This window comes from Arachis ipaensis, chromosome B2 (genome assembly GCF_059453495.1).
Source record: "Arachis ipaensis isolate K30076 ecotype BB chromosome B2, ASM5945349v1, whole genome shotgun sequence".
NCBI lineage: Eukaryota > Viridiplantae > Streptophyta > Magnoliopsida > Fabales > Fabaceae > Arachis > Arachis ipaensis.
Genome location: NC_142437.1, coordinates 74435447 through 74507535, shown reverse-complemented (window position 1 = coordinate 74507535; position 72089 = coordinate 74435447). Strand labels below are relative to the sequence as shown.

Here is a 72089-nt window from a genome sequence, read left to right as displayed (position 1 = left end):
AAGATTTTTGAACAATGTGTAAACAATGTGAATTAATAGGGTTAAAAGAGTAAATTTAATTAGTAGCATTAAATTAGGGTGTAGTGTATTTTTATTTGATTGGTGGTTGTTCATGTTGTTCAAAATTTTCATTATTCCCCTAGCACTCCCCTTTCCCAAATAACTCCAACAACTAAACGCTTTTGGGTTTCTTTAAAAGAAGCTTTCTTTCTTTATCTATCCCAAGGTTTCACTTTTTTTTTGTGGAATCGGTTGGATAGAGGGTCTATAGCCAGCTTATGATAAATTATGGTCAGATCAATGCCAGATATATCAGTAGGCATCCGTGTGAACAAGTCAGCATTCTAATAAAAAATATGAATTAAGTTCTCCTTTTCCCATGCCTAAACATTTCCAATAAAGGTAAATTGGTCAGGACCATTAGTTAAGGTAACCTTCTCCAACACTTCTATAGGAGTAGGATGATATTGTAGTGCTATTGCGGATCCAAATCAGATAGGTATGGCAAATCTTCCATGTTATAGACTGTGCAAACATGTTGTAACTCATACGATGAGGATTTATTTAGAGGAGCATGAAGATTAGCATTGTAGCATTGCTAAGCTTCTCAATGATTGGCATAAGTTGTCATCCTGCACATGAAACTTGATACAAAAGTGAACAGTAAAAATAATAGCACCAAAAGCATTTAAAGATGGACAGTCTAAAATAATAGTATAAGGACTGAAACATTAACAATGAGATATTGTATATTGATGCACGTCGGATGTCGGTTAGGAATTTCACTAATTGAGAGAATAGATTCGTTATAAGTATAGCTCTCAACTGACAAATAACACGGATCAAAGTTTAGAAAAAGGGTGTCACAATTTAAATCAATAAAAATCAGGAGTTTTAAATCTCGGGTCGTTTTTTCACAGACTAGCAATCAAGTGTGCATCATTGGTTGCATTGTGAACTCAGGGATTTTTACGTATAAGATAGAAATTAATGGCATTAGAAATTAAATGAACTAAAAACAATGAAATGACAAAGAGCTAAAATTAATAAACAAGCAAAACAATGAACTAAGCAAGCATGAATAGGAATAACTAGTAAGCTACCACTAGATTAAAGGACAATTAATAAAAACTACGGAAGATTGAAGCAATAAGCTAATGAGGATGTAATTCAAATGCATGAAAGAATCTTGACTAGAAGTTGAGAGTTAAGAAATTCTATCATTGTCATAACCATAACCATGGCAATTACAATGGGTTAATCCAACTTAGTTAACCCCTAAAGCAATGAAAAAAGTCAAGTAGACATAATTGACCTTAATCCACAAATCCTAGCTAATTTACTAATTAAACATGGTAAAAAAAACTAGCGTTAGTAGAAACAAGATTAACTAACAACCCAAAATTACCATTCAATGTCGGACATTAATGACTCTAGGATCCTAATTACTCAAACTCCAAGTCAAGGAATGAAAATCTACTCCATATTCAAAATGAGAATTTCAACAAACATTTGGTGGGCACAATAACAAAGTATAGAAAATTTTAAAATCTAATAGAAACTATAGCCAAACAATGCAAACAATCAATACTATCAATTCAATCAAGTATATATAAATCTCAAAACATCAAATTCATTAATAAAAAACTCAAAAATTCCCAAGTAAATATATTAACAAAATAACTTCAATTATAAGAAAGTATGAATAAGTGTAGTGTAAATGATAAGAAAATAAACAACTTACAATTGAGACAAACTAGATTCCAAAATTAAAATGTAAATTTCAAACTCTAACAAAACCTAATGAGAAGTGAGAGTTTTCTCCTATGAAACACTATGAAAAACCTAATTATTAAAACTTGGCCAATTGATTTCCCCATGTGTTGTTGTTATTCCCCCCTTTGAGAGAGCTTCGCATGGCTTCAGAGCTCCAAATTTGGGCCAAAGAAGCCCCCAAAAATGCGCACCACATGACTTTCTAAATAAGGCACGCGTTCGTACTCATGCATACACATAGCTTTGTGTGCGTACGCACGCACCTGAGTTTTCCACTTGTGCGTACACACGGTTATGTATGTGTACGCACGCACCAGAATGCTCCACTTGTGCGTATACACGGATAAGTGTGTGTACGCACGCACCAGAGTGCTCTTCTCCTTTGTTTCTTCATGAATCCTCCCACTTTGCATGCTTTTCTTCTACTTCTTCAAAATCATCCTTACTTATTGACCCTGAGATCGCTCAACAAAATATATTACGACATCGAATGGAATAAAAGTGGAATTAAATTAACGATTTAGAGCACAAAAAGCATGTTTTCAACAATTGAGTGCAATTTAAAGAGAATTCACAAAAGCATGCTTTTCAAGTGAATTCACAATAATCTTATTATCTTATAATTTCAATTAAAGTATTTTATTTTTAATTAATTATTCTTTGGTACAACAAATAATATTTTTAAGTAATTTTAAGAATTTAATTAGAGTTAAAATTAATATCCTATGCGTCAATTTTATTCAAACTATCCTACTCTAATTAAACCTAAAAAATTTCCAAATCAAATCCTATTTTTCATCTAAACCTAATCCTAATTTGATCTAACCCTAACCTTAGCTACCCCACCCCCTCTAACCCACGACTCACACACATGCACACCAGCAACACACACACACAGTAGCAGCTGAAGCAGAAAAGAAAGAACGAAAGGGAAAAAGAAAAGGGGAGCTGCGGGAATGGGAAGGAAGAAGACAGGAGGAGGAGGGAAGAAGAGCATCACTGCTGTGTCACCACGTCTCGCCGTCGGAGCTCCGCGTCACTGCCGCTGTCATGTCACCACCAGGAGGGAAGAAAGAGAGAGTGTTCGTGGAGAGAGCTGCGAAGAGAAGGACTCATGCCAACCAGTCACCGTCTGTGGGGAGTCATCGCTGGTCTGCATGCTGCTAACGTCCCGACATTGTCGCGAGAAGGAGAGAGAGCCACGTTGGAGGAGAAGAACCGTCGCGGAGCTGTCCCTGCCACTATGCCCAGCTGCTGTCACGAGCCTCGTCCTCGCGGATGGGGGTGCACTGCCAAGCTCCAGCGCCGGAGAACCCCGCTGCCGTCGTCGATGACCACTACTGATAAGGGTTTTGAGTTGGTTTTCCTTTCCGTTGAGTTTCCAGAAACTTCATTGTCACTGCATATTGTTCAGGTCACCGCTGCTGCTTGATGTGGCTACCGCCGAACCGGTTTAGAGACCGCTGCTGCTTCATTTTTTCATTATAGTGAGTATTTACATCTCGAAATCCTCCGTGTTAGTGTCCTGTTGCGTGCATTAAAGTATTTACGATATTAATGTGTTAGAAATTAGTAACCGAGTTTACATGTAGCGATTGAGGCTGCTTCTGCTATTGAGAAAGAAAGCGGAGCTGAGGTTTTGGTTGCAGTCGATTCGGGTCGAGACGAAAGGAATTCTGTGAGGTATTTGGGCTATAGTTTCGACTTATCGAGGTAGGGGTGTTTTCTTAAATTCATTTTACTTTTAAGAGTTGTTATAAGTCGATAATAGTATGAAAAAAATATTTTTATAATTACATGAGTTTTATGAATTGAATTGAACTGTTTGGATGGCTGTGATTATTTATTTGATTGGTTTATTGAATTATTGAGGAAGCTAGTTATTTAGCTTTGCTATTTTAGTTTGTTAAATTGGTCGTTATTGAATTGATTTTCCTTGAATTACTGGAAGATGTTTAATGTTAGAATTTGGTTTGATTTTGGAAAGGATTTGATATTTGAAACTAGTTGAGAATAGGTTGGAAAATGTGGTTTTGATGGGACCCGCAAGGATGGCATAGTCCAAATTTTAGAGGAGATGTTGCCCAAATTTTTATAAAAATTAGAGACTTTATTTAAAAATGGTTATTTAGAAAGATTTATATTTTCAAGGATTTATAATTTGATTTTTTGGAAATTATGAAGAAAAAGTTTATGTTTGGTACTTGATTTATTTAGAAAAGAATGAATTATATTTTAATCTGAATTATTGAAAAAAGTAATAAGTGGTTTGATGAGAATGAGTATGAGAGTGAAGATTGATTTTTGAGTATGAATTTTGAATAATTGAAAGTCAATGAGAATGAATGTGAAAATGAGATTTGTATTTGATTGAGATACCTGGGTAGTAGCAAGGATGGTGGTTCATCCCGCTTGCTCCAGGTCAATGCTTGAGAATTGATAATAATAATTGTTTTAGACTGAATGAATGTATGTTTGAGATATCTGGATAGTAGCAAGGATGGTGGTTCGTCCCACTTGCTCCAGGTCAGTGATTATGACGCCTGGGTAGTATCAGCAGTAGTGGATTATTCTGCTTGCTCCAGGTTGAGCTTTTAAACACCTGCTTGGGTAGTAGCCGCAGTAGTGGTTATTCCACCGACTCTGGGTTAAGCGGGTAGTAGTAAGGGGGTTGTAGCTCAAACCCACTTGCTTCGCAATGGTGTTTCAGTCCATGGTTAGCTACCAGGACATGTCGCGTTGGCTATATAACCGACAGATGATATCATCAGCCATAGGATAGGCATTCATCATATGCACTTGTATGCTTTGCTTGAATTTGAATTTGTTTGGGTTTGTCTAATTGCTTAACTGTTATTAACTGCTATCTGAGCTATTTGATGTAACTGCAATCTATACCTGTGTTTTTCTTGTATGTTTTGCCTGTGTTTGTTTCTGTTGTAGTACCTTTGAGTTTGGATATTGATGATGAAATGATGATTTGCTTGTGGAATTGTTTGAGTCGCTGAGTTGAAGGCTGTGATTGACTTCTGATTGAAGTATTAGTAAAGTATGAAAAATCAAGTAGGTTCAGCATAGACTTAATGAACTTATGTTTGGAACAGATTGATCATTCAGACTGTTAGGAAGCTTTTAATTTTCTTTTATAGGAAAAATTGAGTTTGGAATTTCTGGATACTTAATCACTGAGTTTGAAAAATAGTTTTCCTACTAAATATATTCTTATAATAAATTCTGAAAATCTGTGGTGAGACCATGTGGTTTGGTTCGCACCCCTTACAAAGTTCTCTTTTCAAGAAACGGACGAAGAAGCTTATGAAGAGTAGTTGAGTTTAGCTTATGCGATAGAAGATGTTTTAGTTTAGTTATTATTATTCTTTCCTCGCCATTAATATTATAATTTTTGCAAGAGGGATAGGAGTTTTGATATGTGAAGTTTATATATTGGTATGATGTATACTTAATCGCCTTTGGGCCCGGTTCAATCGGTTCGGACCCATTCGACCCAATTTTAGGCCAAATTCTTTAAAATTAGTGTTAAAATTCATATTTTAATTATTTCTACCTCATTAAACTATAAAATTTAATTTTTTAATTTTTTTAAATAATATTTAATTTATTATTTAATTATTTACTAATTACTCGAGGTTTAATCCTACCCCGTAACAAAAATTTTCGCTCTCGAAAATTCGCTCTCAAATCTTCATATACGCTCCCTCAGATTTAACCGACCTCTTACCATTCATTTTGCCATTTTCCAACATCAATTTAACACTCTATTCCTAATTCAAGCCTAAGTCGTACCCATTTGTTTCACTTTCAGCTTCGTCTAACTCTTTCTCAATGACTACAAACTTCCTTACCCTTCAAGAGTTCTTAAACGTCAATTCCTTCTCGACTATGTCAAACACCAACTAATTCCTCAATCTCTTAATCTAAGTCAATCCATTATAACCTAAACTATGCACTCACACTTTCCATTTCTCAATCCTACGTCAGTCCTCAAAACCATCCTATATCCCAAGTCTCCTTTTTCTTGTCACTACTACCCAAGAGCCAATCACTGTGCTTCCACACTGCCACTCTTATTATAAACCATTATGAACTCAAATCTTCACTCGCTTCCACGAAAACATCTCCTTGAATCTTTTTACCTTTCTAACTAAAAGCCATTGACCTTTACTCTAGCTGCACGAGTTCAAATTCCTTGGTTGTCTCCACCACCAAGTCTATTATCACCTCCTTCATCGTTCCTTGTTTGTTCACTCCATCCCTTTAGCAGTAGCTCGCACAGAAGCAACCATATTCTCCAAAGCAGCTTTAAAATCAACTGTATAACCTCACTCACGTCCATGAGACGCCCTTTGGGTCTTGTCCACACCGAACAATTGATATTAAGGTGATCAGTCTTAATATCTCAGGTCTAGTGCTTCAATTCTCCAAAAGTATGCTCATGAACATCTATGCTATATATGTCAAATAGATATCCTAAATAGCATATACACACAGCCAAAGTATGCTCAGAAGCATAGTCAGTCCGTCCTTCAGGCTCTATAGGAACGAACTACTCTGATACCATAATGTAATACCCTACCACACAGATCTTTACGCCTAGGACGTAAATCAAGGGTGGTGAGACTCTACAACCTCTAAAAATAAAATACGTACATAGATATAGTCGAAAGAAGTTATAACTAGGAGCCTGGAAAAAGAAGTTAAGAAAAATCAAAACAGAAATCGCGTCGCTCACGAAAGTTAAGCGTAGACGGATAAGCAAGATTGAAAGGAAGGATAAAAGACCATAAACATAGATTAGAATTCCAAAATACAAATATCAAGCTCCGAACTCGACCTGCGAAACAAAGGCTAGCCAGAGTATATATATAAACATACATATAACCCAAAATATCCTAAACTCGTAAAACTGACAACCTGTTTCTCCAAGTCAACCTCTAAGAGGAACAAGCATAAAATACAAGATGGAGAATCTTAATACATATATAAACATAAATAAAATACAACCCTAAGTCTCCAGGGTTCTTCGCTTCCACAAAGCCTCCAGAATGCTCACCTAACCTGCATCTGAAAAGCAACAATATGTATGGAATGAGAACTGGAGGTTCTCAACATGGTAAAGGTGCCCACATAGTTAATATAAAAAGTTTCGGAAAAGTCAGAGGCAATCTTAGAACTCCGACACTCATATTTAAATCTTAAAATTTATAAATGGAAAACCATAAATAGGGTAGGTTATCAAAGGTTCTTATTTCTAATTCCTTTCTAACTTAAGCCCTAATTTCCGCCATCTTCCAATCCTCCAAAATTCCGTTGCAGAGACAAGCAATACAGACAAAGCAAACACAAGTAGGATACATATACAACAAGTAGTAAATATAGCATGTAAGCATAATAATCACATAGGCAAGCCCAATTAATGCACAATCAAACAAAACACACATATGCATATGATGTATTCCTGCCCTATGGCTGATGAGTCTCATTTGTCGGTGATATAGCCAACTCGACATGTCCGGTAGCTAACCCGGACATTGTTCTCTTGAAAACTGGTGATCGGTACAGTACCACGATCCTCACCTGGTGAGCGGTAAACCACCTCAATCCCCATATATGTTTTTAATTGGAAAACAACACATACGCGAGCTGTAAATAACAACGATCCCCATAAAACAATTTCAAACCAAATTCATTCATATAATCTCAGCATTCAGCACTTCATAATCGAACTCAACTCTCATCATTCTTCTTTCTCATCTCCTTCCCGGAGCAAGTGGACAACGCCACAGCCTCTTATCCGGTCACACATATCTCATTGAGTCTCAAATTCATCATCACTACCATTATCATTCTCCATTATCACACATTCCATTCCATTCATCAATAATTTAAACTCGAAACATAATTCATTCTTTTCTAAATAAATCAAACTTAAAGCATATAATCCTTAAAACCAATTCTTTTTAAATAATCACTTCAAACAAAGCTTCTAATTTTTTATAAAAATTTCAACAGCATCTCCTCTAAAACAAAACTTTCTGCCACCCTTCAAGGGTCCCAACCATCAAACTAAACACCTCTCAGTCATTCAGATCCTTCCTAGTATCAAATCATTTCAAAATCAAACCAGTTCCAATATTAAATCTTTTATAAAATTAGACTACATGTTTCTCAATCAATCAGTTCAATTCAATTTCACAAACCTACCATCAACCCTCAACACATCAACAGTCATCATTAATTTATACTCATCAGAATCATAATCCAACTCATACAAATTCATTCATCCTTTATACACACATCATATACCATATATACAATCCATCAATAATTCATTCAGTTTATTCCTATCTTAAGGCCTTCTAACCTAAGTTTTCACGTGACATTAAACATTAACTACGAGAAACCAAAACTATACCTTGGCCAATTCCTCCCTAAACTCGAAACACCTCAATTATCCATCATTTCTCATGTTCCAAAGCTCCAACTCCTCACCAATTGAATTTTCAGCTCCCAGTATTGAATTCCAAGCTTTCAATATCCACCAATTTAACTCCAATTCAATAAGATATACGATCTAATTCATACAATATCACAATAATCAACATTGAGTTCACTAAATCACCTATTCACAAGGGTTAGGGTTTTCTTACCGTTATCCATGAGTCAAATGGACAAAATTCGGTGATTATCGACCGCTAGAGTACCCCTAAACCATCAAAATCACAAAATCTCTCAATTACCAAAACCCAAGTCATGAACTAAAAAGGGAAGAACTGGGTGAGAAAACATAATTCACTTACCAAATTGTTTAATGAGTTTTGTAAAGAATTCCGAGACGAATGCGTGGCCGCTGACGGCTCATCATCAATCGAAACTCCAAATTAAAAGTTATGAACGATTGAAGTTTTGGAAGTGAAGGTTAGGGTATTTAACGTAAACCCCTCTTCTAGCAACGTGAATGGTCTTCATTTGGAGAAGAAGGCTGATTCTTGGTGTGTATATATATATATAGGGTCTTTGGGCCAGTTTGGACTCAATTTAATCGATTCAATCCGTTCGATCTAATCTTAAGTCAAATTTTTTAAAATTAATGTTAAAATTTATATTTTAATTATTTCTATCTTATTAAACTATAAAATTTAATTTTTTATTTTTTAAATAATAATTAATTTATTGATTAATTATTTATTAATTACTCCGAATTTACATTGATCGATATACCATAAATAATATCGAAACAGAACAGCGTTGGTGTTGTTTTATTTTATCATTGGTCTTGTTAGTTTGGTTTGTACATTCTATTTTAATGTGTTGAACTTATGTTTTTTTTTTTTTTTTTAAATAATAACATAAAAAAAGTAATAAAAATAAAAGAGAAGATGAAAATTTCGAGAATTATGAGAAAAAGAAAAAGTACATACTTTCATTTCTACACAGTATATATCTATGATTTGAATTATTTGACTATTATTCAGCTACGATCTACGTATACATGTAGAAGGATTCTACGTGGGTATGAGGTCAAATCAAACTGTAACTTCATTAAATCTATTAACCAGGTTATGAAATTTAGCAACAAAAAGAAATTGACCACTTCTTGTACAAGTGAATAGTAATTAGTAAATACTTAGCTTTGATTTCATCTAATTCAAAATATAACCATCAATCGAGATTTAATAGAAATTATATAAACGGTATATAATAAAATAATATATTTATATATAAAATATACTTTTTAAAAAAATAATTCTTTATATTTTATTATTTTAATTTGATTAATCGTTAAACTCGAACCGATTTAATTAATTTCCCAATTTATCAACTAATTTTTTTATTTTTTATCGATACATTGATGGTTATTTTTTAGGTTTAATTATTTTACTAGTCTTTATAGTTTTATCAAATTTTTAATTAATTTTTTATATTTTTTTAATTAAATTTCTATATCATATTAGATTTTATAATTAAGTCTCTATCATGATAAAAACGTTAGAATTAACAGAATATTAAATTAAAATATATAGAATATGCAGTCAAGTGTTAGATATATATATTCGTTTTATTTAACAGTATATTTCGTTAAATCTAATACTTTTATCACAATAAAGACTTAATTATAAAATCTGATATGATAGAAAGATTCAATAAAAAAAATATAAAAACTTAATTAAAAATTCAATAAAATTATAGAGAACGATAGAATAATTAATGTTATTTTTTATCCTGAAATAAATCATTTAATAACCGGTTCCAAGTTCACCGGGCTGAACGAATTGGTTCAATCCGGTTAGGAGAACTATTATATCACCCCATGTCTAAAGTAAAATAAAAAACGGAAGTGTACTCTTATGATTACTAATTAGCTTCCGATGTTTCAACAACAATCTCGCCAAAGACGTGCATACATTCAAAGGCTACTAATTCCATTTGAAGACGCGTGGGGAGGTTTTAGGGCAATAGGCTCCACCTAATTTTTTTTCCTCAATCAAACAAGGAAAAGCTGGAAAGTTCTACATGGGGGCTAACCATTCTTGTCTTGGCCTTCTTTGTCCATATTTAAGGTCTTATTTTTTAATGTTGCTAAAAACTCTCAATTCAAAGTTTCAAACTATTCCGGCGCTCCTCTAAACCTTTTTCCTACATGAAATTATTGAACGAATAAAGCGTGGCCTAGAGTCATGTAGTCATAGTTACTAAATACCCGCTAGTACAGATACGTTTACACGGTACATTATTTGTTTAGTATTTAATTAAAGGTGAATGCTTTTTTTTTTACCATTTATCTAAAAAATAAAATAGTCTAATTTAAAATTTTTTAATTAGTTTCTAATCATTCAAATAATTAGTCTAAGAAATAGAAGAATTATATATAGAAATTAGATAAGAGATGATGTGAGAGTAACTTATTTACAAAAATATTTTTGTGTACAAAAAAAATTCAATAATCAAATTAACCATCATATATTTGTATATAAATACATTATGTGTTGTTTAATTTATTTTTAATTTTTATTTTGTATTCTAACAATTTTATATGAATAACTGAATTAAAAACGGATTATATATATATAGTATGATTGATTTTATTACGTGAGAGTGAATGATAAAAGGTTGTATGTACTTACAACCACTTACCAAATTATGAAGTTAAAGAATAATGCATGCGCCGTATAATGAATTTGCTTTTCTTTTTCAGAGATTTCTAGAAGTAAAAGAAAGGAGGGAGGGTTGGTACTTGGTAGATGTGATATCACACGAACCAAAAATATTAGATGTATCATTTTTTTTGTGTCGTAGTATTCTTGCAGTAGTAACATTCGTGTATATTCTAATTAATTACATGGTTTCAAATATAAATTTCTATGTCGTGACAATTTCACCAAACATACAGCTATCTTTTAATAGGTAACTTGAAAGGATAATTAGCTAAGCTTGTAATGTTTACCGTTGTTCTTGGAAGGTTTTCTGTATAACTAATATATAGTCATTTGTAATTATTAGTTTCAGTCGTAGAATGTTAGGGAGGAGGAAACGTGAAGATAATAATATGATCTGCAACGAAAACGCGTGTGGATTAACTACAAATAATCGTGAAGAAGTCAAAAAGGAGAAGACAAAAATCTATACTTAACGTGCAATATTTATGAATGTATGAGCTACAGTTAATTTTTTTTTTTTTTGGGAGCGCAACCTAACCAACAAGTGTAATAACGCTCGTTTTAGTGTCTCAAGACACAAATATTGTCTTCAGAATATATAGACTCGGGCATAATTATACTAAAAGTCAGATAAACATAAAATTTTTAACGTGTTTGGTATTAGTGTACAAGATACAACAATTTAATTCAAATGTTCATTTTATCTTTATTAGTTTTCTAGTATCATCTACCACCAACATTAACATTAATACTGTCGCCACCATAACTTTCTACTACCATCATTGTCACCTGCAATTTTTTAACTTCATCGCAAAATACCATCTTCAATTTTCATTTATTTATCAGCTCAGCAATTCAATTTTTCATTAAAAAAAAACTGAAATAGGTTGAAATAAATTATAAAAAAAAAGTGAGAAGACAGATCTCAAGAATGGTCCACCACTATTTTGGGTTTTCTTTATTTTTTTCGCCTTTCTTAATGAAATTGATTCAAGTAATAATGGAGACGAACAAATTTGAGCAACACCTGATGAGTGTAAACGAATAAATCTGACCGAAGATGATGACCCATGGTAGTGATAGGCGCGCCTGTGTGAAGAGAGAAAGAGAGGAGGAGGAAGAAAAAAAGGGGCGTAATGATGGCGGGCCGCAGCAGCGGTGTGGAGGGCACAACAATGAAAGGAGAAGCAGAGTGATGGGTGTGGCGATGCGAAGAGAGAAAGAGAGAAGAAGATGAGAAAGAGAGGAGAGGCAATGGCTATGACGGTGGTGTGGAGGAGAGACAGCCACGAAAGAGGGAGGATGGAGAATGGAACGTGGAGGTTGGAAGAATTTTGAGGTTAGAAACACAGAATAGAAAAGATAATAAGAGAGAAAAAAAGAAAATTAGGGTTAAATTAATTAAGGATATAGTTGGAATTTCAAAAAAAAAAAGAAGAGATAAAAATGTAAAATTTTGTATCTCATAAGTTATGTCTCAATATTTCAGCTCAAAAGAGAGACACTAAAAATATATATTTTATGTATATTTATATACTACTGTGTCCATGTCTTTAATATCTAATTTGATAAATACTAGAACAGGGAGAAAAATAAATAAAAATTAAAACTAAAATACACTATCTAAATTTACATTTTAAAAAACTAGATAAAAGTATTTTAAACACTACTAATTAAAAATAATACTAAAGAAAATTTTTATAAAAATTCTATAAAGTAAATGCTAAACTTTTAAGTATTTTAGGTATTCAATTCATCGAAAAAATAAAATTTTATTTATTTACTTTTTTTAAACAATGTTCTTATAACATTTTTAAGTTAAATAAAAAAAAAAACAAAAACCAAAATAAATCTAATACATTTATTTTTAGTGTTTTTATTTCAATTCCTTATACTTCCATTGACATAAAAAAGATTGTACCAAATATATATTTTTGGTTATCACTTTTAATTATTAATTCAATTATTTTATTATAGTAATCCAATAATATATTTAGTCTATATTTTTAAGTAATACTAAAAAAACAAAAAAAATAACCAAAACTCTATAATAATTAATAAATATTAAATAAAATAAATTTTAACTAATTTTATCTATTTCTTTTTGTTACCAAACATTTCCATATAAATATACTCTTCGCTAAACATGCCACAGCTATATTTCAACAGCTGAGACTTACTAAGTAGTTGCATTCTTTTTTTTATTTTATTGGTAGAAGTAAGGCCAACAGCTTCATACTACTGTCAAGCTCAGGGGATCAAAGTATCATTTAGCTTCAAAGAGTAGTGCACTTTCATTTAAGCAAAATAAGGTGAGAAACTTTCTATATTCTAAAGTTTTTGTTCATGTGCATTAAGTGGGGTGCGTGGCCTTTAATTTTTAAACACTTGAGTGCATAACATGCCTGATATGCCATAAGCACAGGTTTAATTTGCTATATAATCATATGTGAGATCTGATTTCTCTAGTTTTTGTATGATAATAACTATGCATCTCTATATAGTGCTCTATATACCATTTCATAGCTTTCTTTCTTTATTGTATTTCGAATAATCTGTGAAATTGTGACAGAGAGTTGGATGAAAATAATAAGTTCATATATACTTGATAGTAACTGATCAAGAAGTTGTTTTTGGTTATGATAGCATGGTTGATTATGGTGTGGAAAGAAAGAAGTCAATGGAAGCACGCTACTATTATGGCATCGTATTCCTGATAATGAATCTTGTTACCTGGTTTTTCCGTGACTATGGCCAAACTGTCTTCTTACCTTGGCTTCATTGTAAGTCATTCTTGTATCATTATTTCCCTTTGGCTCTACAAACTAATATGCACTTTTTTTTTCCATTTCCTTTTTACTTTTTTCGGTAATTAAGAAAAATGACAGAGTCACTGCATTTTATCAATATTTTGAGCCAACACTTTAATTATATATTATTAGAATTTAAGATTCAGAATTTAATCTTTTAATATTTAAAATCAGTTAAGAATTGATAAAAATTACTAAATTTTATTAGTCATCTATTGTCCTAAAATTAAAAAAAAATAATTAATTATTAACCGTAAAAAAATTAACAATAAAAATTAAATTAAAACCTATTAAAAAATAAAAACAAAATTAAAATAATTTAAATATTAGAAATATTTTTGAATTTTCTTAAAAAACTTAGAAATAAAAAATATGTTTTATTCTATGGTAAAATAAATATAATATTAACTATAGATATGTATTCTCGTGTTCTCTCTTTTCTCTTAGTTAATTTTCTTTTATCTTAAAGAGAATAAATAAAATTTTATAAATATAATTATAGTTTAGTTTAAATCTCAAAATGTCATCATACTTAGAATTATAATTCATAAATTAAGACATAGATATAGACATAGTTTGATTTATGTCTTAAAATTATGAAGACATAGACACAAATACACAAGAGTACATAGACACAAGGAGACATTAATTTTATATTCTGTTTGATAATTAAAACATGGACAGAACACACCATTCACAATTTTATTAAAAAGTCAATTTTATCCCATTCATTCCAGTATCACCATCACCATTTCTACCTTTTCATACTCTTTCAAAATCATCACAATTTATCATGGCATCATCATCTTCAAGACCAACACAGATTTTTTCTAATTTTTGGTAATTCTTCGTCCAAAATAAAATCAACCTCATAAGCATAAAAAATTTACCCAAAATTGCTAAAAATTAGCATAACAAATACAAATCTTTATCAATCTAAATACAGAATAAGTTATCACCTCATCCATAGCAAAGAACACCACAAATAAAATTTAATCCGAAATTTAATATTTATAAAATAAACAAAAATACTTCAATAACATTCTAATTGAATAATACAAACATTCAAATATTTTATTAAAAAAATTTAAAACAAATACAAATTGAATCTGAGAGTAGAATAAGGCAACAGAATAAATGAAAAAAAAAGAAAGAAGTGGAGAAGAATGAAAAGAAGATGAAAATGAGGAAAGATGGAAGGACAGGACCAAAAAAAGAAAGAAGTGGAGAAGAATGAAAAGAAGATGAAGAGAAGAAGAACAAAATACGAATGGGAGAGAGCGTCTTCGTTGTTACACAGTCGTTGTTGATGCTGATCGAAAGGTGAGGCAAAGAGACTTTCTTATTTGCTGTGACGCTACCTGCAAGGAGAAGACAGAAGACAAACAGTGCTGCCAAAGAGAGGATGGAAGCGACGTCATTGAAACCCAAATCGGGCAACAACAATGGAGGTTGAGAGAGGAAACGAAGAATGGTTGAAGAAAAAAAAATTAGGTTGAAGGGATAAAATAGTAAAAAATTTTCGTGTCTCAACTTAAAAATGAGTGTCTCAGCTAATTAGAAAGACACAAAATACATATTTTTTGTGGGTATTTCTATATCACCATGTCTTTCTTAGTTTGTGTCTCACGTGTCAAACAAAGAACACGTCCCACCATATCTCTGTCTTTGACATACACAGACATCAACCAAACGGTGTCTTATGTTCTCATCAATTATTAATAATTTATCACTCATTATATTGCACTATTGAACCATCAACACAACTTATCAACATAGTCACAATAATTTATGCATAATTTTTATAAGATTATCAGCACAAAAATTAATAAAAATAATGAGAATAAATTGAACATAATGAACAAGTAAAAACTCATGTGCTTCATTGTGAAAATCTCATTAAAGCTCATGGAATATTTTCATATGCAAATCTCATGAAAGATTAACAAACTTTGCCAACTAATTATACACCGTCCTAATTTTAGCAAGGTTTTAAGCAAAAAAAAAAAAGAGCAGAACAGTAAGAGACAACACAGCACCAAAAAAAAAAAAAGCACATCACAACATAATTTTAACAAGGTTTTTTAATCATCACAACATAATTTTAACAAGGTTTTTTAACAGCACAACACAAAAAATACAATAACAAAGAAAAACAGTGACAAGAGAAGGATGAACGCATCAGCAGTGAACAGAACTAAACAATAATCATTCAAAGTGATTTCTAAACAAAAAATTAAAAATTCAAAGAATGAGAATTAGCAATGAACAAAAAAAAAATGAGCACAACAACAATGAGTAGAGTTAATTAATAATCATTTAAATGGTTTCTGAAGAACGAGGACTAGCAGTGAGTACAGAAGAACGAGCATGGAGGCGGCAATGAGCAGAATAAATTAGAATAAATTAAATTTATTTTATTTTATTTTTCATTCAAAAAATTTTAAAAAAATATATAACAATAAAAATATAATTACAAAAAATTAATAAAAATAATAAAAAAATTATATCTCTATATCTTTCTTATTAGGATAAATATAAAAATATATTAATTTAGAATTTTTGGACATAATATCTCTATTTATATATTATTTGTAAAAAAAGATGATTTTATATTTTTGTATTTGGTGTGAGTATTTCATAGGTTTAATTACTCTGTTGGTCCCTATTATTTCGCAAAATTTTTAATTAGGTTTTTATATTTTTTTTTCCTTTTAATTGGGTTCTTGCATCAAATTTTTTTTCAATTAGGTCCTTTTTGACAGTAATTAGTTTAATTGTATAGGAATCCAATTGAAAAAAAAAAACATTAGTACAGGGCCCAATTCAAAAGAAAAAAAAAAGTATAGGAACTCAATTGAAAAAAAATTTGGTGCAGAGACTCAATTAAAAGAAAAAAAGTATAAGAACCTAATTAAAAATTTTGCAAAACTATAGATACCAATAGAGTAATTAAATCTATTTCATACATATAAACAAAGACGACTTGTGAGAGACATAAGCAAAGGGAGAAAGGAGAGTGCGACTCCAACAACCACTCCTCTTAGTGCTTTTCATTTTCCTTTTTTCTTACTTCAACCATATATTAAATTAAAATCAAATGAAAGTAGGATTGAATAGAAGGAAGGATAGATCAAATGCTTACAAAAAGTGGAACGGTGAAGAATCAAACTCTAAAATTGATATGGAATTTTAGATTGAGATTGAGAAATGGTTGATGGAGAATAAATCACATTCTAGAGAAAGAGCGAGAGGAAGAGACCGTGATGGATAAAAGAAGAGTAACAATGGATTGAACGAATCTGCAACTGTGATTGTGATTGTAAACATTGACATTACAATATTTTGGGCCTATGGGCACGGTTTTTTTGGTCACAGTAAAAAATCGTGATTATAGATCTTCTATGGTTACGGTTTTTTAGGATGACAAAAAAAAAGTTATAGTCACGATTTTTTTGGGAAAGGTGACCATAGAGTATCTATGGTCATGGTTTTTTAAAAACGGGTGGCCTAAAAGGATCTATGGTTACGGTTTTGTGGGATGACCTAAAATGATTTATGGTCATGATTTTTTACAGTGACAAAAAATGGTCTATAGTCACGATTTTTCAAAAAAGGGTGGCCTAAAAGGGTCTATGGTCACGGTTTTGGAGAGTGACCTAAAGGAGTCTATGGTCACGGTTTTGGAGGGTGGCCTAAAAGGGTCTATGGTCACGGTTTTGGGGGTAACCTAAAAGGGTCTATGATCACGGTTTTTTACAGTGACAAAAAATGGGCTATGGTCACGGTTTTTCAAAAAAGGGTGACCTAAAAGGGTTTATGGTCACGGTTTTGGGAGTGACCTAAAGGGTCTATGGTCACGGTTTTGGAAGTGGCCTAAAAGGGTCTATAGTCACGGTTTTGGGGATGACCTAAAGGTGTCTATGGTCACGGTTTTTTGGAAGGGTGACTTAAAAGGGTCTATGGTTACGGTTTTGGGGGGTGACATAAAGGGGTCTATGGTCACGGTTTTAAGGGGTGATTTAAAGGGGTCTATGGTCACGGTTTTTTACAGTGACCAAAAAGAGGCTATGGTCACGGTTTTTCAAAAAAGGGTGACCTAAAAGGGTCTATAGTCATGGTTTTGGGGGTGACCTAAAGGGGTCTATGGTTAGGGGTGGCAAGCGGGGAAGCCCGCCCCGCCCCGCCCCGCCCCGCCAGAAGCCCGCCATTTGGCGGGCTGGCCCGCCCCGCCCCGCCTAGTGAGGCGGTCCCAGAATCCTAGCCCGCCCCGCCTAACGGCGGGCTGGCGGGCCGGCGGGCTAAGCCCGCCAAATATCCTCTTTTTTTTTTTTTTTTTTTTTTTTACTTTTAACTATTAAATAATATATATAAAGATATAAAAAAATCTCTTTTGTTTTTTACTTTTAACTATTATAATTTCTAAAAGTATAAACAAATTATAATTTTTGTATTCACAAACATTAAAGTCTTTGTAATTATAAATATTATTTCCAAAGCAAAATAAACATAATTAACAATATTGTCTCTAAAACAAAACAAACATAATCTAAAACACCCAATTTTCATCTTCATTCTCTTGTAAGTTGGGTTGGGGAAGTTGGGTTTTGGTAAAAAAAATTATAAAAATACCCCTTGCTAAAAAAATACTAAGCCCGGCGGGGAAGCCCGCCCCGCCCCGCCAAAGCCCGCCAAAACCAGCGGTTTAAGCGGTGCGGGTTAAGCGGGCTTTTGCTATTTGGCGGTCCCAATTTTCCAACCCGGCCCGCCTTTTTTGGCGGGTTACGCGGGCCGGCCCGGCGGGTTTAGGCCCGTTTGCCACCCCTATCTATGGTCACGGTTTTGGAGGTGGCCTAAAAGAGTCTATGGTCACGGTTTTGAAAGTGATCTAAAAGTGTCTATGGTCACAGTTTTTCGAAAGGGTGACCTAAAAGGGTCTATAGTCACGATTTTGGGGGGTGACCTAAAAGAGTTTATGGTCACGGTTTTTGGAGATGACCTAAAAAAATCTATAGTCACAGTTTTGAGAGGTGACCTAAAAGAATCTATAGTCACAGTTTTAATCATTTGAGTTTTAATTAATTAAGATTTTTATGTATTTTTTTTTATAATTTTAAATATTTTATCTTTTTAAAATTTAGAAATTTTAATAATTAAAAATTAATAATAATTTCATATAATTTACTTTAAATATTAAAATTTTAAATTTAATTTTATAAATAAAAAATTAAGTTAAATACTATTAATTTTAAATTAAAAAATAATTTAAAGCTTAATAATATAAAAAATAATTTAATAACTTAATAACGGATGAACGGATTTACTTACAAGAGAATGTGAAAGTATGTTTAAGAATAAGTAATTTTTTTTTTCCAACATTTTATTATAAATATTGCGCAAAATATAATTTTATCATCATACCTGATATTTCAATCAATGTTAATAGGTAAATGTTACTAAATATTAGAACGCGATAAGATCAATGTCGCCTTCTTTTCAATCCCATTAACATTTCGACAAACTAATTTCAAATCTCATAATGTTAAAACTTAATTTTATTTTTCTTACTGATGAAATTTTCTGAGTCTTCTTTAATTTCTAGACGTCAAATTTAAACATCAAATTTCGGCTACAATTTAAATAGCAGCATTTGAACACTACTATTAAAGCCTTTTGTAACCAGGTTCCTCTAGTGATCCTTTTCTATTTTATACAGATATAAAAGTTTGCGGAAATGAAGGAGAAGAATGTTTTCATTCACTGGGAGTTCTGCGTGTGAGTTTAGGATGCTATGTATCTTCTATCTTATTTAAGGAGTTTCTGCTTCATGGGTAATCATTATATTCAGCTATTAGATCTCAAGTTATATAGTTGATCGTCCTATAAAGAGTAAGTGATAATTTTTTGTGTTTAAATTGCAACAGTAGATCATTTTAATATATCTCTAAAATAAAAAAAATTAAGGTTTTTTTAGTGTCTAACATTGCAAAATATGAAGCACATTAAATTGTTGTTTTATTTTTAGTCGTCTTGTTTTTGTTGATGAGAAATGTCAGGGACCATTAGAATTTGTTATTTTTAGTTATCACTTAATTATTAATTTAATTTTTTTAGTTTAGTAATCTAATAATATATTTTATTCCATATTTTTAAATATTGATGACTAAGTAACGACCAAAAACAATAAATTATGATGATTATTTGTTAATATCTCATCAAATTGTTAAATGACTTAGTAACTTCTATATAACTTCTAAGGTAGAATGCATGAGGGAATACCATCTTCGAATTACCTTCTAAAATTAAATCGTTTAAAATGTGTTTAAGGATTAAGTAAATAAAGTGAAATAATAGTTAAAATGTTAGTTTGTGTAACACTTTACCACATAAAATTTTACACAGAATATTAGTTCATAAATCAAAAGTAATGAAGTATTACGATTTTTAAAAATAAAAATATGTACATAGTTATGTATATGTGAAAGGAAGCTTAACTAGAAATCTTAAAAAAAAGTTGAACAAAACAAAACTCAAAAGCTACATCACAGTCGAACGGTTAAGCGTAGTAGAAACAGATAATAACGTATAGAGTAAAGGTCATCCAGAGTACATATATACATATATACAACCCAAAATAAACCAAAACATAAATACATATCCTGGTTCTCCAAAGTCAACCACTAAAGGATACAAAATACAAATTTATACAAAGGTGGAGAGTACTACTTATATATATATATATATATATATATATATATAAGTACAGAATACAATATATAATGTCTCAAAGTAGATCTTCGCTTCAGCAGAGCCTCTAGCACGCTCAGCGAGGTGCTTCACGTCTTGCATCTAAAAAACAACAAAATACATATGGAATGGAAAGCGAGGGTTCTCAGTATGGTGAAGGTGCCGTATAGATAATAAATAATGTCCCGAGAAGGCAAAGGCATTCCAAAACTTCAACAGCCCATATTCTTGTCCTAAAGTTTTCATTAAACCAAAAATATGGTGACTATATCTAAGAATTCTAATCTAACTCTTCATTTTCTGTTCTCCACAAACCTCTAATTCACCAAGTGGAACAAACTTCAACACCTCTTTCACCCGCCAGAGGGATCTCTTAGAAGCAAACACAAGCAAAACAGACAAGGAAAAACACAATGGAGTGCAGATACAGCAAATAGATCAGGTAGCAATTAATTACAGTTAAGCAAATAGGCAAGTCAAAACAAATGCATACTCAAATAAAATATACAAGTGCATATGATGCATGTCTGCTCTATGGCTGATCAGCCTCATCTGTCGGTTATCCAACCAAATCCGACATATCCGATAGCGAACCCTGGACAGTCCCTACGTGCACGCATCCCCAAGAGCCAACGCATATATATAATCATTCATTTATCATCTCATTGGGAGAATCCGAGGAGTTAAAGTGTCCAGTCATATCTTATGACGGAGGGTCCTCAGAATATCGAGTCTTAACCTAGAGCAAGTGGTGGCAAGCCACTGTATCTACCCAAGAAAACTCGTGTCTCAAATAATATAATGCATATGCCATTTGGATCTTTCAGTCACAATTTATCAATATCATCATTACTCTTATTCATATCTCATTCAACATTATCCATGCATCGTTAAATCAATTATTAACTTCACAACTCTTTCTCAATATCAAACTAACTCCCTCTATGGGTTTGCTCTTCTTTTGCAACCTAACTCTAGCTATCGGATGTTAAACAGGAGTTACAGAGGTTTGAAAAGTTAGAGGAATGGTTGAAAACTCAAAAATTGCAATTTCCAGCAAAACAAGGGTCATCCGTACGTGAGTCACCTGCCACATACGTGAGAATTTGTAAAAAGATAGTGCCGCATACGTATCCATTGCCCGCGTACGCGAGAATACTTCACAGAGAAGGGGTCTCGCGTACGCATGATACATGTCGCGTACGCATGAGTGTAAAAGTGACAATGTCGCGTACGCAAGCGTATCAGTTTTGGCAAAAAGTTGTCAAGTTCAGAAAAATTAATTTTTCACACTAAACTTCCAACGCGCATAACTTTTTCAGTCTGTTCTTCAAACATTACGGACTTCACAGATCCAATTTTTATTCAAAACAAGTTTCACAAGATTTGGGGATCCGGAAGCCAAGTTATGACCCGCTGAAATTGGTCAAAAATTCAGTCTTTACGAAAAATTCAAATCCTCTTGTTTTCCAAAATTCTCAATCCAAAACCAACCAAATCAATACCAATTACTCCTACACACTATCACATACTCTTTGTTCACTTCACCATTATTCCAACACCTAAATTCATCAATTCATTCAAACAATTTTCACACATAATTCTACCAATTTCACCAATCATCATCAATGTCACATTTATACATATTTAATCCATCAAATCCAACAATCCAAGACATTCAAGCCTATCTTATGGCAACTAGCCTAAGTTTTCACGCAACATTATATATTAACTATAGGAAACCAAAATCATACCTTAGCCGATTTTCTCCCAAGCTTAAACACCTCAAAAACCCTCCTCTTCACAAGCTTTCAAGCTAAACCCTACAAGTTTTCAACCTCCAGAGTTCTAATTCAAGCACTCTACTTCACCAATTTGACTTCAATTTAAACAAATTCCATCTAATTTTAAATAATTCCATAAATAATAACAATTTCAATACCTAAACTTCATAAAATTGGTGAATTCAAAGGGTATAAGAGTTTCTCACCTTACCCACGAATAATTAGCGTGAAATCCGACAATTTTTCACTGCTAGATCAAATCTAAAGCATCAAAAACCTAAAAATTCTCAATATCCAATAACCAAAATGGCGAAATTGAAGAGAGTGAAGAACTCGGTGAGAAATTCAAATTTTTTACAACTTTGTTCAGATGAATTTGAAGAGCTCGACGAGACGATCGCGTAGCCACAACCAGTGCGGCCTCCGAATTGAAAGTTATAGTCAATAGAAGATTGAAGTGGAATAGAAGTTAGGTTTTGTGTTTTGCTTCTTCTCTTCAGCGTGTTTCATTATGAAACAAAGGGAGAATGGCTAAGCTAATATATATATATATATATATATATATATATATGTGTGTGTGTGTGTGTATGCCCAATATGGGTCCAGTTTAATCGGTTCGACCCATTGACTCAATTTTAGGTTAAAATCTTTAAAATTAATGTTTTAATTCGTATTTTAACTATATATATTTCTATTTCTTCAAAGTATAAAATTTAATTTTCTAATTTTTTTTGGCTCAAAATTAATTTATCAATTAATTATATTATTTATTAATTTATAGGATTTTACAATTTGAATATATTTCTTTTAAAGTCATTATATCTCAAATTCGTTAATAAACACACTTTCCTTTTGTTTTTACAAAAATATTTGGTAACCAAAAGAATTTAGTCAAAATCAGCCACAACTTCTTTTATTTAACATACATTAATTGCTGCAGCAATTAATGAATGTTAAATAAGATAAATTGTTGGCTATTTTTTTTGTCTCTCTAACATTACCATTATTTTTAATAGATAAACGCTTAATTGGGAGGTCCTATAATATATATTTTTTTATCAAGTTATAGTAGAATATGTGTAGCATATAGGTATACATATATTTCATTATAAAAAATCTTTTATTATAAAATTATAGTTTAATTACTCTGTCGGTCGTTATAGTTTCATCGAATTTTTAAATTAGTTTCTATACTTTTTTTTCTTTTCAATTAAATCCCTATACCATATTAAATTTTATAATTAAGCCCCTACTGTGACAAAAACGTTAATATTAACACAATTATCTGTTAAATAAAGTGAATATACCACGTATAAAACAAGAAAACCTAAAGGACAACACCTCTTATTTTTTAAATTACAAAAAAATCCTCATTATTTTCTCATATTCTCAAAGGAGATGAAAAGAGAAGAAAAAAAAAGAGGAGGAAGACAAAGTGGTGTCAGTAGGAAGAAGTATGAAGAGAGAAAGGAGACGCCACTACCACATCACTACAAGAAAAACACCCATTCAGGTACACTTGAAAAATGTAGCCAAAAGTGAAAAAAAATGATGCCTTAGGCTACGGCTACGCTTTTTGGGGTGATTCCTATTCGGCCGTTGCCTATTCTCAAAGGCTACGCTTTTCTGCACCAAGGGCTACGCTTTTGGCGTTTGGGAATAGGCTACGCTTTTCAAGTGATGCTGTCCAGGACCAAAGTTTATGCTTTTCAGCTTCCATTTTTGCCAGAATAGGCTACGCTTTTCAACGCTACTGCATCACTTGTAAAGCGTAGCCACATTGTATACCATAGCTACTTTTTATAAGTGTAGCCTTAGGTCCCTCATTTTTTTTTTTTTGTATACTATAGCTACTATATATAAGTGTAGCCTTAGGTCTCACTTTTTTTTTGTATATATATATAATATTCTACTAATTATTAATACAACATAATATTTAATAATATAATTACATGTATAATAATTCAGCATTTTTAATTAAATGAGTTAAATATTATAAAATAAAAATAAATACATAATTATACTAAATAATTTTTTTATATAATAAAAATTATCTGTAAATAAAATATATTTATAATGATCCAAAAGTATTAATATTCATACATCTCACACTAAATTAAACATAGCTATATCAAAATAAACATGAGACCACTTAGAATTTACTACTAATACTCTACCAAAAATTAAAATATTGTATCCTACATCAATTCTGTCTTCACCATTTTATTTTTTGAAAGAGGAGCTCAACACAAGCAGTGGAGCAATTCTATCTTCACCATTACCACTTCCTATAATCCATGCCCTGCCAAAAGGTTAAGAGAGAAAAAAAATTCACATCAAAATTCACCATTATTTGGATGATTAAAGCTCGTAATCTTTACAGGGGGCTTTCCCTCTCCAACATGTTCAGATATTGGAAAGCTACGCTTCATAGATAAATTTTTTGTTTGCTTTGCTTTTGTATGGGGGAACCCTTATCCCCAATTTGTATTATCCTACTTTCTTCCTAATGAAATTCTTATTTTTTCAAAAATAAATAAATAAATATATCAAGAATAAGGTGAACAGAAAAGAATGTCAAGTTTATGACAAAGCAGTTTAAAATAAACCACTTGATGCATTTTCAAAGAGAAAAAATGTCAATATAAACCATGATGCCTCTCTCATCAGTAACTGTCCTCTTACATTACTGCATCATGATTGTTTGAACTTTTAACGAAGTTCCCATTTCGGACATGCAAATGGACTGGCCATCCTACTTTGGAGTATATTTCTATATTTCACTCTCCATATAAATGTTTCCTTATTCTCTTCTCTTCAATTTAAAATAGAAAATAATATCAAAGTTCTAAAACAGGAAAGGAGGAGGAGGGTTGGGTTTAAAACCTTAGGTATCGCTGGTAACTCTGAGACTCTGCAGTTTCAAATACATAAAGATATGACCCCGAAAGCACCAGAAAACATGTTTGCCATGTAGCAACTGAATTCCCAATTCCCTGTAAGATGAGGGCTATTTAGGTTTCTGATTTAACGAAAAAAGTTATTACCTCAAATATAATCGCTAACGGAAACATTTTTAAAAGGTTTGCAGAAGTACCTTCCAAACTAGGATTCTACCATCAACAACTAGATCACGACTCCAAGGAGCAAGTTTGGAGTGTAAACTATCAGGTGTAGGCTGATTACATGTTTCCATAGTCTTGGCAATATGCTCAGCATTTCCATGATTCTACAAAATCTCTCTGGTGAAAAGTGAATGCAAAGATTTGGCACTTGAATGGATATACATGTCGATGGGTAACTTGGATGAGGCACTTTAATCTTCAGAAAACTAGAGGCACAAACAGGATAAGAACAAATTATGCTCAACAAAAATGCGATGCAGATCATTACTGTAGTACAGTTTTGATAAGTACACGACAGACAAACCTGATTAACAAGTACTGCCATTCCACACCTATCAATGACAGAATACACATTATCAGCTTCTTTGGCCCATGGTGAGCTTATTATTTGACTATCATGAGTTGGTTTAACCAAACTGCAACTCCCAAAATCAGAGCCATAGTCCGTAAAAAAGGCAGCAAAATCACGTCCTGATATGTAAAATCGAGAATAAAGATTATGCCTCTGCTCATCAGACTGGCTTTCCTGTAAAAACACCAAATCATACAAGAGAAGGCCAAACAACGTTGTCAATAAAAAGGCCAAACAACAAAAGTGCAACTCAATTCCCCACAGCTCAAAAGTGCAACTCAATTCCCCATAGCTCAAGCAGCATACCGCAGTGTGTAGTGTAAAATGACCAAAGTCCAAAAGAAAATAACTATCACATCTGGCTGAACCACGAGATCTGAGAGGAATTCTAACTTTTGGAGCATCAAGATCAACATCGAATGCAAATCTGAAAGATCAACAAGAAACAGGAATCTGTAAATGACCCTTCTATGCCTTTCTAAGTTAACCAAAAAATTTAATAAGATATTCGAAGTTTGTTCATCTGCTTAAAAACGGTGGAAAATTTTCCCTTGGGGCACAATAACTGCATTAAACTACACATCTCATGAAATGTGGTTCAAGAAGATCCCTACCCTGGAAATTCTTGTTAGAGGCAATAAAGAATTGGATCGGGACACAGGAGAATATGTCTCTAATACTTCGTGCAATTTTCATATTATGTTTGGGAATAACACACGTACAGAAATTATATATTGTGCATCTTATCTTTTATCCTAGCTTCATGTTATTTTCTTCTTATTTATGGCTACTCTAATCCAATACCCAATATATTCAAAGTAAAAAAAAAGATTAAAGACAGAAAATAAAACATAAATAATAAGAAAATAAAGATAAAAACAAAGAGAGATAACCTGCTTTTCTCCTCTAAAACCATCTGAAATTGCTCCTGTGCTCTACGAGTCACTTTCTCAATCTTAAAATTCAGTTTTAAAATCATTACAATTAACCAAAAATTCAGTTTTAAAATCATTTTTTAACCAATAAGGTACCAAAAATTTTCAATCAATCCTACTTGAAAGACACAAGATTCTGCAAAACCACTATTTTTCAAACACAACATAATGATCAGAGAAATTAAAGTGTATACTTACATTTTTCAGCGAAAGCTTGTTGGGCAGTTCCTTGCAAAAGCCCAGAATACCCACAGTTGTTACAGCTTCCACCACCGCCTCCTCCTCCTCTGTATCCACCACCACGTGCAATAACCGCGACCACCACTGCCATAGCTCTTGAATGGCTCTCACAAAAAGCTTTCCCTACAAAAATTTAAATTCAAAATAAGCATGATTACAAGAAAGGCATCAAGCTGATATCCATTTACATAGAATCATCTTCATAATCCACAATGCATTACAATTTCTAAGAGTTGCATCAAAACCGAAGTTCATATTCTTTCTACAAAAGCACCGCAAACAGAAGTCTTTTATGGAAAATAGCACAACTCAAATTTTATTATTTTTCTTACAACAATTATATTAAATCAAATGTAGTAGAAACACACCAGCCAAGAAGAAACACCAGGCCATTCAGGATACAAATGAATACAAAAGTGCTTTTCCATCCAGGATTGGTGTAAATAGAAGCTGCAAAATGAATATGAATTTTAATAACAAAAAGATGAAGTACCAAACCATGTTTTTAATTAATGCATGAAAATCAGTTCAATAGTTCATAGCCCCAGAAGTAAAGATAAGATATCCACATGTTTTCTTTTTCTCTAAATTTGCTTCTTCAAAATTCAAAATGTGGACATTGCTTTTACACACATCAACCTTGATATGAAGACTATTAATCACAATCCCAACAGTTCCAAGTGGCTTTGCAAGCTTAGCAAACATCAAAATACTCATTTCATTTGTGTCCCAATCTAAACCCAGTTTTAGGACTCGCTGTGAAATACCAAGAAAATGCTCATTTCATTTGTGTCTGAATCAAAACCTGCCGAATTGCATACTAGGCAGAGCCCTAATAAGATGATGGCGATGTGGATTTTAACCATTTCGTGCAACCACCTGAATACTGCAACAAGTTCAAGAGGGTTTCGATTAATTCCAAGTACATAAAAAAATATGTCAATTGTGTGCATATGCCTCAGATTCAACACATTGAATCTCAAACAAGAACAAACCCCTCTCAATGTATAAAAGAATGCACAGCTTCTAGGACTAGTAGAGATGGATCACTTAAAAGATGGTGCAAAAGAAAACTAAAATGGAACATAATGTTGATTACTCATTGAAGCTGGCAAAGTGCAGTTGGAAACTTGAGCAATTCATTCACTTAGAACCATCAAGATTTAGGATAAAAATTCATTCATGTGATTTCACAGGAACAACTTTAGCTCAAACCATGTGGAAAAATAATTCATGATATAGGGATATCATGAATTAAAACCTAATCATGTCAAATATTCTTAATAAAATATCTAAAACTACTATTTTTCAGGTTATAATATTGAAATGTGAAGGAAGTAAAACCTGATCAACATAGTTGACCAACGCATCCCTTGAAGACCCACACTAGGAGGGCATGAACCCAATGAAAACTCCTGCAGCTCGACACTTTCCTACAGAATGATTTCCCTAGTTTAGCACGCACGTATGAAATTTCCAGCACCTATTGCTTCCGTTTATGCCAAACACAGAAAGGAATCATAACAAATTGAGAATCAGAAGGCGAAACCCCCAAAATTAGAAAACCTAAAATTAGAACCCAAAACCCCCAAAAATTCACAGAACCAATTGAAAATTGATACATACCTTCTGTATCTCAATTAGCCATTGCAGTTCATCATCACTATCAAAATCATACACACCTTCGAACTACAAAGTGAGAGCGAGTTAGAGAATGAGCAAGAAAGAGAGGATACAGAATAGAGAATGCTTACCTGGTGACAGAGGATACGACGATGGTGTTGAGCAGTGACAGTGAAGAGATGAGCGGCGACGCAACGGCTTGGAGACGGTGCAGCAGCTCAGCGGCGAGCTCCAATCGACGGCAGCGCCGCGACAGAGCACGAAGGCGGCGATACAACCCTCCTTCCTCCCTTCGAGCTCCTCGGCGGGGGCACAGAAGCCCGACGGTGGCAGAACGGCGACTTAAACAAGCCCTAGCAGTGGTGGTGGAGCTTCAGCGGCGACGGAGCACCTCCTTTTTCTCTCCTCCATCGCGTTTCCTCTCATCCTCGAGCTCTCTCTCTCACTGGCGCTCGACGACGACGGCGACGGCGGCGGAGCCCTAGACGGCGTTGTCCTCTCTTTCCTTCCTTCCCTTTTCCTCTCTGATTTCTTCTCTCTTTCGTATTTGTGTATGTTGAGTGAGGATAAGAGTGTGTGCTGCACTGCTGCGTGAGTAAGGGGAAGGGCCAACAAATTTTTTTACTAAGTGTTTATTGAGGATTCCCATATTAGGAGACATTTTAAAAGCGCACCCGAAACAGAAAAAATAAGCTACTCTTTACAAGCGTTCCCTTAGATGAGAAAAGTGTATTTATAGATATTTAGATAAGGCTACGTTTTATAAGTGATTTCTAAAATACCTAAGGCTACACTTTTTAAATGATACCAATTGTGTATCCTTTTCTCATATAAAAAGGCAACACGGAGAAAAGCATAGCCTATTCTATGAATAGGCTACGCTTTTCAAATGTAGCTTAAAAAAAGTGTGGCTGAATGGGTATTTTTCTTGTAGTGACATTCACCATCAAGAATGTTGCACTTCTCAACCTTAGAGTTGTCAAAGAGGTTAGGGAAAGAAACAACGTCCAACAGAGCTACGACTCTTGGATCGGAGGAGATGAAGGGGCCATGTGACATGTTTGTACAGATGACGGTGGAGTTGTACTTTTAGATCTTGGCAGCGAAGAATTTATCACGGCCTTGGTGGTAGAAGAAGTTTTGGAAATCCTTTATAAGTCTGATTGTTCTTCGTCACCGCCACTGCCACGGAGAGAGAAGGAGACCCAGAATGATGGAAGAGAGAGAAAAATGGATAGAGAGAGACTACGAAAGAGAGATCACGTTGCGGGAGAAAGAGAGGGGTGGAGGCCACAGAAAATAGAGGCGGCGAGGGTGATTGATGGGAAGCAGAAGCTGGTGAATTAAAAATTTATTAAAATGGTTACGTTGCAGGTATAGTTCTTAACTCACCGAGAATCTGCTTATCAATTTAGAAATATGTCACAGAGAGTTTAAATTAAAATTACTGAGAGTTTTAAGTCCCAGGTCGTCTCCCAACGAGTTGCAGAAAAGTGTGCTGTTTTATTAATCAGATGTTCCAAGAAGTTGAGCTAAGTAAATTGGAATTTGAATTGAGGATTTTTAAATAATATAAATAAAAGCCTTGACTGGGAATTGATTGGTTAGAATCTCTATCATTGATGGTTTGATTGTAAGATTAATCTATAATTAATGGTTGTTCTGTTTGGTTATCCTTTACTAGGTAAGGGAAAGTCAAACAAGTGGGAATGCCAGATCTGTTCACAAGTTGCAACCCATTTAGTTCAAAGGGATTGGCGTCGGTGACAAGATAGCAATCCAACATTTAACCCAATTACAAATTTTCTTTCAATCCTTCCAACTCAAGAGTTCCTTTTAATCAACTCCCCATCAAGTAAGGAAACTACTCACGCATTATAAATAAAGAATCCATAGCGCACGAAGGGGAATTAAAAGAAGACATGATTATTGGAATTGAAATTGAATTAAAAAGAAATAATCCTTGCATTAAATAATCATAAAAGTATCTGAATGACAAAATTGAACATAACAAAGAACATGGAAGAATAGAACCAAGTTAAGAGAACAAACTAGAATGATGAAGTCTTGATGAGGAAATAACTCTTCTCACTGTTCCAATGCTAAGACCAATTGAAAATTAAAATTCTAAAAACTAGAGAGAAAAACCTAAGAGAGTGAAAAACTATATCTAAAACTGCTGAATGAATGTGTCCCTTGTTTCTGCATATTCTCTGACTCTAGTCTGCTGTTCCGGGCCAAAAACTGGGCCGAAATAAGGTCCAAAATCGCCCCCATCGAATTCTGCTGATTATGCAGATCGCGCATGTCACGCGATCGCGTCGTCCATGCGGACGCGTCACTTGCGCTTTTTCCTCTCCACGCGTTTGCGTCGTCCACGCTACCGCGTCGCTTGCGCTTTCCAATCCGCGCGGTCGCGCAAGCCATGCGGCCGCATCACTGCGAATTGCACTCCTTCGCGCGGTCGCGTGAGCCATGTGACCGCGTCACTTGTCGCTGGTTATCTCCTCAAATTCTTGTGTTCCTTCCATTTTTTGCTAGCTTCCTTTCCAATCTCCAACTCATTCATGCCCTATAAAGTCTGAAACACTTAACACACAGATCACGGCGTCGAATGGAATAAAGGAGAATTAAAAAAATAAATAATTAAAGTCTCTAGGAAGCAATTTTCAAACATGTACTGAATTTAGGAAGGAAATCTAAATGCATGCTAAATTGATGAATAAGTGGGTAAGGATCATGACAAAACCACACAATTAAACACAATATAAACTATAAAATAGTGGTTTATCAGTGACACCGTTGCTTCCATCGTTGCTAGAAGAGGTCATCGACGAACTGCTTCCTTCTCGTCTGTTGTCTGTGTCCGTTGCTTGCGGTCTCAGATTCAGCCTCTATTCTGCTTCGATTTGCTGTTGCCTTTTCTTTTGTTTCATTATACTTTTGCTTTATTCTACTTCTGCTTCTATTTTATTTTGTTTTTGCTTCATTCTATTTTTTCTTTTGCTTTTCAATTGGTTTTAGTTTTATTCACTGATTATGTTAAAATAATTAGTGCTAAAAAATTCTGATTATGTGTTTTGTCTGTAATTAACTGATAATATTAGGACAAAAATTTTCTTTCTGATTATGCTAAAAATTGATTACAAAAATTTTGGTTCTGAATTTATGTTGATTATGACAAGAATTTTTCTATGGTAAAAGAGAGCTTGTTGGTAGAGAGAGTAATGACAGAAAAGGGTGAAGAGATGGTGAACGAGGTTGGAGGAGTGGTGGAGGGTGGAAAAAAGAAAGGAAGGGGTGAGGTTAGGAGCGAGGTGTTTATTTGGCGGAATACCATTGAGAGGGTTGGATTGAATAATGGAGGAGGGTGATTTCGGAAATTGGTGTCAGGTTGGCAGAGAGTAGAGAAATAGGGAATAAAGGTGGTTTCTTTATGTTGAAGGAATGGGGTAAATCAATAAATTTATATTTCATAAACATTTTTTAACGTTTACTATTAATAAGGATTTAATAATTATAAAATTTAATATGATATAAAGACCTAATTGAAAAAAATAAAAGTATATGAACTTAGTTGAAAATCGATAAAACTATAAGTATCGATAGAATAATTAAATATAAAATTATTATTCAAAATAAGAGCAACACACAATTAATAAAATTAAAAATCAATCTTGATAAAAATTAAAACTGATGTTACATAATCTACATATCCATTTATTAATTAGACATAATAATATGGAGGATCTTCCTTGACGATGAATTCAGATATTTTTCCTAGTTATGTTTCTTACTACAGTTAAGACAAGAAAATTATGTGAAGCTCGGAATTCATGGCACTCTGGATGGTGGGGATTGAAGTCTATTTTATTACTTGTATCAATGGCACTCCCATTCTTGTTGCCTTCAGAATTTGTTCAAATATATGGTATGTATATATTAACTTTCATAGTTTTGACAATTGATTAATTTGAAAGAATAAATCCTTTATCATACAAGAAGCACTAGGATCTTTGTGAGAAATGGTACTTAAATAACAATTTTGTTTATTAAAAGTAACTTTTCCAAAACTACCACGATATTAGTTTGAATAATAGTCGTTCTAGGTTTGAATTAATATTTAAATTGACCTCTAAAAATTCAGGATTCAATTTGAAACAATTAAAAATTAGAGTCAATTTAAAATTTTAAGAATTAATTTGAGCATTAATTTTATTTATTATTTTTATTTAAAATTATAATGTATTTTTTTTATACGAATTTTTCCTCATCAAGATATTGAAATCACTAATGAAAGAGTTAAATGTTTGAAAAAATATATTTTTTTTTTATGAAATAAAAGAGAAAAATAAACATTAAATTTACAAGTTTTTCTAATGATAAAGGTGTCTTTTGATAATTATGACTCTTTGAATGATAGAAGCATAGTTGATGCAAAATTTTGGTGGCTAATTTATAGTGACAAATCAAAACTTTTTCAACTAATTACTCTTAGATTATTAGGGCAACCATCTTCATTTTTTTGTTGTGAAAGGAATTGGAACACTTATTCTTTTATTTGTTTTCTAAAAGAAACAACTTGAAGTCTAAATGTATAGAAAATTTAGTATTTGTCGGCGCTAATATTCGTCTTCTTTTAAGAAAAACTCCACAATACAATAAAAGAGAAACTATAATATGAGATATTATCGAAAATGATTTTTCACCAATTGATGAAAAAAATTGTATTTTTAAAGTTGCTCATCTATCACCTTTCTCTTAATAAATTGTAGTTGAAAAAAATAACTTTTTCTAATGATAAAGATATCAATCATATATATTATGATAAAAAAATAGTATAATTTTAGATAACTTTTTTTTATGTACATATGATATACACAATTTTTACTAATTCTATTAAAATATAAAGGTTAAAAATTTTATTTTTTGAATATCTATATACTTTAAAAAAATATATATATATATCATATGATTGTTTTTAAAAATAGTTATTGGTTTAATAATAAATATATTATTTATATACGTGTTTCTATGTCCGACAACATAAGTTTTCATATTCTGTATCATATCGTATCTTTTATAGATTCTTTCTTTTCTTCTCTTAAATATATCATTGACTAAGAACTTACTATGGTATACATATTTTATTTCAGGTGAAATTGCACGTATTGGTGCTGGGTAAGTATCAGATTTTTTGCTCATGCTTTATTTGGTAAAATGTTTTGGAAATATACATATATTTTTAAAAAATATAAATATCTCATTTTATATTTGATAAATAAAAAAAATATAATTACACATGAAGTTTAAAATGCTAAAGATACTTATAAAAGCTAAAAAATATTTTTTAAAATTTATGTATATTTATCAAAATTAAAAAATTAATAATATAATTTTATATATTAATAAATATTCATATTTATTCTTAATTAATTATTAATCTCAAATTATTTTCACAATCAAAGTTCTCCTTCTATTTATGTTTATATAGTAGTCATTTAAATTTTAAAAATTATTTTACTTAATATGATTATTGCTATTATTCGAACTTATTAAAAATCATCACTTTTAATTTAATTTAATAAACATAGAAATTATAATTTTTAAAAATTTATAGTTTAAAAAATAACTTTTATTAGTCGTACATTTATGAGAAATAAAATTTTTACCAAACCAAACATAAATATAAGAAATTTGGAGAATGAAAAATATTTTCTACAAAATTAGGTTTAGTTAGTGAAACTTTTTAAAAATATGTCGGTATTTTTCATAAACAGACAAGTACTTCATTTTGTATTTGATAAATAAAAAAAATTATGTAATTATACTTTTTAAAGATAACTTATATTTATCAAAATTAAAAATATAATATAATATCATACATTAATAACTATTTAAATTTATTATTATATTTATGTCTATTATTGTCTATTAAATTTTAAAAATGATTTTACTAAATACAATTATTATTGCTCATTTATTGGTGTATTAAAAATTATATTTAATTTAATTTATCAAACATAAATAATATTGTTTTTAAAAAATTATTTTTCATAAGCCAACTTTAATAAACTGCTTTTCAAAAATAAAAATTTTACCATATGATTCCTTAAGATGCCAAGCTCTAATAATTTATTATCTAAACTAGGTACTTAATAATGTGGTTCTGTCCTGTTCCACAAAATCTGTCCCTTATTTTTTTATTGTAATACTTATTGTTGAATTATTAATTACACTCTTAATTTATAAAACTATTTAATATTATTTTATTATTCTCTCAATATTTTTTGGTGTTATATTCTCTCAATTAACTAAGTATTATTTAGGATTATCATCTTCAAATTACTTTTAATTGTAAATTTATTTTAACAATTATGTATTCAAATTAAATAAAGTGACTGATAAGAAAGAAAGAACACAGAATAATTCAAAATGTTTCTGCGATTCGTTACTGATTGTATAAGTAACTTCTATTTTTCTTTTCCTATGATAGTTAAAATTTGTGGAAAAGGCTAGTAGTTTGCTTTAATTTACTAAAATATTCTTGATACAAGCTGTACTAACATCCATGTTGTGGTTCATATTTACACATTATTTTTTTCTCTCTTTTTGGCACAGAATTTTTCTTTTTCTACAGCTTGTTAGTGTTGTCCATTTTATCACATGGTGGAGTCACTACTGGATTCCAGACGAAGAAATAAAACATCGGTAATTTTTTATTTTTAACAGAAAGCTGCTATTTACACAATTCTTCCGATCAACTCCGACACACCGGCCTGGCCTTCCAAATTATACTGGTGTGTCACCTTTTTTTTTTTTTTTGAAAATCTAAACAATTGCATAAATAAATATACTTTCGGAGAATAGAGATAATCAGATTCGAGTTTTAACATTACAAAACTTCAGAGTTCAGGGCGTTTTCAACATTTTATCTTACATTGGAAAATTTTAGATTTTGATACAAAGAACATTTTGTTGTAGTTGGCAGAGGAGGTCCCTTGGGATTTTCATGTCAACACTGTTCTATGTTGCATCTCTATGTGGAGTTGTGTATATGTACAAATCATATGCCTCAAGATCTTCATGTTCTCTCAATATATTTTTCATCACATGGACTGCAATTCTACTTGCTGTTATGATGGCTGTATCTTTACACCCAAAGGTACATTTCGTTTTTTCTGTGTGAATGAATTTTATTAGACATATAATCATTCATGTTATTTCTTTCTATTAGCGAATGATTATATCTTTCTATTAGCTTAGGTTTTTGAGATGAATATTTTCATGCTACGATATTAGAACTCTATGTCTGAAAGGTCTAGAGTTCAATATTTGGTAAATTGCAAAAGTGAAAAAATAACATAAGGCAAATAAAAAAAAGAATAGAAAGCCTATGCAAAAATCAAACAAACTCAAAAGAAAAAAAATAACATAAGGTAAATAAAAAAAAGTCTATGCAATAATTAAGTATATTTAAAGAATAATGCTAGGGGACCAGCAACTTTTGTGATTGGTAGCCATCAAATAGTCATCAATAATGATTTAATGGTGTGAGATTGGTATGAGATTTCATCTAATGACTCACATTTTTCTACTGGTTACATGCTGGCCAAAATTCAATAAAATTGCTGCCCCTGCTAGACTTTTCCATATTTAAAAGAGACTCTTGCTTAAGGGGAGCATTAAATATATAATTATTCATGTTGCCTCGTCCTATCAACTTAAATTTTTGGGTGAGTAATTTCATAATAGTTTTTCATATAATTTACACTCTCACTATATTATATTTGCATCATATTCTATTAACGAAAAACTTTATTGGACATGTGTCTGTTTAAATTTTTATTTATGATTAATTTGGTGATTTGTAAGCTTTTTTAACGAAATGTCTAATTCTTATTGATTGGTTAGATACGAATAATAACATGGTAGTGGGACACGTGATTTCAATCCATAACAATGGAAATCCTATTTACAAGTATTATGGGTTAACAAAGTTTGAGAAAATAGCCACAACTTATAGGTGTAATATAGGTAATATAATCTCATGTATGCATCAATTTCTGATTTCATCACTTCCACGAGAAAACTGATTTCTCACTTCTTTTTTTCCACCATATTTGAAATGGCTATAAGTGCACAAGAAGAAGAGTCGTATTGTGCTTAAAATTCTTCTTCTAAAACAAACACAAACACAAACTCAGAAAGCTTATCAAGCATTAGGTTTGCGAGCAACAAACAAAATCGTGAGTTTAGCTTCTAAGTAGAAAACTTAAAGTTCAGTTTTAAAAACCAATTTCTAAATCTTTACCTCTATCTAAAAGGTATATTCTGAAAACTAATTTATGAGACCTTTAAAAGAGTATAACGACTAAAAGTATAAAAGGATATAAGAGTTCAAAAGATGGTACACCACGATATATTTTGATTCAGCCAGACTTACCTATATCCAATCTCCAATAACTATTGAGATTATCCAGTATTTAAAGCAATGTTACACGATATTATTTCCTCAAGTCTTCTTAAGTTACACTTGCCTTAGATCACACATAATCTAAGAACCTTAAATATTATTTTTTCAAGTATTCTTAAGACAAATTTGACTCAGATTACTACTAAACCTAAAAACATTAGATATTGTTGATTCAAGTCTTCTCTAGCTAAGAATGATTTAATAGTTCAAAATACAAAGATTACAAACGTATTGTGTATGAGATATATGTATAGCTTCTAACTTAGTATATGATATACAATAAATAACCTAGATTACAAATAACTAAAAATTCCCTTCTGAGATAAGAAGAGAGTATAATTTGAAAGAAGGAAAACTACTAACTTAAGTAAGACGAGACATTGCATGGAAATATTTTTGTAGCACTTTGTTCTTCTTAGGTTTTTTGGGCTCCCTTGACTCATATATATGTAGTAAAAAAGAGTCATTGAGATGTTGAAAAACCTTCTTCCTTCACTGTGTACTTTATTCATTATTTTATGAGCAAGAAGTATACATTTATTTTTGCTTGGACAATTCTTTTTGCAGATTTGATATAACTCATTCTGTAGTTTCAATAGAAGAGAGAAATATTCTTTTTCAAAAAATTTTTTTGGATTCAAAACGTCCGTTGGTCTAAATACTCTTTTGAGATCCTATGATTACATCTCACTTGCTTCTAAATTTGTTGGAATCAAGACTTTTCATATTTTAATGTAGATTGATAGCTTAGAAACACGTTTTATAGTGTTCTTATTGTAACAAATATGCCCTTCTCAAATATCTTACAGCACAAAAAATATTGAAAATTGTCGAATTTAATGGTGAATTTAAGCAAAAAAATCCACGGTAATATTGTTATCATCGAATTTACTATAAAAAAATCAAACAATATAAATGTCACCGGGTAATATGTTACCATCAAATTACCTGAATTTCCTGTTAGTTGTCATTGAAAATATTCGGCAGTAATAGATTTCAGGACGCCCAATACGTTTAGGGTTTATCATCGAAAAAAATCCGACAGTAATATTAATTATTAATTTTTTAAAAAATTAATTTATAGGTTATCGTCAGATTTTTCTCCTACAAAATTCAATGGTAATAGAAATTTTAATTAATATTTTTTATTATAACCTACTTTACTAGGATCACGTTATCATAATTAATATTCAAATAAAAATAATAAAAAGCTAAATATGTTTCATTAAAATAAAAATTAAAATGCGAAATAAAAAATGTCAAAAATAAAATAAAGTGATGTTGTCAATGTAACCAAATAAAAAATAGTAATGTCACACTAGACAAAACAAAATCCTAATATCTATGGAACCTCGTAATTGCCGGCGTCCTCCTCCTCCTAATCGTGTGGCCTGTCTTGATGCGGGGTGCAAGTGCAGATGACAAGGATCCCCCTCCTCCAGTAGCGGCATTGTCACCCACGCACATATGCTCATAGTAGATCGCTATCTGATGTTGCATGTGCAGTATCTGCTTCAGCTCCTATCTGAACTCCTATTTCAAGGACTTTATCTTCACATCCAAGCATCTCTCTCTTCCATGTGTGCGATCGAGGAGCTCACCGCATCAAGATTCACCACGGATGCACTTGAGGCGTTGCCATCCTCCCCATTTTGCTGAAATTGCTAGGTTGCAACCTCAAAGTTCTGAGTGTATAAATCCTAACACATGACATGTGAGTGTTAAGATAACTATAGTTATAATAGTATGTTATTAAATTATTTTAGTCGATTACTCATGTAAACTATCGTAGAGCAACAAATCTTTCCTTGTTCTCCTTGAGCGCATGGACTTGTTTGAAGACCATTGCCATGGTAACATGATAGTCCAATGAATTTGTCTTCATATATTGGACAAGCAGATCAAAAGAAGTGACAATTAATTAAGGAAACAAAGATAAAACTAGCTTAACATGTTAAAAGAATTTATACTATTTTGGCCCTTATTTTCATAATCGTGGCCAACCTTCTTGTGTACTTCAATGCCTTGGTTGATGCCCTGTTGGCTCTATTCGTGGCTTGGAGATGTCTGAAACCCTCATCCGTCTTGCTGTACAAATATAAGATATTTTTAATGTCAGGTTGAAGACACTGCAAATGGTTATCACTCCTTATCCACACGTCCTCTAACATCTGCTGAAAACGTTTAGCCATGCGGTGGTGGAAGATCTTTTTTTATCATCTAGTGCTGGGCCTCATCCCACATGAATTTTTCCTATAGAAGGAAATAATTGATGATTAATTCGTTGATCTTATTTCCATAAATGAAAAGATAGATAAAACTAAAAGGCAAAGTTGACAGTAATATTACTGTCTCTTATCAAACCATCACATTTTGATATCATGAGGAACCTTCTTGTAGCTCAGCCAAGGGTACATTAGCTTGATAATCTTTGTACACTCCTGTATACAAGCATTATTATCCAGTGCAAACTTACGTACGAAGAACTTACACTTAGTAAAAATATACATTAAAACAATTTCAATGTAAATTGTATTTATATACGAGTTAGAGAAGTTTTTATCCAGTCATTCCATCAGGATAAATCGTCATCTTAGTGATCTGTTGTGCTGCAGGATTTGGCTGGGATCCATGAAGGGAGGTTGGCATTGCTGTAGAGCCTGTCACGGGGGGTGGCGTGAATGTAGGGGTCTGCTGAGGGGGTGGAAGAGTCTGCTCTAGCTGAGGATGAGGAGAAGCAACCATCATAGGACCCACATAATTGGGGTTGGGATCATGATGAATGGCTGGTGTTATGGGACTTGTGCCTGTGATGTCGCAAGCATAGTCGATGTAGAGGGTGACTGAGTAGTCTCTAGGGTGTGAGTCACCAGCCCTCTACCCCAACCACGACTCTGACTCCAGCCACTATCTTTGCTTGATATATCTACCTGAAACAAATGTAATTTGGACAGAGTTTCAACTATAATTAGAGACCTCCACCAATATAATTTTTAATTTTTACAAACCAAACATGACTTTAAATAATTTTTAACAAAAAATCGGCAGAGTTTTACCTTAATTTATAGACCTCTATAAAAAAAACCTCAATTTTTATATAGGAAAGAATTGCAAGCATAAATTAAAACAAACAAATATTAAAGCAAACATCAAACTCTAGCCGTTCTAATGTACACCCCCTTATTACTCCGCACTTTTCTAGCAAACAAGGATATCAAGAAGGCGCAATTAAGCAACCTTCTTCCACTTCTGCCCTACAACTCTATCCTAAGAAAAGTAAGTCCAACATAAAACTTAAACAATTTAATATGTTTAGAGATAAGAAAAAAACCAACCTTAATACTGCACGAAATATTGACGTATATTATCAACATGAACAACCCACAATTAAAGCTACACGACGTTGAAACAAAAAAAAACTAATATAAAAATAAAATTAATAAAATATAAAAATTAATAATCAAAATTAATAAAATTTGTAAAAATACTTACACAAATATTTCAGAAATATTTCTTAAATCTTAAAAAAATTTAACTAGTTAATCTAATTCCAAAATCCTAATTAATATTAAATTAACTTAATTTATCCTAATTTATCTAACTGATTACCATAATTTATCTAAACTAAGCTAATTAGTCAACTTAATCTAATCTAATTTAAATACTATTTACACTAAACTAATTAATCTAAATTTAACTATATCACAATTTTATAATAAAAAAGATAGAATAAAAAATTCTATTACTATACATTAGAACTATGAAAATTAACATAAATCTAAAAAAAGGAAAATGAAAAAAATTACTTATTTAGAGATAATGGCGATATGGAAGACTTTTCTAACATGGTGACAACAACGGTGGTCAGTAGGGGCACAAGAGAAGGGTGTAGAGTTAGGGTTTAGCAAATGTTAATAATACACAAAATTGGAAGAATGAAAAGAATAAACATACCTGGATGAAGGGAGAAGGGACGCGTCACAACTGATGGAAGCAAGTGGTGGCAACAACTCGTAGAGGAGATAACGCGACGTCCCAATGCAGAAACAAGCTCTAGGTGGACACTCCTCAACGGCGACGATGGCTGGAGTCGTGGGAAGTGACCAGTGACGAAATTTTGGAGGCGAATGGTGATGAGGATGGGGACTGACAGTGAGAGAGAAAGAGAGAGGGGAGAGAAGTGAGGTTGATAATGTTACAAAAATGTAGGGAAGGATTCGCAAATTCGACATGTTTCTTTTAATTGCCTTATCGTCAGATTTTTCCAAACCGCAAATCCAATGATAAAATGCATGCCCACTAAATATTTTTTTTACGCCACTTGTATTTGTCAGATTTAGGATCCAAAATATAAATTCGACGATGAAGTATCGTTGATGACAAATTTAGTGTTGCAACCATTGCAAAATCCCCTTATATATATGACGGTAATTTCCGATGCTATATCCGTCGGTAAAATCAATGGTAATCAATGCTTTTTTTTGGTAGTGTTATATCTTCTAGTTTGTGATAAATTACTTAGAAAAAAATTATCGAGTGCTTAAAAAGTTGAGAAAATTGTTAAAAATATATTAATAAAATTTTTTAATCATCAAAACTCTATCTGAAATATATGAAGCTAACAATCTCTTTCTTTTTTATAATGAAAAACCAAAGATTTTCCAGGTCATTGATCTCATCTTCATTCTTAGGTTCTTCCTCAAAATCACTAAGAAAGGTTGAGAATGATTCTTTCTCCTTCACAATTTTTTCTTTGTTCTTCTTATTAGTAGGGTCCCCCAATTTAGGACAATCAAGTTTGAACTTTCCTTTCTTCCCAAAATTGTAGTAAGTTTTCTTTGCATTTACTAAGATTTTGTTACATTCTTAATAAAATAAGCAAGAACATGTTTTTCCCAGTCTTTTGCATCTTTTGTGTCTTCATTTTTTCATTGAATACTAAGGTATTTTTTTTTTCTTTTGAAGGATTTTTTTAATGAGAAATCACTCACCAAATCCTAACAGAAAGTGAAGGAAACAAAATGTCACTACATACACAACTTTAGTCCAAAGAAACCAAAGCAACTATAATAAATCAGTAAAACAACCCCTAAAAAGACACTACATCACGATAATAACAAGCATGACCTATTCAAATCAAGCAACAACACAAAAAATACATATAACAACCTACTCAAGCATTGTAAACAAAAGCAAAACAATACTCATCAGATAACACAAACGGAATTGCATATTCAAAATTCCTTCTTGGTATCATTATAGTAATCTTTTGCGCTTTGCATTTTCCGACTGTTTTTCCAATTCTTCACCATTTGTATTACCTCCCATTTCGTTTCTTCCACTAAGGTAATCTTATTCTAGAATATCTTTTTATTCCTGAAATTCTAGATATACTAAACAATTACAAAAGATATTGATAACCATAACTTCTTCTCACTCCGTTGAACCGGTGCAGCTGTCCATTCCACAAAGCACTCTTTTGTTTCTTTTGGCCACGCTCAACACAATTTCCGGCTACGTACTGCCACCTTCTAATTTAATCACATCTTATAACCATGCAAGCAAGACAAAATCTACGTCCTTGCAAATCAATAATCACCATCAACCAAACCCATTATCATCATCAAATTTATCATTAATCATAAGCGCTAGCATATATCTCAATCATAGTTTTCATCATAAACCTCATATAAATTCTCACTTTTTGACCTAAGTCTCAAATCAAATCAATTCAATCATAATCATAATCTTCACTAATCATATCCTCAATAACATAATCATCATCCTCAATCATAACTTCTATTATTAAAACAATCAACATCACCAATTCGTAAGCGGGACAAAGCCACTGACCTCACCATGAGTGGGACGAACCATCATCCCCACAACATTTAAAATATTTCATATTACAAACTTTTATCAGGAATTACTCAATTCAATACATTATATCCACCACCAACATATTTAAAGCCTTTAATATGGTTTCCAGAGTTCATATGGAGATTATAAGGGGTTTCAAGCTCACCAAAAAGGCTTAACCGTTCAAAAATAGTATTTTCAAAAAATCAGCACAATCATGCATATGCGGACTTTGTGTGTACGCACGAAACCTGTCTCGATCCTTTAAGGGTGCGTGAATGGTGCGTATGTAGGCATCATGCATACGCACGAAAGTGTAATGATGCGTATGCAGCATAGGTACATATGCAGGGAACTTGGTTTGGCCACTAACTTTGCAGAATATGCATAATTCAGTTTTAACCACCAATTTTTAAACACCCATAACTTTTTCTATAAAAATCATTTTTCCTTCATTCTTTGACGAACTTAAAGTAGACATTTTCAATTTTAATTCAACATAAATTTTATTCATTTTCAAGTTTCGAGTGCCAAGTTATAGCCCTCCAAAGTTGACCAGAATTACCAAATTATACATTTTATGCAACATTAAAATTACTACTCACTTTCTTTTTGAAAACATTCCCAATTGCCTCATCCAAGTCCAAACCTAACCAATCCATCTTTCACTCTTTAACAACTCATCCAACAATAAATTTTTACCTAAATTATCATTTAACCTTTTATTAACTAAACTTACACAATTTTTTCAAAATCAATAATTAATCATCCCAAATCTAATTTCATATACTATCTACAAGGATTTCAACCTCAACAGATGCACCACAACACATCAATACATATCAAGAGATATAACTCAATCAATCACGACCTCCGATCTAAAATTCATTCAACATTCAAACCATCATTCAATTTCACACATTCATGCTAAACCATTAACATCAACAACATCAATTTAACAATATCTTAAGGTCAAATAGCATAGGTTTTCACATAGCATTATATAATGATTATCCAAAACCGAAATACGTACCTTAATTGATGGTAGTTTCTATCCTTTTGAACCTCTTTCTCTGACCAATTCAAACCAAGCACTCAATTCAAGCCTCAATCCACACCAACCAAGCCAAGCATTTAAGCAACTTTGTTCAATCTAATAACATCCAAATTTCATATGGTTCATACTAGGTTTTTCACACAAATTGGGGAAATAGAGAGGAAGAGTTCCTTACCTTACTCTACATTATCATAGGTCAAAATTCCATTAGAAATTAAGCTTGAACTTTCGCTAAAGTATCAAAATCACAAATTTCAACACCCACATACCCAAAAATGCGAAGTCAGTAAAGATTGGAGGAACGAGATAAGGTTCTCGTGATTACTCACTACAAAATAGTATAGAAATGTAGAGCGAGACGAGAAAAACGCGTAGCCGCAAACAGGTCGTCGATCAGAGCTCCAATTTGTGAGAAAAGTAGATTTGAAGAGAGAGAGGTGAATACTATTTTTAGCTTGAGATTTCTCTTCTCTCCTCAATTTCTCGAGCTCCTCTCTCTCTCAATTTGGGAAAAATGTGTGAATAAATGAGAATGGAGAATGGACCACGTGTTTAGAGCTATTAAGTGAGGGATATTTTTGTCCTTTTTCCTGTTGAAAGATAAGTGCTCTGGTTTGTATTTTAAATATTTTTTGGGTCATTTTTACACTTTTATTTTTTTCATACGCAGTATCGGACAGACCTAAGCATGTACCGATACGCGTTTTTCTCTAAATAATTATATTTTTGCATTTCAAATAATTTTATGAGCTCAAATTTTATCTTTCAAATTATGAAATTTAAATTTTTAATCCAGACTGTGACAGTTTAAACCATCTTAACTAAATTTTAATTAATTAATTGACTGTTAAAATTTTCCAGGTCTTACATTATGGAAGCCAATTTTATCAACCATGCTTTGATATTTTTTTTTCTTCACCGAGTGTATTGTCTTACAAACTACAAACCCACATTTGATATTACTGTATAGGTATATCCAACCATATTTATTTGGTCTATAATCATTCAAGTTATTTTGACCCACCTTCCTTATGTGTTAATTCCACCCAAGTTAAGTTTGCTTGATCTAGCAGTATACCATATTTGAAAAACTCAGCAACCGTTGCACCAAAATCCTTGCCAATTACTCCCCCAAAATCACCTAATCCTTTTGAGATTGAATTCGTCCGTCTCGCTACTCTATTCAGGATGCACTTCCATACTATTTTTCTTATCTCCTTAAAATTTGGCATCTTTTTTAACAATTTAGTCTTCTCACATGAAATAACCTTCACCAAAGAGACATCAAAGCCTATATTCAGAAACTGCTCCTTAGAATCTCCTCAGAATATAACCTCATAAAGTACTTCGTTACTTCCTTCTTCACCTTTTGTGGACCACGAAAAGACCTCCCATCAATTCGAACATCCTCCATAGGCTTTGCCCTTCTTTAAGAATTTGCAATAGCATGGAAAAATTTAGTATTTCTATCCTTACAAGTTGTAAATCTAGACCTTGATATTCATTTCAATTACAACTCCTTCTTATAGTACTAATTCCCCACTAACACTCTGAAAGCTCTTTCCCTAGCTAAGGTGCAATCATCCAAGTCTCCCTCTTTTAAAAGATCATCAATCCTTTGCATAGTTTCTATTTTCTCAATATTGTAGTCAATGTAGCCAAACTTCTCTTTATTCTAACTTCGCAGCGGCTCCCTCAACTTCCTCGATTTCTTAATTGCATTACCATCCCCAAATTTCTGATTTCTCCCATTCCTCTTGCACCTTTGCACACCCTTTCAAACTGAGAGCTTTACATACCTCCATCCATCCATACTTGACAAACACCTTATTAATTCTACTACTGGAATTACTGCCATACCAGGTAAACTTATGCCCCTGTAACTCCAGTTCATACAACTTCTTTTGTTTCACCTATGACCCAAAATCTTCACTACTGCTAAGAGTTAGTGCTTTCGATTCTTTTATATCCCCCACATTCAACACCTCATTAAGATCACCTCCAAATTGTATAGGAAGCTCACACACATCCTTCAAATTAACCAATTCCTCCCAAAGTCTAGCCCTTTCTTATAAACAGATAAACTCTTTGTCCCACACACATTAAATGTCTTTTGCATTATTAATTGAGCTCACAACATCGCAAATAGGATCCTTCCTACCCCAAGCCTGCGACACCACATCTCTGTTCATAACGTCTTTCTTAGTTTCTACCAAACCCAAAAAATCAACTCTCTGTTTTCTGCATATGTTCCTTACCATATCTAATTTTCCTTCCCTTCCCCTCTTCATTCCATATAATAAGTTTCCTTAAAATTTTCTGTTAAGGTCGTAAGGCCGAATATCTTCTTTACATTTATTTATTTATTACACTAAGATAGGTTGTTTTCCAAATGATTTAATTTGCACTAAAATAAGTAAAGCCTCATGTTTATTATTTCAGGTTAACAGAGGTCTTTTATCCTCGGGAATTATGGCTTCTTACATTGTTTTCCTCTGTTGGTGTGCGATTAGAAGGTGAGAATTCTAGCTAGCCCTTATTTATCTCTTTGACTCTTTAACAACTTTAAGGCTTTATTACGTACTCGGTGATACTAGTGTCTTCTACTAATATTAACAACACTAAAATGTTTAGCACCGAGACTACCATCAAAGCATCAAAGAAAAATTGTGAAAACATCCCAAATTTGAAAACAAAATTTTCAAATTGTTCATACTTGATTGTTTTAAGACATAATTAATTTGATCTATATTTTGCCAACTATTAACTCTATTACTTTTGTTGTGCTTCAACCTACTATCATCAAATAAAATTCATAGTACTTGGAAAAAGCCCTTTAATTTGTAAGTGCAACTGATTTCTTATCATGGTTATTCAAGCATTTATAAAGTGTAGGAACATGAAATTATTTCTGCAAGTGGATTATTATTTTTGTTTTGGATGTGAAAGTTTTGAACTTTCTTCTAAAAATTGCATATTTATTATGGATCTCATTCTTGAGAGAGGATTTCAGTGAACCCGCAACCATAAGAAGTGAAATACACAACCAAGACAAAGGATATGATGGTTGGATAACTGTACTTGTAAGTTGCTAACTCTCTTCGTTTTTGAGTTTTACATTTGCAGATTGCAATAGTTTGAAGAATAGATCTTCGAATTGGTCTTTCAAATTTTCCATTTAAATCAAATTGGTTTCTCAAATTTCAATTGAATCAGATTGGTCCTTCATGTTAACAAATGTGCATCGACATGAGTCAAATATCGCAAGGTTTGAATAAACATAATGCTTATTAGTTAATTTACATGTTCAATTTGATTCAATTAAAATTTACAAGACTAATTTGACTGGTTTATTCTTAAAGATTTTTTATTAAAGACTTATTTGGATAAATTTTTATGAAATATGTTTTCTTAAGTAATTTATCTTTTAAAAACAATAAAAATAATTTTATACGTAGATATTTATTATCAATTATGTTTAGATATAATAATATAAAAATATTTTTTATTTATTACGTTAAAAATATTTTTTAAATAAAAAATCTTTTAAAAAAATATGTAAATTGTGACTTTTAAAAAAAGATATCTTTTAAATATTTTTATTATTAAAATTTGTCAAACACATTAAAATATTAATTAAAAAAATTATTTTTTCTAGTAATTTAATGGCATAATGCAAAATGTATATTTTACTCGTAACCGCTAAAGTTTGACAGTCATACACAGTTAGAGTGCTTTTTTGCCCACGTACTAGTGAGGTTAGATAAGGTCTCATTAGTCAATAACTAGTATTTTTATCCGTAATAACATAAAATATAAATTTTTTAAAATTATAGTCTATTTTGTTCTGATAGTATAGATTATACATGGCACAAAAAATTTATAAAATTAAACTACTTTTACAAAAAAAATCATAGGTTGACAAAAGTCTCTGACTAAGAATATCAAAGTATTTGTACATAAAAAATTAAATAATAAAATTTTTAGTTATTATTTTATATGAAAAGTCTATTTTTTTTATTAATAATTAATTTTAACATTCGTTATCTAAAATTTAAAATAATTTAACGTGTATACTCTTACATTTAATTAGATGTTAACTGTTAAGTCTGTTATATAAATAGAAATAATTAATTTTTATACTTACTATTTAAAAATAATATTTTTTTTCCTGTGTATATAAAAATATAATAAGATATTAGTATAAAAATTATACTAATAGTTATAAAATTAACTCAAAATTATTTTTTTTAAAAGAATTAAATATTGATTCTAACTTTTAATTATAACATTAGTATTCTCTCCAAATTATATGTAATAAATTTTGAAAGAAGAAAAATAGAAATATAGATTAGAAAGATAAGCAGTGAAAATTTAAAACTAAATAAAAAACTAAAATACTATGTATATAATAACAATAATAATATTATTTTTTATTTAAATTATATTATTTTGTTAATTTTATTTTTCTGTAGAAGAAAAAGATAAAAAAAATAGAGAATGTGAGAAAAGAGAGAGAAAGATAAAGATGAAGAATGAAAGTGAGAGTGAGAGTGAGAGTGAGAGTTTGTTAATTTTGGAAGAAAATATTTTATTTTAATTATAAAAAAATATCGGATGACAAAAATAGTAGAGAGAAATAGAAAATTTGAGAGATGTAGATGAGAGAATTTAGGAAGAGAGTTTATTAATTTTGAAAAAAATATTTTCTTTCAATTTTAATAAGAGAGTGTCATGTGACACAATTGATTATTAAATTAGATAGTAATATATGATACATAATATATGTATATTTCAATTTCAATTTTAATATTTTAATTTTAATTTTAATGCTAATAAGAATGTCATGTTGCACATTTTGATTGTCAAATTAGTAATTAGTCATTGATATTGATAATGATATATAAAATAGATAGAGTGGTTGAATGAATGAGAGAAATAGAGAAAGGAAGAGGGAGAAGGAGAGAACTCTTTAATTTTGGAGGAAAATATTTGATTTCAATTGCAATGAGAGAGTGACATATGCACATTTTTGTTGTAAAATTAGTAAGGAGGAGGAAAGAATTCTTTAATTTTGGAGGAAAAGATTTAATTTTAATTACAATGAGAGAGTGATATGTGGCACATTTTGGTTGTAAAATTAGTAAGGAGGAGAGGAGAATTCCTTAATTTTAGAAGGAAAGATTATTTGATTCCAATTATAATGAGAAAATGACATGTGACACATTTTAGTTGTAAAATTAGAAGAGTAAACTACCATTTCTACCCACGAAAATTGAAAACACTGACATATCTACCCATAGAAAAAGGAAATTACCATTTGTACCCATAAAACATGAATTCCATATAACAAAATTATCCAAACACTAAAAAATCACATAAAATCCCCAAATTATCCTTATCATCATCCGCATCATCCACCTCTCCTTCCCTGTCTCGCCCTTGCCTGAACCAAACTCTGAGTTCAAAGGCACCACCATCTCATTTCTTTTATCACTACCATCACCACCACCACCACCACTATACCTCCATCATCATCTTCTTCACATAAAGCAACAACAACAATAGAAAAAGCAAAGAGAAAAAACGGTTCTTCCTCCCTCACTGAACAGCGTCGACGACGATGGTGGCAGTGACACCCACCGGCGTCGTCGCCCTCTCCTCCTTCTCCGATCTCTTGCGTGCTCTCTTCCTTCCAGACCAGCGACGGACTCAATCAATGGCGGCGACAGACGCGACGGAGCCGACAGTAGTAGGGCGTGACGGCGGCGACAGCTCCTCCTTCCTTGGTTCTGGCTTGCATCTCCTCTTCGAGCTCCCTCAACAACGGCGGCGATGATGCGATAGCGACAGTGAGTCTCCATGTTGCCAGTGCGGTCTCCCTCCCCCTCCTCTTTTCTTCTTCTTCCTCGGGTGGGAGGGGGGTGTGTGTGTAATGTCTCTGTGTGTGAGTTTTAGAGAGAAAGGAGGTGGTGGCTGGGGAAAGAGGGTTGGGGTTAGAAAAGTGGTTGGGTGAAGGGGGTGGTGGCGAAATTTGAGATTAGAAAGGGAAAGGGGGTGGTGGCTGGCTGAAGAGGGTTAGGGTTAAAAAGGTGGCTGGGTGAAGGGAGTGGTAGTGGGATTTGAGATTAGAAAGGAAAATGGGATGGTGGTTCGGTGAAGAGGGTTAGGATTAGAAAGGTGATTGGGTGAAGGGGGTGGTGTGGTGGTGAAGATGAGGATAATTTAGGGATTTCAAGTAATTTTTTAGTATTTGGATAATTTTGTTGTGCGAAATCCATATTTCATGAGTACAAATGGTAATTTCCTTTTTCTATGAGTATATATGTCAGTATTTTTAACTTTCGTGGGTAAAAATGGTAGTTTACTCAAATTAAAAATACAATATGTGATAGATAAATAATAGATGATAGATAATAGATTTACAATTGAAAATTTGCAATTGGAATAAAAAAGTGGAAAGGTATTTGCAGTTGAAGTAAAAAGGCAAAAAATATTTTTAATTTAGATACAATAAAGAGATTCCATGTGACAATGTTTTACTACAAAGTTATATATATATAATAGATTTCTAGAGGGTAGTAATAGAATAAGGAAAACTTTCATATCATCAGAATTATCTTCCTAATCCTAATATTAATGAGGAGGTGGAGAAAATTTTAGTGTTAGATGAGGAGGATGTAAGAGAGGGAATGAAAAATTGCAGTAAAAATCTAATAAGAAGATTGATGACGAAGTTAATATAATAAATAAAAGTTGACCCAAAATTCAATTAGGATAGTTTTAATAGTTAATTAATTTACTATAAATAGATATAGTAAAAAAATATATAATTGACCTGAAAAAACTTAATGAATTGTATCTCTTTCTCCCTTTAAAATTTTTTTTCTATGAAACTATCTCTCTCTTGATTCTTTCTCTAATTCACTCTTATTCTTTCCCTATTCAAATTTCTCTTCCTTTCATAAGATTAAAAAAAAATACACCTTTATTATACTTGGCTACAAAATTGATTTAGTTACCCATCATTTCCTTATATTATATATTTGGTAACATTTCTCTTACTGCAATGATTGGAACTTGTATTTTGTAACATTTAGTTACCCATGATTTCCGTATATTACAACTTTGTGCTATGTATATATGATTTTCCTTGCAGGGCTTCCTTCTTGCTATATTTTCTATTGTAATCGCGGCTTTTTCCACCGGCATTGATACAAAATGCTTTCAGGTTAATCACTTTTCTAATTATTTTTATAAAATTTTAATTTCTTTTTTCTCCAATATTTAATCTACCTGAATCCCATAAAATAGCCATATTTTTTCTTAAACGTAAATTATAGCTCAATGTTAATTTTTTTAAAAATAGTTACTAGTTTTTTCAAAGTTCATACTTATTATGATGTTACACATTAAGTAAGAAAATGGCAGATTAATATGCATATGTTAACTAACTACCCTTTTGGTATCTCCTTTTTAAAGGGGGCAAAACGCATATTTAAGTCAAGTGGATCAACATATTACATCATTCAGTCAAAAAGAAAAACGACACATAAATCAATTAAAGCAACGCTTCTATGTAGTTTGAATTAGACCTACACGAACGGTAAAAGGTAGTAATTCGAATCAGGGCTGATCGAATTAGGGGGTGGGTAATTCGAAGGTGTCCGATTCGAACTATACATGCATGAATTCGGACGTAGTTTGAATAGGCCTGTTTTGAATTATAGGGGAGTAGTTCGAATTATACTGATTTGAATTACTAGAGGAACAGTTCGAATCTAGCTGATTCAAATTATATATATATAATTTGGAGTTGGCTGTTTCGAATTATGAAGGGCCAGACGTGTATAAATATGGTGGTGTGAACGTGAATTCCTCTCATTAGAGTGATAAAATGGCTAGTGAGGAGAGTTTTGTAGTGTTGGTGCATTACAGAGGGTCAATTAAGAGAAAAATACGATCTGATGTGAAGTTCACTGATAAGGATCCTCTGAGTATTTTTATGAGACCTACGACGACATTCGATGACTTCGTGAATTCTATAATACAGAAACTTGGGCTGCAAGGTGTGAAACGGGTTCAGAAGTTATTCTATCGCATTCCGATCTCAGTATTGCGAGATGACGTGAAGTACGATTGTTTCGTCATAGGGAGTGATGAGGATTTGCAGGTCCTCTTCCATTGTCGTCGCCAGTTTTCGGAGGTCAGGACACCCGAACTGTTGGCAAAGTTGGTTGATGTAGTATCTAGCTCGGGGGTTCGAACCGGAATACCCACACTATAGGCACGGTAGCCGGTTCTAGCTCAAGACCTGTTGGTGCATCTTCGTCTGTGCCTGTGAATGCACCTCGGGACGAGCCTGTCGCTTCCCCATCGTTCGCCGTTGATCTCAACTGCAGTGGTGGCGCAGAGGTTGGTATCGTAGATAGGGCACCGACTTCTTTACAGTGTGGGACACCGGCTGGTATGGGTGATGCATTGCTGGATGATGATGACGATGATGATGTGGAGCCGGACCTCATTGCTGATGACAGTGGCAATGATATTGCAGCGAGTAATCCAGCTGGGGCTGGCGGTGGTTCTAGCTCTGGGACACAGCAGTACCCTCTGCACTTTTCATCTTTGGACTTGGATGCCATGAGACAGGAGGGGGTGACAGATGGAAAAATGTCGATTAAGAATTTTTTTTTAAATAAAAATAGCGTTGCGAGTACAGTTCTTAACCGACGAAAATTTCACTTATCAATTTAAAAGATGTCACAATTTAAGAATCAATTAACTGGGAGTAGAATTCCCAGGTCGTCTTCCAACGAGTTGACAAAAGAGTGCAATTTATTGGTCAGGAATTTTCTGAGAAATTTTAGAGTTGGGAATTAGAAAAATAAAATGATTATTAATTAAAGCAACAAAAATTAACAAGAGGTTTTATATATTTGAAATAAAAAGCCTTGACTAGGAGAAGATTAATCGGAATTTCTATCCTTGTTAAATTTTTTCAAGTATAATAGTAAGAGGTTGTTGCTTCTACTTAGTTATCCTTTACCTAATAAAGGAAAGTCAAGTAACTAACCAACTCTGATTCACAAGTCCTAATCCCTTCCTAGGGAAGGATTAGAATTAGTGACTAGAGAGCCAGCCAACAACTTTCAATTACAAATTAACACTTGAGCATTCCAACTCAAGGGTCTCCTATTAATCAACTCCAAAGTCAAGTTGGGAGTCTACTCCATTGACATGGATGCCATTTTTGCAAACATATAAAGGGAGTAGAAAGGAGACATGGTAATTGAAATTAATTTAGTAAAAGCAATTTTTGAGCTAATAAATTAAGGGAAGATGATAATCAAACAAACAATAAAATTAAATGTAAAAATAACTCTTGCATTAACAATTCCCAAAATCAAAGATATCCATATGTAACTCTGAACAAAATGAATGGAAAGCAAAAGAGTAAGGAAATAAGAAAGCAAACTGTAATGATAGAGACTTCAATCGAAGGCAGTAACTCTCTCAAGATCCAATCCAAAAGCATAAAACTAAAAATCTAAGAATGTGAAGAACCCTAGGGAAAGTAGTATTTTTCTCTCTAGAATTCCAAACTAAAACTAAAAACTGAGTAAATGTGAATGTGTGTTGAGTCTCTGCTTGTCCCCTGGCTCTAGTCTGTGTTTCTGGACTGAAAACTGGGTCCAAAACCAGCCCAAAATTGCCCCCAGCATCTTCTGCAATTGCAGCACATGACGCACGTCACGCGCACGCGTCAGTCACGTGTACGCGTCGATGGTCTTCTGCGCGTGTCACGCGTGCGTCAGTCACACGTACGCGTCACTGTGCGACTTCGCTGATCACGTGTACGCGTCAGTTACGCGCACGCGTCGCTGTGAAAAGCTCCAAGTCACGCGCACGCGTGAGCCATGCGTGTGCGTCGATCCTCGCTGGTCAGCTCCTTAGTTTCTTGTATTCCTTCCACTTTTTGCATGCTTCCTTTCCATCCTCTAAGCCATTCCTACCCTATATAGCCTAAAAACACTTAACACACAGATCACGGCATCGAATGGTAATGGGAATTAAAAATTAGCAAATTTAAGGCCAAATAAGTATGTTTTCAATCATAGTACAAAATTAGGAAGGGTTTGTAAAACCATGCAATTTGTATGAATAAATGTGTGAAGAACTGATAAAAATCACTCAATTTAGCACAAGATAAACCGTAAAATAGCGATTTATCAGGGGGTTCCTGGGGAACCCCCTGGATTTGGTTCTAGAGATACCCAGGGGACTAGGAATCTTATAGAGTTTCAGGTTGGTCAGCAGTTTCAAAATAAAGAGGAGGCTGTGTTAAGCGTGAAGACGTATAGCATTCGACGCGGGGTACAGTACAAAGTGGTAGAGTCCGACTATCGCCGGTACATAGGAAAATGTTCTGAGTTTGGGAACGGGTGCACATGGTTGATTAGGCTAAGTCTCCGGCAGTACAAGGGTATTTGGGAGGTAAAACGGTACAACGGACCTCATACATGTTTCGCGACGTCGATCTCGAGCGACCACAGGAGTCTTGATTATCATGTGATCTCAGCCTTCATCATGCCAATGTTTAGAGTTGATGCATCCGTCTGCATCAAGGTACTGCTGAATGTGATGGAGGTACACTTTAGGTTCAGGCCGACTTATAGGAGGATATGGTTGGCGAAGCAGAAGGCCGTCGCCCATATTTACGGTAATTGGGATGAGTCATACAACAAGTTGCTGCAGTGGATCTTAAGAGTTCATCTTAAAATTATTGTAGGCCATCTTAAAATTATTCACATAGAAAAATACGTTTTTAATGTAGAATCAATATGTTTTAACAATGATAAAATTTTAAATTTGGTTTAATAACTTTTATTTGAATAATTTCCTAAAATAATTGATTGTGACATTTAATTTACATTTGGATATTATAATTCAAAATAGTAAAAATAATCTATTATATTTTGATTTTTAGAAAAAAAGACTACTTTTAAATGGTATAATTACATGATCGATAAGTATGAAATGATTGTTTATTTTTCATTAGTATTTGATACTTGAAGTCAAATCGATATTGTCAATTTTTGTTGGCAAGCTTCCCACGCTCTCGTAGATTTATTCTTGAAAGTTGGGATAATAGCCAAAGTTTTTGATACTCACCTTAGAAAATAATATATATATATATATATATATATATATATATATATATATATATATATATATATATATATATATATATTATATATGAGATTCACAATTTTATTTTTTGTTCTCTCTCTAGCTCTCTAATTGATGTAGGGCTCGTACACTCCATCCCTCAAGGGAATTTTCATAGAGATTCACAATTTTATTTTTTGTTCTCTCTCTAGCTCGCTAATTGATGTAGGGCTCTTACACTCCATCCCTCAAGGGAATTTTCATCCTTCTTTTTCCAATTAGTATGAGAGTCCATCTATTATTTTTATTATTAAAAAAAATCACAAGTTAAGATTAGTATTTCAGTAGAATTTTATAATTATAGGAAAAGATTAACCATGATAAATTATTATTTAAATTAGTTTTTTTAAAAAAATATCATTAAAAATTAATTTTATTATATATTTAAATATTTTTATCAATTAATTTAATTAAATTAGCTTAAATTTATCAAAAACACTCATACAACATGTGTGTAAATCACACATTTCTTTTTCTTCATGTATTTTTTATTTCATCTCCTTTTATTATTTTTACTTTTGTTGTATTTTTTAGTTTCTTCTTCTTTTAATTCCTCTCTTTTTAGTGTTATTATTACACTATTTTTTTGGTATAATTTTTTTTTAAGTTTTATTCCTCTTAAACAAAAAGAATTACAAAAGAGTGAAACAAGAATGAGAAAAAGAGAAGAGGAGGAGGAATAAGGAAGATTTTAAATTATGTAAAATCTATTAAAAAAAATAGTACAGAAATTTCATAATTGTGACGCAAGAAAATTTTTAAATTTGACAGAAACTTTTTTAACATTTTAGAAGTTATCAAAAATGAAAATAACATAAAATATTTTTAATTGTGATGTAGAAAATTTTTTAATTGTGAACAGAAAATTTCTTAACCGTAACACGTAAAATTTTTTAACCAGTTAGAAGTTATCATAAATAAATATTTATGTGTCATTTTCAATTAAATGATGTGCTTTTATTATCATTGAACTAATTGTATAGTATTGAACTCACATATAAGAGATCTAGTCATTGATATAGTAATTGCAACAAATTGATGTATTTTTTGGATGTAAAATATGTTTGAATGTATTTTATTGTTTGAGTGAGTCAATGTTCTTGACTAGTGCGTGGTTCTTTGGGACTTCTTGTGTCGTTCACAAAAAATTCATATATTATTTTCAACTAAATAATGCACTTTTCTTATCATTGAATGGATTGTGTGATACACTACAAGAAAACACTCCTTTTGCCACGCTTTTAAAGCGTGGCGAAAAGCTCAAAAAAGCGTGGCGATAGCTTTTTGCCACGTTTTTTGAGCTACCGCCACGCTTTTTGCAGCCTATTGCCACGCTTTTTCTTTTGCCACGCTTTTTACAACTGGCCACCCATTAAAGCGTGGCCGTATGCGAGAGATATGGCCACGCTTTTAAAGCGTGGCCATATGGGAGATATGGCCACGCTTTTGAAGCGTGTCGATAGGGAGAGATACGGCCACGCTTTTGAAGCGTGTCGATAGGGATAGATACGGCCACGCTTTAAAGCGTGGCGATAGGGAGAGATACGGCCACGCTTTTGAAGCGTGGCAATAGAGAGGTATACAGCCACGCTTTAAAAGCGTGGCGAAAACCTTGTTAAATTAAAAAAAAATTTCTTTTCCTTACTTGATCTTCCTTACTACACTATAAATTTTCAATCCTTTTTTATTACCAAACCTACAAAATTACAATTGAAGATGAAAATGAAGCAAAATTACAACATGATTTAAAACCGGAAAAAAAAAAGATAGATCATCATGACACTAGTTCTTCTTGGCTCCTAATGCAATTGTATGAACTCTTTCAACATCAATCCAAGCCTCTGCAGCCTGCAGAACCAGATCCAAATCTTCATAAAAAACAAAAGGCATAATAAAAAAGTACACAATCGGTGAGTGGCAACAAATAAAACAATGACTCCTTCATCAACCAGAAAAAACTAGAACACCACTTTAAAACACTTGTAGATATGTTAATCAATAGTTACACATTAACACAAGCAATAATTTTAGACTGGAATCGGTTCTAACTGCTTTTGCATTGACTGGTTAATGGAATTTTTTATTTATATTCTTCTAGAAAAAAAAACTAGTGCAAATATTTACTCCTTAAGTATTTAGCTTTGTCCTATGATGTTTGAATGAGGAGTTTCTTACAACCAAATGATTTATAATGCTGTATCTCTAATTCATAATGATCAAGTGTCATTATCTTTTTAATATAATCTTCAAACTTCAGAAATGAACATGATTGGTTGAGATTTTGATGGTGCAATGTGCTCAGATTAAGTGTATTATGAACCTATGTGCTCCATAAGAGTTGCAACCCCATCGCAAAACTGTAGCAGTTCCATCTCTTTCTATTAGAAATTTAGAACTAGCTAGCTCGATTTCTTTGTATCATAATGAATAATGAATATCAATTATATTTTCTTTTTGTATGTGAAGTAATGAATATGATGCACATCAAAGATAGTTATAAATAACTAAGATATTAATAGGAACACAAAATCGAGACTATGTTATAAATAACTCCTAAATCAAACAAAGACGCTGCTTCAACAAATACACAGATACAAGATCCTCACAAAGTCAAAATAGTATATCTAATAGTACTATAGTAGAGAAATAGAGAAGACTTAGATTACCAGCTCAACTTGTTTGGAGGCCCCAAAATCTGCAAGTTTAATGCAACCTTTATTATCTACAAGAATATTGGCCCCCTGAAATTGTTTACAATTGAACATTAGTAACTCAAAAAAGGAGATCTGACATGCTAATCAATGATACTACAAGAAAAATCACATTCAAACTTTGGTGTCAGGATTCCAAACTGACGACATTTCTTGGATTCAATATTCACAAATTGCCTAAAGACTCAAACCCATAAAAGAATTGCTGCATTTATAATCTAAAGAGAGAAAATTACAATATTGGACCTACCCAAAAGCTTCAACCTATTTGAATTCTTTTGGAATGTATCTTCTAGCTTTCTCTGCCTTAACAAGATGGAGTTAATACAAGGCACTGATAAACAAAGAAAAAGAACAGTTAATGAAAGAAACAATTTCCATTTCCCACAAATTAAAGTTGAACATACATAAACAACACTTAGAGAAAGATTCATTGTTACAATTTTGCAGACTTAATGAATTACCTTCCTCTAAATACCCATGTGATGTCTTTTAAAGCCACCAAAGTTGTTTCCAACATGTCAAGGCCAGCCTGGTTTGCAAAGATGAACACCGGCACCGACTACGATCCAGATAGAGAATCATATATATCTTAAATTAAAGGCTTTCATGGAAATGATGAACTCTACTATGAACAAAACATCTGCCATACCTTCAAAGAACAGCACAAAATGGCATCCTGATGATGCCACAAATGTTTAAGCACTGACTCACTAATGAGAGAATCAGATCTCAGCAACTCTGCCCCCAAATAATAACTGTTATTAGAAGAAAAAAGAACAAAAAAGTGAAGGGCATCATTAGATACTTTTCAAGAATGAATATTCAACAATAAAGCTTGAACACAATACAACAGATGCAGACTTGCCTATAACTGCAGCAGATCCAGTTGGCTAGTGTAAGAGCCTCTGGAGAATCAGGAGAGAGTTTTGAGCCAACTGCCGGGTTTATACCAGATGGAGAAATCGCCATGGCAACCCTCTGCACAGAGAAAATCACACTACGGATGTCTGCTCCATTGCGACGGCGCTGGCTCGGGGATCGACAGTTTGAGAGTTGCAACAGGAATCTCTCATGCTTTAGAAATCTGGATGAAGAGAGCAAGGGATAAGTCAGGACAACCTCCAATAGAATAATTTTTATCAAATAAACTAGAATTCTATCCCTGAAATGAACAGTATTGCCTAGTTTATGTTAAAGATAAGAACCATTGCCTTAATTATACAATCAAAATGATCATGTTTTCTGTTTTCATAATTGTGAAAAGAAAAACATAAACATAAGAAAAATACTGTTTACTGTCTTCATTTCTTATTTTCACGGCTTCCATTTTACAAAATTTTGAAAACAAGTTACACAAAAAATGTAGACAAAAAATAAACCAAACCAGAAAAAACTTTTCGTTTGTGTGCTATCTAAAAAGTATTTAAACCTAACTATGTCCAAACCTGCACTTTTCTTTTTTCCTCCTCAAGCTCCATAATTTTCTTCCCAAAGTGCTCTTTGAGTGCTTCAGTATCAATTCCAATGCACTTCATCTTAGACTGCAAGGAAGTAAAAATGTACGGCAATTAAAACACCATAAAATGGAACACTTACTGATTCACTGTTTGAGGCCCCAAGATATTAGCATAAGGACAAATTAAGAAAAACAATTAGCACATTCCAATATCACTTGTTTTTTGTTTTTAGCCTTCCAATATTAATGTTATGGAAACCGATGCTGCAAAAATCCTTTATTTTAAAGTTCAATATACTATAGTATATATAGTAGGAGCAGAAAAGACAAGCTTTATTTAAAAACTTGAAAGAAAAAAAAAGGTAATGACCGAAGAAAAAGCTTTAATTTTGAACTCTGGAGTTCAGGTTTAAGAACGGCCAATACCGTATGGTGTACGAGCTTCTCGTATATTCATTGTTCTTCAGTTACTAGATTTATTTCTAATCTATTATACATAAAGACAATATTTAGTACACACGAAGGAAGGCCCACTTCTTTGCATATGTCAGCCAACTCCAAACATGTCCTGAAATAAATCAAATCATAGCCTATAGTTCAGCAAAAATAACCAAGACTCAAAAAGAAGCAAAGATTTTGCAAGAGCTGCTGAGAAACATACACAGATGCCAATTCGGAAGGCTTCAATATTGCAGCACAACCAGCTGCCAGAGCAGGGGCAACCTTCCATGTAGCCATTAACAGAGGATAGTTCCTAAAACATGATATCTAGTTAGCCATCAAGATAGCAATTTTGCTAACAGAGAGAGGTAACTAGTTTAGGGATTGTAAAAAAATATAACAGCTAAAATATCAAATAATCATCCATAACTGAAATCAATAAATCAACATCACAGTAAAAAAACAGCAGCTCTTATTAACACAATAAAAAACACCAGCTGCACAACAGAACCAGAAATCAAATAAATCATCAACAAAAATTCAAAAACAGCAACAAATAATCAACAAAAACTATGAAATCAATAAATCAACAAAAATTCAAAAACAACAGAGCCAGAAATTCAAAAACAGCAGCAGCAGTATAGCAAAGCCATTTTTCATCAATAATTTCAACAAAAACACAAAACCCTGTAATCTTATCCATGATTTCACTTCCAGAAACAGAGTTAATCAACTAAGAACAAGCAAGAATGAGGGTATCAATTAATCATCAAGCAGTAAGCCAGTAACAGAGTTAATCAACATAGAACAAGCCAGTAACTACAAACAAAGCGTTTTCAAGAAGCAGTGGCTTAAGAAAGCAGCAAACAAACACACCTGAGTCGCATAAGTCCGCTGAAAAGGGCTCTTCTCTGCATTGAGCTGAAAGAGAGAGAGAGAGTATGGACATCTTTGAACTGAAGGAGGCCATAAGGTCGCCGAGGTAGGAGACAGTAGGATGAGCGGATTCGATGAGCGGAAGACGAAAATGAAGATTAACAAGATGAAGAAGGGTGAAGGGCTAAGGGCGAGTGACGAAGATTAACAGTGCGATGAGCGGATTCGATGAGCGGTTTCGAGTGACAAAGGCTAAGGGCGAAGGGCGAAGGGTGAAGGGTGAAGGGCGAAGGGCGAAGGGTTCAGGCCGAAGTGCGAAGGGTGAAGGGTGAAGGGTTCAGGGCTAAGGCTAACGGGAGGCGCTCTTCAGGCTTAGGGTTTCGAGTGATTAGGTCTTTGGGTGAAGGGTTAGTGTCTTGTCTTTGGGTTGGAGACCGGGTTGGGGACCGGGTTGGGAGCCGGGTCAGGGGGCGGGTTAGGGTCAATGGGTTGGAGCCCCTCTCGCCACGCTTTTAAAACGTCACTGTTATGCTCTACGGCCACGCTTTTGAAGCGTGGCAGAAAAGCACCTTTTGGCCACGCTTTTAAAGCGTGCCAAAAGCGTAGTTGGATATGGCCACGCTTTGTAAGCGTGGCCGTAATGAAACCCTGTCGCCACGCTTTCAAAACGTCCTTGTTTCCCTTTATGGCCACGCTTTTGAAGCGTGGCAAAAAAAACGTGGCCGTTTCTCTAACCAATTGCCACCCATACAAAAGCGTGGCCGTTGATGCTTTTCGCCACACTTTTGAAGCGTGGCAATAAAAAAGGTGGCCAAATCTCTAATCTATTGCCACCCACATAAAAGCGTGGCCATTGAGCACTTTTGGCCACACTTTTGAAGCGTGGCAAGAAAAAAGCGTGGCCATAGGTCTTTTTTCTTGTAGTGATATTGAACTCATATATAAGTAGTCTAGCCATTCTTATGTCATTTACACATTTAAATATTTTTTGTTGGTTGAGTTAATATTTTGGATTTATGATTCTTTAAAGATTTCTTGTGTCATTTATCAAAAAATTGTGTCATTTTTAATTAAATGATGTATTTTTGTTATCACTAAATTGATTGTGTGGTATTAAACTAATATATAATAAGTTTAGCTATTTTTGTGTTATTTCTAATCAATTGATGTATTTTTTTAATCTAAAATATATTTAAAATATTTTTGTTTAGTGGGTTAAAGTTTTAGATTTGTGGTCTTTAATTTTAAAAATTGTATCATAAAAACTTTTTATGTCATTTATAATAGAATAATGTGTCTTTAATATTATTAAATTAGTTGTGTGATATTAAACTAAAAAAAATATGATAATAATAATAAAAGAGGAGGAAAAAAAAAGGAGAATAAACTAAAAAAAAAAAAAAAAAACAGAAAAGGATATGAAATTAAATAAAAAAGAAGAAGAAGAAAAAAAAGAACGACAAGGAAAAAAAAAACACATACATATACAAAACTTGGTTGTTAGATTTGGTTACGTAATAAATTTGACTTGTCTAATATTTTCTATTAAAAAAGTTCAAATCCAAAGACAATTAATTTGAACTTAGGTTCTAAGAAGAGTAGGTAAGGATAATTATTCCCGCCACAAGTTAACAAAAGTATAATATTAGAAGGCAAGTCTAATTTTACATCACTAATTAATCAAATACCAGAAGGACTAACCATAACAACACCCCAATCGAAATAAATTCTACATCCAAAACTTTCCTTACAATAAAGTTGGGATAGCTTCCTTATGGAACAAATTAGTTATGATGAATCAACAATTATGTACTCATTGTACTCTTTTCTCTTAGAATCTTGCACATTTTGGTAGATTTTTTTATAGATTCATGGGTCATAAATATGCAACAGTTTAATTATATGTACTTGTAAATGCTTCTTCAGTATTTGATACAAAAAAATAATACACAATCTTTCTCTTAATTCCATATTTTTCATAGTCTTGTTAGACAATTTATATTCCTTTCATATATCAACTTGTTCATCACATTATTCAAGCTAGAACCACGTATATAAGTCACTTTTTTATTTTGACATATGAAAGCAATTACTATAAAAATAAGCATGATGCTTATCATGAGTCTTCCATAGTTCCATATATATAATCTTTTCAGTTTTCCAAAAACAAAGAGGGACAAGAAGACGCAGTTCCTTACAACTATGGATTTTTTCACATGGTATTCTCCCTGGGGGCGATGTACTTTGCAATGTTGTTCATCAGTTGGGATCTGAATAACTCAGCAAGAAAGTAAGCAATTAATTAACTCATTGTCTTATTTTAGTTCATTCAAAGTGTCTTTGGTTCTCATTTTAAAATTATTCAATAGATGGTGAGCAAAATAGAATCAAATAGCTAAAAAAACATATGAGAAGGGGGTTGAATTGCACTTCGAAGATCTTTCGTTGAAAGCAAATACAAACGAAGAAAGCTTATCAAACTTATGAGTAGTGAAAGATAATTATTATTTCTAATTTTAACAAAAGCTAATGTTTAGATATTTAAAAATGTTGTCTAATGTGTGAGTAAATAATCTGTATATAACCAATAATGAGAGAAGAGTTCAGGAGTAAGTACATAATGATCTATTCGGTTGAGACTTGGCTACATCCACTATATCAAATAATAATACGAGATAATCTTTAGATTATTATTCTCAAGCTTTTTCAACTACAATCTAACCATCAAATATAGTTAAATATTATTTTTTCAAATCTTATCAAACTAAGCAATGACTTATTAGATTACAAAGATCTAATAACTTTCCGTATTATTCTTTTCTTAAATTTTTTTAGTCTAAGACTGTATTTGATATGATGAAATACTAGGATTAAAACTGAAAGATTAAGATTCAGTTTTATATATATTTTGTGACCAAAGATCAAAACTAAAAATTTAATCTCAAAACACAAAATTTCACTCTTTTCAGTATCTCCAAAAAAATGAGAATACAGAAAATTAAAATTTTATTAATAATTTCTTTTAAAAATATTCTCATTCCAAACTTGAAATTTAAAGTCTACCCCTCGTTCAAAATGAATTCCATCTCCCAGTAGTCATGGGAACCAGATGAAGATAGAGAGATTGTGCTCCTATGATCAAAATTGAAAAGTCTTAAGCTTAAAGAATTCTCAAAGATTTAGACACAAAACTACTCAGAGAGAGATGGCGAAATGTGTTGGGTTAGGGTTTTCTATTTTTATTAATAAGGGTAATTTAATAATTTTATTTAATTCAGTTCCTGTATTTATCTTAAATCAAATAGGATACTAAAACATAATTTAATTATATATACTTTATACCAAACACAATATATAGACTTAATTTAGTCTCTGTCTTTTAGTTTCAATCTCTCCTCCAAACGCAACCTAAAAATTTGATCACTACTAGATGAAGTTGAAATATAAATTTAAGATTTATGTGCATGAAACACTCACTAAATCTGACATCTTGTTCCAAAACATTATAGGACACGCATAATGTGTTTGGATAATTATATTTGAGATATAGAAGATAGTAACCTAGATTACAAGTAATAAATTATTCTCTTCTAACTTCTAAGATACAAAGAGATTTTCTTAAAGAAGAAAGATGAAAATTTTGAAGAAAATGATGAACACTTGACAATTTTTTGCACAACACTCTATTAATTCTTCAAGGATTTCTTAGGCTCATATATACATAAAAAAAGCCATGTGAATGTTCGAAACCCTTCTTTCGTTTATGTCACGTGATTTTTTAGTTAAAAAGGACACATGCTTTTTGCTTTAGCATGCAGAGAGTTTATCATTTGTAGTAAGTTTTGTACTTTAATTTGTAAAGCAGAGGAAAGAGAGAAGTGTATGTATTTTAAAACTATTCAAATTTGTTACCCACGTTCATTTTGGAGCCAAAATCTATTCGTTATGGTAGTGCTTCTCTAAGGAATTTTGGCACGATTTTAAAATGGTGAAATCGTGACATCTTGTTCCTAATGTGGACTGGTAAATCAAATTCATAATAGGATCCTTCTTAGGTCTCATAGAGACTATTTGCTTGTGTTTGAGAAAAAAATCTCATGTACTAAGATAAACTTCAATCTAACATTAGATATAACACTTAGAACAAATTTTTGAATTATATTTGTATTATGTTAATATTAAAACTCAATCTAAGATATATGGAGTAAACAAATAAGAGATAAAAGGAGAGATAGAGCAAGACCAATAGATGAAAAGCAACAACACACCTAGCTAGCAAGAATCCACACATGGGAAGATTTAGAATTTAATATGACATATATGGAACTAACAAATAAAAGGTGAGAGGAAAGACAAAGCAAAACTAAATAGGTGAAAGTGGGGAAGTAAGATTGACAAGCAGTGGTGAGAGCAACAATACACACATGATATTGATGTTTATAGGGTTGGGGGAGGATGGTAGTGATATAATGGGTTATGGGTTTGGGATTCGGAAATGGAGTATTTAGGAGAGAAGGTGAAGTATAGTTATAGTGAGAGCAACGTTGATTGGAAACACTGGAAGAAAAAAGTTTGACAAACCATTGACTATTAAAATGTTTACAGTAGAATATAATTAAAACATATTTAAAATAATGTCAACAATATTTATGAAGAAACTTTTTAAAAAATTTAGAAATAAAAAATATATTTTATCCAAATTTAAATTATAAAAACATTTTTTAAATAGCCAAAACCTAGTGTAGCCTAATTAGTATGTTGATTAATATTATTTCTTAGTATGCTTTTATTTTTAAGATTAGTTCTAACATTTTGAAACTATAGGTGGAGCATAGATGTTGGTTGGGCAAGTACATGGGTGAAAGTCATCAATGAGTGGTTCGCAGCCACAATTTACCGTAAGTGAATGATTATTGATTGTACATTTTTATTTTATAATCAAAATTATTTTTACTTGAATTAATAGGTTTAACTGCATGCTCTATATGCTAAAAGAAATCAGCTCCAAATGCGTAGTTGTTCTATTTTGCATTCTAAGTAGTTTGAGTTAAGCATTTGTTTTAATTAAGTTGCAATTTTATTTATTATTTTTAAACAGTATGGATACTGATTTCTCCAGTTGTGAGGCAGAACAAAGTTATGGATGATAACGATGGGACTACTCCTCAGGAGATAGCTGACTTTGTTATGGTTTAATTGACAATGAAAAAAAAATTATTTTTTTTATTTTTTTAGTTATTCCTGACATTATTAGAAATTATTTTATTTTTAATGTAGTTAAATCATAAATGTGTGGAAGAAAAACCATTTCATTGTACTTAAATGACTTATCACGCTTACATTTATAGATGTGATTGTTTAATTGAATGAGATAACAAAATAATCAAGGACTCATGGATTCTCAAAAGAGCTTAGAATTAAGTTGAATGAGGAAGCAAGATGTGGAGAAATATTTATCACTAGATGGGTCAAATTAGAATGCCCCACTCATCAAAACTAACAATATAAAGCACCAAATATATTGCACAACACGAGAATAAATGATTATATATACTCTTAATGCCACAGAGAAACGTATATATGAAAAATCGAACTGAACTGATCAGTCCAATCAGTTTAACCGCAAATCGATGCATAATCTGATTTGATTCATAAATAAAATTGTCGAATTTTCAAACCGAAAAAAAACTATAAAATTATTCAGAAACTGGTAAACTGAACCAAACTAAAATTCAGACAATTTTAGCCAATCAATGTCATTTATGGTAGAAAAACGAAAAAGAAAAGACACTAAAAATGGTTTATGGCATAAAAAAGAAAAGGCACTAAGAGACAAATTAAGCAGCAGATCATCAAATGCAAGAGAAAGGAGCCACGACAGTAATGATGTGAAAGTTTTCAAGTGAATTGAAAAGAGGGGTTGAATCAAGGAACCACTTTTGTTAGTCTATAATTCAGATTGTATAGTATACCGAACCAGCAGATTATTTTTGCTTTTGTTTCGTTCTACAGAAGCATAATAGAACAAAAATAGAAGTTGCAAAGATGAGGGGTATAGAAGAGTAGTGACACTATGATATATCTTGATTCGGTTACGAAGTGCAATGTGACCTACGTCCAGTCTCTACCATAATAATGGTAGAATTTTCACTATAATCAAGATTGATTACAAATATCAATTTCAAGAGACTCACTCTTATAACACACCTAAGGAACCAATTGCACTCTAATCCAAGTACATTTTCAAATACAATCACTTGAAAAAAAGTACAATGACTTTTGTGTGATCAATACTCTTTACCTTGTGTATCTCTCAATATAAACTTAATTCAAGTACATTTTTAAATACAATCACTTGAAAAAAAGTACAATGACTTTTGTGTGATCAATACTCTTTACCTTGTGTATCTCTCAATATAAACTTAATTTTAGACAAGAAAAGTAAAACCATACCCAAAAGCAAGGAAACATAGGATGTGTATATGGTCTGAATTTGCTCGAATGAGTTGTCTTCTTCCTTGGATGAATCATCATATATAAACATTTTTTTTCTTTTGATCAAGCTAGCCGTTGCACCTTTAATTGTTGTAGCCATTTGGCATTGAAAAAAAAAATCCTTCCTTCTTTGGCTTGATAACAATGTGCAACGGCTTTCTTTTCGTGTAGCAATTTGATTCTTGAAGATGATTGTCAATCATGAGTTGTTTTACATACTGTTTATACGATTGTGGAAGTTGATTGCTTATTCATTAATACCTACAATGCTCATAAAAAAATAAGTTATAATGGATAATTATCAATTATGTTTATCATCACAAGATAAATGTTCAATTCTTGACTCAATAATATTCTTTTTTTTGACAAACATGATTAAACTAAATTTAGGAAGAGAGAGTAACGAGTAACTTTCCTAAATTTTTAGCTAGCTCCTTCTATTTTTAAGCATTAAGCCAATCAAGAGCAAAAACACAAGCTTTGGTACCAGAGCCTAAATCAAAACAACATACATAAAAAATAGAAAAGCTAGACAAAACATGGTGCATGTGACCTTTATGTATGAGAGTAAAAAATGAGTTAACACCCAAATGCTAGAATAAGAGCAAGCAAAAATACAAAACATGTATCAGAGCAAGACTAGAATAATATGAAAAGATACCAATAGCTAAAATAAAAAACAAGTTTATGAATAAATCCATAAAGTATAAAACCAGAAAATAGTTTAATCTCTTTAAATTTTTCCTCTTTTGTCATCAAGGAAAGAAACTAAAAAGGTACTTGTAGCAAGATGTAAGTCCTAGCAGCTCCTCATAAAAGGCAGGTTAAGAGTCATTACAGTCATCCATAAAATAGTATAGAAAAATAGGAGATAAAAATTAAAGAAGTTTCACAAACTCAGCAGCAGCAGCATAGAGATATTCTTCAAGCATCAGAGTCAAAACCCTCAATTGAATCTTCTTCCTTTTCTTCCTTAGAGAAGTAGGAGATATCATTGAGCTCCTTAAAGTGCTGCTCAACAATTTCCATTTTTTGCTTGGATTTTCTTACTTTTAACTCATGATCATCAAATTAGCGAGATTGGAAATTTCATCGATTACATCCTTGACAATGACCGAAAGAATCTTAATCTTGGATTCTTTGGTTTGCTTTTTAAGATCAGTGAGAGAGTCCGACATTCTGAAATCTTCAAGAAGTTCAGTGGTAGTATATCATCCAATTTTGCTTTTCACTATGCCACCTCCTTCCAAGAATGAGTTATATTCCTTGAAATTTTTAACAGATAAATTAACATTATAATATGTAAAAATATTTGTAATAAAAAGAGCATAAGGCAAGACAATATTTTTCTCACTCTTTACACACTCATAGATATGCATCCTCATCAAGTAAAAGAGATGTGAATCCCTTAAATAAGAGCATACAATACTAGTACATCACAAAATGTCACTCGTTGAAAGAAACCGCTCCGAGGTACAATGTAATTGGGCATTGACAAGGTCAAGGATTTTATGAGTGAGTGTGAGGCCAGAATATAGAGATACTTGATCACATATGGTTATGAGGATAGTGTTTAGGCTAATGACGCGTTTGCATCTTTAGTAGTTTTTCTTACTTTAATATCTTGTTTCCTTAAGTATAATCATAGTTTCTTCTTTTAATCTCATCATTTTAAGTATCATTTGTTACTAAGGTGTTTTCAAAGTGCTTTTCTAAAAAATACAGTTAAAAGAAGAAAAACTAAGTAGAAAAGGAAGCATATTCAAAGGGACAAGCATTGCATACAGAGCTAGAGCCAATTATGTAGGAATCAAAGCCATGCCAACCATGCAGCATAGCTGGCGTGCCACATACAGTGAAGGGCATGCAATGCCCATGCATCGCCTTGGAGAAGAAGGAATAGCATGCCATGCCATGATGAGGGTGTGCAACACCACCCTAGAGAGCAAGCAAGGGTGTGCCACACCATGGTGCAGGCGTGCAACGCCCTGGAGAGAAGCTAAGGCAAGCGTGTGAAGCTTGATGCGGGCCAAACGTCGGTTCGAAAATTTCATAAAATAATTCCGTTGCAAGTATAGTTCCAAACCAACAAACAACTCGAATCAAAGTTTAATTTGTTTGTCACAATACAAACCAATAAAAATCGAGAGTATTTAAACCTCGACTCGTCTCTCAAATGAATTGCAGTGAGGTATGTGTGTTATCGGTTATGAGTATAAAAGGGGGTTTGCGGATAAAGAGGCGAGAAACTAAGTGACAAGATAGTAAAACTAACAACTAAAGAAGTATAAATGCTAAAAGACACTCCTGAAAAGAATTGAGAGTCAAAGCTTCCTTTTCAAGTCATTGACCATGAACATGGTGATTATACAGAGTTAATCCCATTTAGTCATCTCTAATATCGGGAGAAAGTTAAATACGCATAGTCAGTCTTATAAGAAGAACAACTAACAACCCTAAATCACCAATCAATATCGGACATCAAAGACTCTTGTATCACTAACTACGACATGACAATTATAAGAGCAAACTTAATTAGTCAACCTCTAATGACGAGATAAGTCAACCATGTTTAATCAATCTCAATCCATAGGTCTCACTCGTTAATGGAAACGAGATTAATTAAAATCTCCAAATTATCAATCAACTCAAACATTAGTGAAATCAAGGTCACCTAAATTACTCAATTCCAATCCAAGAGTGTAGAAATCTACCCTAAAACTAAGAGATATTTTTACAAACACTTGGAAGGCATAGAAGAAAAGTATCATAAAATTGCAATAATAATAAAGTCTAAAACTACCAAATGCAAGATAACAATAATAATAACTCAATTAAACATCAATAAATATAAAAACATCAAATTGCATTAATAGAAATTAGAAGTAAAAAGAGGGTTCATAAAACTAAAAGTGACAAAATAAAGAAAATAACAAGTAAAACTAAGAGAATTAAGGCAATTCAACAAGGAAAAAGTAAAGGAAATTAAATCAAAACAAGCATCAAAACCAAAATCTAAGAGGGATTTAACTAAATCTATCCTAATTCTAGAGAGAAGAGAGAACTTCTCTCTCTAGAATATAACCTAAAACATTATCTAAACTAAACCTAATTGCTCTCCCCTTGATTCTCCTTGAGAATTGCATCGAATACTTCAGAAATGAGTTGGATTGGGTCCAAAATTGGCCTGAAATTGTGACCCACATGTTTACTTAAGTAAATCATGTACTGGCAGTCATGCACACACATGAGGCATGTGATGAGCGGATATTTTATACGCTTTTTGACATCATTTTCATATAGTTTTTAGTATATTTTATTTAAGTTTTACTAAGTTTTCATAGGTTTTAGTGTAAAATTCACATTTTTGGATTCTACTTTGAGTTTGTGTATTTTTGTACAATTTCAGGTACTTTCTGGCTGAAATTGAAGAGCTGGAGCAAAAGTCTGATTCAGAGGCAGTGAAAGCACTGCAGATGCTATTAGCATCTGACCTCCTTGCACTCAAAAGAGCTTTTCAGGAGCTACAGAGGTCCAATTAGCGCGCTCTCAACGGCTATGGAAAGCTAACATCTAGAGATTTCCAGAAATATATAATAGTTTATACTTTTCTTCAGAATTGAAGGTCCAAAACTAGCATTCAACGCCAGCCATTTATCCTAGTCCAAGCGTCCAACGCCAACGCCAACAGAGAAGTGGCCAGCGTCCAACACCCATAAAGCTGTCCCTAGCCAATGTTCAATGCCCAAAAAGCATCCTAGCACATGGGAGACGCTAAATCTCAGCCCAAACACTCACCAAGTGTGCCCCAGAAGTGGATTTTTGCACTACAAGCCTAAACCTATCATATTTTTGTAATCCTTAGTCATTAGTTTAGTATTTAAAGGAGAAGATCACCCTTTTGTTGGACACATTCGATCTCTCCAGCATACTTTACGTTTTTTATTGTATTTTCTATCAGTATGAGCCACTAAACCTCCTAGGTTAAGGTTAGGAGCTCTGCTGAGTTTTATAGATTAATAAAAGTATTTCTTTTCTATTTCAATTCGTGTTTGATTCTCTATTCTAAGATGTATCTTTGTTCTTCAACCTTATGAATGAGTTGAACCGGCACAAGGCTATCTCTATTCTACATGGGTTCAACGAGCGTCTTTCATCGGATATCAATGAACCACTAGCTTGATTATACATCTCTTAGACGGCTAATCCACGACTTCGTTGGGGACTTCTCGAGACATCAGTTCAGCCGAGGTATGGGGAGATTAGAGTCTTTGTGGTAGAGGATAGAACCAAAGGTGCAGCATTCTCTGATCCGGAAGATTCGACCTTATCTGTGGCGTTTTGAGTAGGATCATCTAGGGGAATGAACTGTAGGAGCTTCACCCTCATTCAGACTGGATGCGCACTAACCCTGGTGTTCAGCCTAGAGGAGAATTGGCGACCTCTCAAGAAAGGCGTTGATCACATACAACCTGCCATAGAAGGAATCATTCACAGTTGGAGTAGACAGTGAGACTGGATTAATCCGAAAGAACAAAGCACCTCTGAAGCCTTAACCATCTTCTTATCATTAGTTTCACAACCACTGTGAGTAACGTTATCTTTACTTTACTTTTATGCACTTAATTAATCAAACAACTTTTCTATCCACCTGACTAAGATTTACAAAATAACCACTGTTTGATCCAAGCCAACAATCCTCGTGGGATCGACCTTGACTCACCTCAGGTATTACTTGGACGACCCAGTTCACTTTCTGGTACAGTTGTACGAGTGTGGAAATCCGTGCACCAAGTTTTTAGCACCATTGCCGGGGATTGTTTGAGTTTGAACAAACTAACGGATTATTTTGTTACTTAGATTAGGTATTGTCTTTAATTTTGTTTGAGTCTTTTATTTTCTTTTTTGAAAGATAAAA

General features: G+C 32.5%; 3 protein-coding genes across 4 annotated transcripts; 1 reads left to right on the top strand and 2 right to left on the bottom strand.

Moving 5' to 3' along the window:
• Positions 1-13125: 13125 nt before the first annotated feature.
• LOC107610953 (Serinc-domain containing serine and sphingolipid biosynthesis protein) lies at positions 13126-66015 on the top strand. 2 transcript variants are annotated; one of them, XM_088505090.1, is made up of 13 exons: positions 13126-13264; positions 13599-13735; positions 19479-19555; positions 32340-32499; positions 33725-33749; positions 35190-35279; positions 35553-35733; positions 46403-46476; positions 46974-47043; positions 51120-51191; positions 62833-62966; positions 65501-65574; positions 65775-66015. In XM_088505090.1, the coding sequence occupies exons 2-13, from the start codon at positions 13600-13602 to the stop codon at positions 65870-65872; spliced, it is 1191 nt and encodes a 396-aa protein (XP_088361216.1). In that variant the 5' UTR covers positions 13126-13264; position 13599; the 3' UTR covers positions 65873-66015. The 2 variants fall into 2 exon arrangements, with proteins under 2 accessions (XP_088361216.1, XP_088361217.1); XM_088505091.1 differs by lacking the exon at positions 51120-51191.
• LOC107625372 (uncharacterized) lies at positions 25420-27764 on the bottom strand. The gene is made up of 7 exons (XM_088505910.1): positions 27751-27764; positions 27314-27395; positions 26904-27068; positions 26664-26725; positions 26077-26197; positions 25723-25944; positions 25420-25614 (listed from the first exon to the last, which is right to left on the bottom strand). The coding sequence occupies exons 1-7, from the start codon at positions 27762-27764 to the stop codon at positions 25420-25422; spliced, it is 861 nt and encodes a 286-aa protein (XP_088362036.1).
• Positions 39837-41276, bottom strand: LOC107625374 (uncharacterized). Its single transcript, XM_088505092.1, has 3 exons — positions 40999-41276; positions 40380-40437; positions 39837-39974 (listed from the first exon to the last, which is right to left on the bottom strand). Exons 1-3 carry the CDS (start codon positions 41274-41276, stop codon positions 39837-39839), a joined length of 474 nt encoding a protein of 157 aa, XP_088361218.1.
• Positions 66016-72089: the final 6074 nt, after the last annotated feature.

Bases quoted from the DNA above. Each gene is read 5' to 3' on its own strand.
- LOC107610953 (XM_088505090.1), top strand. From the start codon at position 13,600: ATGGTTGATTATGGTGTGGAAAGAAAGAAGTCAATGGAAGCACGCTAC. The intron at 13,736-19,478 runs GTAAGTCATTCT...TATTTTATACAG, and splicing joins CTTCTTACCTTGGCTTCATT to ATATAAAAGTTTGCGGAAAT. The intron at 46,477-46,973 runs GTGAGAATTCTA...AGAGGATTTCAG, and splicing joins TGTTGGTGTGCGATTAGAAG to TGAACCCGCAACCATAAGAA.
- LOC107625372 (XM_088505910.1), bottom strand. The intron at 26,726-26,903 runs GTAAGTATACAC...CTGAATTTTAAG, and splicing joins ACAAGCTTTCGCTGAAAAAT to ATTGAGAAAGTGACTCGTAG. The intron at 25,945-26,076 runs GTATGCTGCTTG...GTGTTTTTACAG, and splicing joins ATTTTACACTACACACTGCG to GAAAGCCAGTCTGATGAGCA.
- LOC107625374 (XM_088505092.1), bottom strand. From the start codon at position 41,276: ATGTCGAATTTGCGAATCCTTCCCTACATTTTTGTAACATTATCAACC. The intron at 40,438-40,998 runs GTATGTTTATTC...AACGTCGTGTAG, and splicing joins TCCCTTCTCCCTTCATCCAG to CTTTAATTGTGGGTTGTTCA. The intron at 39,975-40,379 runs GTTGGTTTTTTT...CATTTGTTTCAG, and splicing joins ATATTTCGTGCAGTATTAAG to GTAGATATATCAAGCAAAGA.